The sequence below is a fragment of the Abramis brama genome (genome assembly GCF_963993115.1).
Source record: "Abramis brama genome assembly, chromosome: 9".
Taxonomy (NCBI): domain Eukaryota; kingdom Metazoa; phylum Chordata; class Actinopteri; order Cypriniformes; family Leuciscidae; genus Abramis; species Abramis brama.
In genome coordinates, this window is record NC_139971.1 from 25932035 (window position 1) to 26004123 (window position 72089).

The following is a 72089-nucleotide window of genomic DNA, read 5'->3' on the forward strand; positions in this document are numbered from 1 at the left end:
ACCATTGTCTTCCCGTGATTGCTCAGCGGCCTCCTCCGCCTTCTCTTCCCAAAGGGTACACTAGGGTCCCCCTGGTGGAACGCTCTGTTGCAATGCAATTGTGTCCTCAGAACGCTTCTACCTGGCGTGGTGACCCAAAGCACCCCTCCAAAGCCTGTAGATTTCCATCTACCCTGGTGGCGAAATCCTGTAGAGCTGTGGTGCAGGCCGCCGCTCTACAGGACATCTACAAGAGCCTGGACATTTTTCAATATAACTCTGATTGTATTCGTCTGAAAGAAGAATGTCATATACACCTAGGATGGCTTGAGGGTGAGTAAATCATGGGGTGATTTTCATTTTTGGGTGAACTATCCCTTTAATGTTTTGGTGAAAATTGTGATACACTACCATTCAAAAGTTTGGGGTAAAATTAATAATAATAATAATACTTAAATTGACCAAAACAACAAAATATACTGTTTGTTTAACAGTAAAGACATTTATAATGTTATTAAAAATATATATTTAAAATAAATGCTGTTCTTTTGAACTTTCTATTCATCAAAGAATCCTTAAAAAAATTAAGGTTTACACAAACATATTAAGCAGGATAAATGTTATCAACATTGATAATAACAAGAATGAATAATTGATAATTATAATATAATATTATAATTACAAAAAATAATGAGAATTATAAGTATTAATAATGTTTTTGTTTTGTTTTTTATCAAAGAAATGCAGCTTTGGTGAGCATAAGAGACCTCTTTTAAACATATTTTAAGAATATTACTGACCCAAAACTTTTTGAATGTTAATGTATGTTGTAAAACTCTGTACACGCCATTTTACAGTCAAACAGACGGTCGCTAATGAAACACTTCTTTTGCTCTCCCTTTTTTTTTTTCTCATATTCTTGTCTTCAGTAATGAGAAGCACCTGTTAGTTGCCCTCTGCCTTCATTGCCCATTACGTTGGTCGGCTTTAGCTCTCACACCCTACTGAGAAAACATCACACTCCCATTCATTAGCTCATTCTTCACAGCACACCTGATTGAAGGACAATGAGACACAATGACGAATAAACAGCCTGCGTGACCTTCCGGTACATAAAAGAACTGTCTAATGAAAGGACAGCGAGTGACTCAATTGACTCATAGATGGCTTGTTTACGTGACAAAACTACTGTAGTTGTTGGTGCATGAATGGATTTCTGATAAAGGCATATGAGGTGAAATTAATGACTTATTTGTGGATTTGATTATATGCTTTCTGTCAAAACTAAATTTTCTGTACATCCAATAAGTAGCAACTTCTCCAAAGTCCTTCTGACCTTTTTTTTCTCCATCAGCTTCTTTCTCCTTCAGCTTCTTTCTTACAAGGAACACCTGAATAACTCAATCAATGACTGTGGAGAAAAAATAGCGAAGGAAACACTAGGCGCGTTTCCATTACAGATTTGCGCAAAAGTTTTGCGATTTGTTCTAAATGTTGACAAAAAACAATTTAGAAATGACGGCGTTTCCATTTACTGATGTTATGCGACTAAAACTTCATTTTTTCCTCTCGCGATAAGTAAAATCATTCCAAAAACCATGGCAACGGTGGTAGGTTTATGCATAGATATCATATATAAAGGCTAGATGTCTCGTGCGCGCTGCTGGCCAATGGAGGTCGACGTCCGCACGTGGCGGCCATCTTGCCACAGTGTGCTCGTTCACTCGTTTAATGGTGCATGTACTTTTAAATAACCATAACTTGCTCAATTTTCTACCGATTTTCAAACGGTTTGGTTTGTTATAAACTTAAACATTATAAACATTCACACTGCATACATATGAATAATTATAACATACATGTTCAAGCATTCGGAATTATAGCCATGTTAATAACGTTTGTAAGAAACCAAACCGTTTGTAAATCCGTCAAGATTTCAGCGAGATAAGAGGATTTGTGTGCATGCTGATCACTCACCTTAATTCACAGCTTCACTGTGACAAGATGGCCGAACGGTGATGCCGGAAGTGACTGCGCCATATCTAGCGTTTATATGAATATCTATGGGTTTATGTACTAATCCCAGCCACTGCACTGGTCATTATTATTAATCGAAGGAGATGTGTGTTTTCAAAGCATTAATGGTAAGGAACGACCCTTATTATACTTGTGAGCGGCACATATGAGGTGTTTGTGAGTGTTTCTCCCTCATATCTGCTTCGAGGTCTTGATTGTGACATTTATTTGAGGTTTAGAATCCATTATTCCTGTAATTCTTTTGTCTTTTATGAATTTAATAAAGAACTCTGTATCGTATTCTGTCCAAACACACCTACATCAGGTGACCTGCAAATGCGCAAAAACTGTTTCCATTGCAGTTTTGCGAAATATTTCTTTTTCGAATTGCCTGAAAAACCACCTCATGCGAGCGGAAAAAATGTTTGAGATAAATGCGAGTTTTTGCGAAATTGACGTGTTTCCATTGGGCGTATTTTCAATTCGCAATTTCAATTTGCGCAATTTGAAGGGTAATGGAAACACGTCTACTGGCAAACAGGAACTGAACACAATGAACACCGCCCCACAATAAGCACATGTCCTTCTGCGGCCCTCGTTTGCTTTTTCTCTTCTTTCTCTATTAAAAGGAGATTGTGGTTCAGATAACAATTCATATTCTCAAACAGACCTGATTGGCCTTTACATAAGAGCCTAAATCAATAAGAACAGAATGAACCTGGTTCTTCTACCCAATGATCTAGCTGTGGGTGTACAAAGCACACAACAAAGGAGTTTTAAACAAAAATAGTCTTTATTATACATCACAAAGCAAACTCAAAAAATTTGAATGTTGGGAAAACACAACCACACATAACATTGATGACACAGAACAAATAACTGAATGAACTGAAGGCTTATATAAACAGAGATAATTAACGTAACAAGGAACACCTGAATAACTTAATCAACAACCAAGGAGGCAAACTAGCAAAGGAAACACTGGCAAACTGAAACTGAACACAATGTAGTTCAGGGGTGCGTTTCCTGAAAGCATCGTTAGCCAACTATGGTCGCAAGTTCATCGCAATGTCCATTGAACTCTATTGGTAACGACGGAACTTGCGACCATAGTTGGCCAACGATGCTTTCGGGAAACGCACCCCAGTTCAGTTGTCGTTAACTCTTGTATGAGTTTGGTGATGCTTTCGTTATATTAATAAAGTATTGTTTTATATTCATCTTCTTCATCGTGTTTCTGTTTGACATCATGCTTAGCTACATCGTGTTAGTGACCTTTATTATAATGGGTTTATGGAAGATTGTTTTAAGTTCACTTCAACTGAAAGTTTTGATATTTTTAAAGCCTAAAATTGTTTAACATTGATAGCTTTCAACTAGACTGCAATGCTGAATGCCTACATTTTCAGTAGCAGTATTGGTATCGGTGATGGCCTTCTTTAAAAAAAATAAAAATAAATGCCATTGAACAAATATTTAAAATATAGGCTACTATCTTGATGCTGTTTCTACATTAATTTGGAGATGAAATGTGAAATTATTACAATATAATATAATATATATATATATATATATATATATATATATATATATATATATATATATATATATATATATATATATATATATATAAACTTTAATGTTAGGTGCGATTAATCAGGATTAATTACAGAAAAATGTGATTCATTTGTTGTTGTTTTAATTGATTGACAGCACTTCAATTATTATATTTCCTTTTTCATTAGTATTTTCCAGCCTCTTATAATTCAATCTTAATTTTTTTATTTGTTTGTTTTGTTTAAGAAAAACCTCTTTGCATGTGATCGCTGTCTGTGTTCTGAATGTTTAGTATATCCATGCCCTTTTTCTTTTTGTCAATTTCTAACTACATAGTTTGTCTCTATTTGACTGTGGCTTATGTCTGATTCTGGATTTGTGGATTGGATTACAGAAATAAACACTCCACTCCATGGTGTTTGTTCATTGCATTACATTTAGACACACTCAAACATGCTCATACATGCTAATAGTATAGTGGATGCAGACACATAGCAAAGTGTTCCTCTGTGCAAACATCTACATCAACAAATCTTCTGTAACATATAATGGTGTGAGTGGATCCATAGCCGCTGCTGTTCTCTAGTGGCTGGATTATGCACAAGGTGGAAGAGTTCTGCGTGTCCGGCTAGAGACCGTTACCGGAATGATAGATCAGCTCTTGTGCGACAAACCACAGGGAAAATGTATGCATAAACACACAGGAACTACATTCGCATTTAGACCACAAATAAGTAATTTCATCTTACCAGTATGCAATAAATGCATTCTGCATTTTTCAGTTGACAAATGCCACGTTTTTATTCCTGACACACTGTAACTGCATCCACTTCCGTAATGTAATGATTTTGTTTAAAATCAATATATGGATGAATTGATTACATGTTGATCATTCATGAGTATTTTTTAAATAAGTTAGTCTACAGGTATGAAGGTAGTACAAAAAACAAAACAAAAACATAGTACAAATATTATACGTGTTGTGTATGTCCTTTGGGCAAAACCTTGTATGAGTGTTAAAACCCCAGCAGCTATTTCCAACAATGCACTGAGAAGTGAAAAGTGAGAGTGTGTTAAAAAACAACAACAACAACAACGGTAGTGTTTTAAAAATGTAATAGTGTGTATCTGTCATAACGGGCACTTTCATACACTGCCTCTGCAAGCCCTTCTCTGATAGGAATCAATGAACCGGGTCACGGGCCGCATCTCTTGTGTCTCTGAAAGAAAACAGACCCAGTGAAGGGTGAGAACTATAAAAGCCATTATTTTCAGAGACCACGAGTCCACGGCTGCAGGAACTAGCTGTCCTGGGAGAACAATGACCAAGTTAATTCTCACTTTCACCGGTTATAAAGGCATCTGGATGGGAGACAAAGAAAGATTTGGTCATTTTGAACCTCCAGATCTGTTATTATTGTGATTGTCTTGTCTTTTCTGGTACTGATATTGACTTATGCTTCCGTGATAGAAATAGCAGGGTCTCCTTTCAAAATTACCACAGAGAGACTGATTTGTAATAATAATGAATTCCAAGACTCACGAATAACTCATTTCAAGACACATTCCAAGATGGCAAATGTTCTGAAATCATAAGTCTTCAGTGTGACTTGAACTTTTTAATCAGCAAAAAAAAAAAAAAAAAAACACGGTATAATTTGTTTATTTGACAGTGAAGCGAGGTCCATGACAGGGTAACATAAATTCACTTTCGTTCAGTCTCCGAGTTACGTCAGTGACTGACGAATGGCGGTTTCGCTTAGAAGCCTATCACCTTCGAGTTCTTACAAAACGAGCCAATGGCAAAACAATGCCATGGGTCTGCGGAATTTGCATAGCGCAACTCCGCCCCACCGCGTGGGTATAAAAGGAGCAGCGCGGTAATCTTGCATTATGTTTTTGCTTCGGAGCCGAGTGTTTCTCACACCTTTCTCAGAGATGGGGCACCCTCTAGCACGCACGTCCCGATCTGTGGAACCTGCATGTGTGGGTTCTGGACGAGACGCGGCAGGCGTTCTGGACGAGACGCGGCACCCTACCATCTCAGGTGGTGGCTACCATCACTTCTGCTAGGGCCTTGTCCACGAGACACACCTATGCTCTGAAGTGGAACCTCTTCGTCACCTGGTGTTCTTCTTGCTGAGAAAATCCCAGAAAATGCCTGATCGGGTTGGTACTCTCCTTCCTCCAAGAAGGGTTGGAACGAAGGTTGTCTCCTTCCACCCTGAAGGTTTAAGTGGCTGCGATCTCTGTGCACCACATCCTTGTGGAGTCAAAAACGGTGGGACAGCATGACCTGGTCGTCAGGTTCCTGAGGGGGGTGAGGAGACTAAATCCTCCTCGCTCTCCTCTTATATCCTCTTGGGTCTTATCTGCCCTGCAGAGAGCTCCCTTTGAGCCATTGCGATCAGTTGAGCTTAGGTTCCTGTCTATGAAGACAGCGCTCCTGGATGCTTTGGCCTCTATCAAGAGGGTAGGGGACCTGCAGGCATTTTCGTTTGACAAAGTGTGCCTAGAATTCAGGCCGGCTAACTCTCACATGATCTTGACACCCCGGCCTGGATACGTGCCCAAGGTTCCCACCACTCCTTTCAGGGATCAGGTGGTGAACCTGCAAGCACTGCCCTCGGAGGAGGCAGACCCAGCCTTGGCATTGCTCTGTCCAGTACGTGCCCTCCATGCTTAATGCAGTGTTTCAGGACCTCAGACCAGCTCTTTGTCTGTTTTGGTGGGAAGCTGAAGGGAAAGGCTCTCTCCAAGCAAAGGTTGTCTCACTGGATAGTGGACGCCATTATCTTGGTTTACCAGACGCAGGGTCAACCATGCCCCCTAGGGGTGAGGGCTCACTCCATCCGGAGTGTGGCTTCTTCCTGGGCTTTAGCGCATGGCGTCTCGCTAACAGACATCTGTAGAGCTGCAGGCTGGGCGACGCACAACACTTTCGCGAGATTCTATAATCTCCGGGTAAAGCCAGTGTCCTCTCCAGTAAGTAGGACCTGCTCGGTGTCATCGCTTGCTGCGCCATTCCACTCCATGGACTGGATACGTGCGCTATTTCACTCAGATGAGTTCTCCTTAGACCCTGAGTTCTTCCTGCACTGTCGATGCCGTCACCAGAGTGCATGCCCGGTTGGTCAGCCCTCATGATTGGCTAGGTACTTCCATGTGCATGGTTCCCCGCTTGGGCAACCTCCACATGTGTATTTCCACGGTAAGTCTCCACCGAGCATGTGTTTTCCTTCGGCAAGACCTCTTGTTTCCCATATGCATCCCGCACTCGGGTCATATGTGTATTCTAAGTCCTCCCTACAGGTAGGCACTGTGTTACATATTCCACCTGGGATATGCCACCCATTGTACCTTGGTATTCTTGTGTTAAGCCTAGCCTTTTGTCCATGCTAGTCTCACGACAGGGAGCTCAGACTGCGCAGGGCACTGGAAGACAGCCGCGGTGGCGTGATTGAATTGGGACCCCCATTCGTCAGTCACTAATGTAACTCGGAGTGACTGAACGAAAGGGAACGTCTCGGTTACATTTGTAACCCTCATTCCCTGAGGAGGGAACGGAGACGTTACGTCCCCCTGCCACAACCGCTGTATCGCTGGAACAGCCGGGAGTTCAGTCTCGGCTCCTCTGCATAACATAATGCGAGATTGCCGCGCTGCTCCTTTTATACCCACGCGGTGGGGCGAAGTTGCGCTATGCAAATTCCGCAGACCCATGGCATTGTAATTGCCATTGGCTCGTTTTGTAAGAACTCGAAGGTGATAGGCTTCTAAGCGAAACCCCCATTTGTCAGTCACTGGAGTAATGTCTCCGTTCCCTCCTCAGGGAACGAGGGTTACATGCGTAACCGAGACGATTTTCTTATACAAAAGATTAGATTAAATGACATCACTCAAAATGCTTTATGTAAGCCCCAAAATTAAGTTGGTCAGTAACTTTTGCAATTGCACTATAATATGGTTGAGCTTGTATATTATTTCTTATCTGAAATCAAAGAGAATTGAGACTGTAAAACATTTTCAAAACTCCAAAACAGTTTTTTTTTTTTTTTTATACGTTCTTTAACACATTTTGCACCTTCAGAAATCTTGCTCAGTGAAGGGAAATAATGTCAAAAAATAATTCTAAGTATAGTTTAATGGACAAAAAATATAAAATAAAACATTTAAAGCTGGTAAAAATTCACTTTTTCACCGCTATAGTGTGGCCAAGCCGTCGGCATTAGCGGCTGTACTACCCATAACTGATGGATTGGTTCCCTCTTGTCTCATGTCAGGTGTTGAAGAAATTGGCAAAATAGTTTGTTCAAATTCTAATTTTTCACCTTTTGTTTTTGATGGTTTAGTATCTCTATTGCAGGGTGAGAAAATTCCGGTGAAAATTTTGCGAGACACTGGCTCTTCTGCTTCATTTATTCTGGGATCGGTACTGCCTTTCTCAAGTGAAACATTTACTGGTGATTCACTGCTGATTCGTGGAATAGGTATGACTAAAATGTCTGTACCTTTACATAAGGTTGTTTTGTATTCCCATTTAATTCAAGGTGAAGTTGAATTGGGGGTGAGACCAGCTCTCCCAGTACAAGGAATTTCAGTGATTCTGGGTAACAATCTGGCTGGGGGGCGGGTTTGGAGTGATGTGTCCTTACCTTTGATTGTTTCATCTAAACCTGTTTCTACTGGGGATATTGAGGAGAGTGTGCAGAGTTTACCTGATGTTTTTTCAGCATGTGTGGTTGCGCATGCTGCCAGTCGAACGGTTGCAACTACAAAAAGTGGGGAACCGCCTTTGGCAGAGGAAGGCTCCTGGCCACATACTCTTCTCTATGTGTCACAGGATGAGTTACCTTTGACGGATTGTGAAGAGGTCTTGGAACCGGAAGACTGCTTTATATGTCCTCGGTTAAGTAATTCGGAAACTTTGAGAAATTTGCCAGTGTTCCTTGAACATCTTCCTATTGGAAAGTGTTGTGAATTGGCTAGTTAATTTGGGAGTATTCTACCTTGTTTTTCGATAAAATTCTTGTCATATCAGCTGAACTATTCTCTTCTCTATCTTCTTACGTTTTTGATAACCCTTCAGAATCCTAATCAGAGGTTGATTCGCTGGTCATTGTTTCTACAACCTTATAACTTGGAGATTTGCCATATAAAGGGAACAGAAAATGTTTGGCGGACGCATTGTCCCGGGTACCTGTGTCTTAAGAGTTAATGTATTACTCTGTCTTGTTTATTATTGTGTTCTTTTTCTAGATTCCAGGTCGGGGAATAGTGATTATATGGTGGCGAAGGAGATGTGCTCTGATACAGGATCAGAGTGACCTCGATATGCTTGGATACATAGAGGTTCCTGCGGGGTTTACCCTATACTCACAGAGTTTTTTTTATGGGGGAAGGTGTGACGTCCCTGTCAGTCCTTCCTTGTTTTGTGTGTGTGTTTGTGTGTTGTGTCTGTATTGTCTGCAGGTGTCTGGCTGATTGCGGCGTGATTGGGAGCACCGGTGCGCAGGTTCTTCGCTCTCTACAAAAGCTGTTGGGTCATGTTGGCGGGGGGTTGTTCTGCTCTGGTTCGACGTGACGCCGGTATCTGATGTCTCGCGGCGATACAGATAGCTGTAAATAGCCGAATTCCGGCTTGATGGAAAGAACAATGTGAAATAAAACGTCAGTTCTGAGCAATGAAATGTATTCGTTCTCTCCTTTATTTGTGGTGATTCTTCGAAGTCACAACACCACCCTGGTGGGGCGCCAGGGAAATAACCCCCAATAAGGACACACAGGTAAGTGTTACCATTTGGAAGGCAGATAACTCGAGACGTGAGGGGCAGTACAAAAATACACTTTATTATAAAATGATCACCAATAAAATTCTTTCACTTTCAGGACTCTCCCAGCATGACAAACTTCTCCCGAGCCAGGCTTAGCGGGAACAGGGCAGGCCAGCTACTATTCCAGGGGTCGTCCAAACAGTGTAGCACACAAATCGAATGAAGCAGCTAGCCTCCCCCGTTCCACACCAAGTCCTCAATGGCTCCTGGAGGGAGAAGAAAGGGACACATCAACACAAAAGAAATTATTGCCAAAAGCAAAACAAACAAAACACACAATATTGCCAAAAACAAAACGAACAAAACGACAATGTTGCCAAAAGTAAAACAAACAAGACTAATACAATGTTGGCGAGAAACAGAACAAACAACAAAGTTGCCAGGAAGCAAAACAAACAACAAAAATATATATTGCCAAAAGCAAAACAAACAAAAAAATACAAGCAAAATATTGAAGCAAAACAGACAAAAAATATATATATATATTGCCAAAAGCAAAACAAACAAAACTAATACAAGCAAAATATTGAAGCAAAACAGCAGCGGCGTCACATATAGCGGTGTCACATGTAGCGTCTTCAGTTAGGGCTTAGAGATAGTGATGTTCAATTCCCCATTTACCTTCAACAAAAAGGCACAAGTCAACTAAATGCACCAAACCCCAAATGTAAAAGAGGGAGAGACGTACTTACAATTTAGGTAGAACCAAACGCAAAGCTGTATGGTTACTCACAACAGGTGCTGCAGCTCTGTTTACCGGCCAAATATGGTGGCCACTTCCACCTCATTGGTCTGTCAAAGCCCCACTTAACCAGAGCCAATAAGAGCAACATCACTTATCCTGCCACAATAAGGTATTGGGTAGGATTAAGGGATGTAGAATATGGTCATGCAGAATACGGCATTTATACGTGCTTTATAAGTACTAATAAACAGCCAATATCCTAATACTATGTATTCTTATAAGCAACTAGTTAACAGTGAGAATTGGACCCTAAAATAAAGTGTTACCATTCAAATAAATGTTTGATGTCTAAGAGGTTTATTTATGTTTAAGAGGTTTGGCTGACAGAGTCCCTTTTTTAAATAATAAATAGGACAAAATAATAGTGGATTCAATATTTGATAAAGACTCTTTTCTGCCTGCCTGATGTCCCTCAAAATGAGGATTCATCTGCCTCTCGATGCCGTACCTCCAGCGGGACCACTTATATCGGTGCTAATGGCTTCCTGTCTGCTCTCAGTGACCAGTGCTGGATTCTCTCTCTGTAGGGGAAATCCCTCTGCTTTCCATCCTTCATTGGCACGCTGATGCTTTGTGCATGTTCTTTCATCTTTTCTTCCTATAGATCTCTCATGAACCTTTTTAAGCCATAAGCAGTTAATTAGAAAAGTTGAAGCTGCAATTGGATTTTAGTCATTTAGCAGATATTTTACCGGTGACGAAAGCAACACGCAGCACACTTTCCCAGCCCGGGGTAAATCATCCAGCTCCAGGGCACAGTAGTGATACTGGTTACACCAGTCTGTGAATATCTGAACAGTTTCTATGAAAACAAACTGACTGAGTGAATATCTTTGCAATTTACAACTTAGAAACAAAACCATAATCACAGAGGAAGATAGCATGGAGGGACTTTTTAGGGTTTTGACTTTTTTTGGGCAGATTCCAGGAGGATAGAGATAGTGCTGTAATCATGGCCTGGAAATAAATCTCAGGCCATCAGAAGCCTCATAGCAAGAGCATTTGTGATGAAGATCTCCTCCTCTTCATCTGTGTGACCCTGTCAATACTTATGCCACATCAAAGAGAGAGATGAGGCTTTGAGGCGCCAGCGTCTGGAAGGCAATAAAAACGTTTATGCGTGCACACACACACACACACACACACTTTTTTTTTTACAGCAAGAAATACCTGCTTGTTAATGCTGGGAAGCGTTCTCCTTCTCACTGAGATAGGATGTGGAGCATGTGGAAAATACATCCTATGGACTCACCTGAGGGGAGTACTACATAGGGAAGAGTCCCTATGGTGGGCTCCACCTACTCTCAGCCTCAGACTACAATGGACCGTTGGTTGAACGTCTGATGCATATGGCACACTTTTCTCGAAACACTTCAGGAGTATTGAAGTTGCGATCTGATTGGTTGAATTCTACAGGATGTCCGGAAGACGTGTGTGTCATGTTCTTAATCGGTCCGCCTGGAAACAAATGCTGTGACGCCAAAACCCCTCGTGGAAGAAGAACACTGTGTGTTTACAACTGTGACAATGAGCGCTTACCAGGATCAACTTAACGCTGGATTTTCAATAGTATGTGAAGTTCGCCGCTCCATTGTTGCAGTAAACTTGCACAATGTTCTTGAATGAATAATTGATTAGATGCGCGCTGGTCTGTTATTGTAGGGACATCGACATTATATTGGCACATGACACGGAACAAAACGAACTGTGATTGGTTGAGTTACATCAGGGACGTGCGGTCAGGGTAGGCAGGGTAGGCAGTGCCTCACCAAAGGAAATGTTGACATTACATTTATTAATTCCAAGAACTTTATTAATTCACCACATTATTAATTGCATTTATTTTATTCCAAATATTAATTTTTGTAACAAAAATTTTCAGGAATACACATATAATATACTCATTTTGCCATTGTTTGCTCCTAAAACCATTGTTTCATGCAGGAAATTCAAGGCCATGGCCATTGAGGCAGAGGTTAGCAGTGCCTCTTTGGTCCATAGAACGTAGTTTACGTAGGTTTGCGCATGCGCAGTCAGTTCTCATGCTGTCTTGAATTATCAACATTGAGGCAGAGACCGAGCTTGCTTCATGTCACGTGATCCACTCGCTCTCACTCAATCCGCACTTCCCGATCTAGCGGCGCCTAGCGTTGGCTGTCAACAGGCCCGGGGTGGGTAATCGGGAGAATTCCCGGTGGGCCGCTTCACTTTTGGGCCGGTCGAGGATTTTTGTTTTTTCACATTTGTCACGTTAGTTACATTAGGCTACACACGTTCCGCATTCTGACACTGCAGCGCGCAGCCTCTGCATAGGTTGTACCATGTGAGGGAGTTCTTCCCTCCCCTCCTATAGAGTCGGTTGGGTCCATAGCCCGTCTTTTCCAAAACGTTTTCTCATGTAACTACCGCGGCACCGCCGGCGCCTACCGATAGCTGGGCCGGCCCGGTAGCTATGCGTCAGGGAGGATGGATGGGAGGAATAGGCCAGGAGGTATGGAAGCTTGTTTCCGCCACAGAATAAAACATTTTAAAAGATAATTGCGACTTTTTATCTCACAATTGCGAGTTTACATCTCGCAATTCTGTCATTATTTCTCAGAATTGCGTGAAATAAAGTCGCAATTGCGTGTTATAAAGTCAGAATTGCGAGATATAAAGTCAGAATTGCGTGAAATAAAGTCGCAATTGCATGTTATAAAGTCAGAATTGCAAGATATAAAGTCAGAATTGTGTGAAATAAAGTCGCAATTGCTTCTTATAAAGTCTAAGTGAATTATTATTTAACCTTTACATTATTTTTTGAACCATGGCATTAATACAAACTACACAATAGTGACTAGGCTGCTTGTCGGTTCGCTGACACCGCGCCGCCTCCCTCTCTTACTGTGTCCCGCACAAAACATTTGTTTGTTGTATAATATATATCTATCATAAGATAGATGTGTCCAGTAATTTGATTATTAGATTTGATTGTGCATTAGCCTCACATATGACTTTGCTGTATGCAGGCAGCGATGTGATGATGCCTGATATGAACTTGGGTTGCTTCATTAACTGAATGAATATGAACATATGCCACATTGATAGGTCACAGCCTACCCATGACAAGATTTCACCGCACGTTACTGAGTTACATGTCAGTCAAACGCCCTCTGGGCAGCCCTTGGCCAAGAAAAGCCAAGAGTCCAGACCTTCTGCCATCAGTCTGAGGGTCTGGCTACGCGAGACTAGGCTCCACCTAACGAGGGGGAGACTACCGGCTTCACAGCGACTCATGATGGAGCTGATTCTATTCAGGGGAAGACCCTGGGTTCACAGAGAGGGAAACTGAACAGTGGAACACATTCGTATGGGGTCACCGTTAGGGAACCACTACATACGGAGCACTAGCCAAATTAAAAGAGCTCACCTGAAAAGGGGCATACTACGAGTAATGGGCCTGGTAGTGAGTTCCTCCACCAAACTCATCTAATCAATAGTGCTTAGGTGATGGATAAGGGGGCCCAGGGTTCACCATTCAAGGAAAACTCTAACTGGACCTAAAAAGCGCACATTATCAGGCGCTAATGCAAGTACTACTATCTAACCAGTTTGTCTGAGTTTTACCTGTTATTACCTAAAGGCCAGTTCACACCAAGGACGATAACTATAACGATAGGAGGATAAAGATATAGTTCTAAAAAACATTCTCAATATTACAGAGTTCACACCACAGCTATAACGATAACGGCACAGTGAAACAATATAGTTTGAATCACTTTCAGAATGATTTTATCCAGATGATGAATGATAAAAACATTGACAGCCAATCAGAATCCATCCTGCTGTAATGAGCTTGAGCATTTAAAACAAGCATACGCTTAGAATTAACAGAACGATATCGTCCACTAGTGTGGACACTAATATAGTTATCTTTATAGATATCGTTCTTGGTGTGAACGGGCCTTTAGGTAATAACAGGTAAAACTTGGACGAAACTGTCTCCATGAATAGATAATAAAATCTCTCAAAAGTGTTGGGTGTCCGGCAGCTCATCATATGTCTGCAAATGAAGCACCATTCACTAGAGCCAACGTGGATGCGATACCCCTGGTGGAGTGAGCCCTCACTCACAGGCACCGTACAACCACGACCTGATTAGCCTGGAGAATGGCATCCACAATCCAGAGGGCCATTTCTTTGTTTGGAGACAGCCTGCCCCTTCTGCTGACCTCCGAAGCAGACCAAGAGATACTCAGCTCCTCTCAAGCTAATCAATAGTGCATAGACGCAGCAGTCCAGATAAATGCGCAGAGCCACAGAGCAACTAGACACCACAGAGACAGGGCTGGGTTTCCCTGATCAGGAGGAATTGCTTGCAAGTTCACCACTTGGTCCCTGAGCATGAAGCCAATGCTGAAGCAGTCTCATATGCATCAACCCAAGCAAAGCCATATGCCCAAAAGCCATATGCAGTTCAGCACTGACTGTGCACGGTCTTGAGAAGATCACGGTCAGATTCAACTCACATTCAGTTCATGTGTGTATGTGTGTGTGTGTGTGTGTGTGTGTGTGTGTGTGTGTGTGTGTGTGTGTGTGTGTGTGTGTGTGTGTGTGTGTGTGTGTGTGTGTGCCTGGCAGTGTTCAGCTCCCATATGGCGCTGGGGTAGAAGCTGTTCTTGAGTCTATTTGTCCATGATTTGATGGACCTGAATCGTTTACCAGAGGGCAGCAGTGATGACAATCAAGTGATGTCCAGGGTGGAAAGGGTCCTTTAGGATGTTTGCTGCTCTGTTAAGGCAGTGTGCAATGTAAAGTTATTTTATAGAAAGCAGAGGGTAGCTGAATGATTTTCTGTGCTGAGTTGATCACCCCCTGGAGGGCTTTCTTGTCAGCCACTGAGCTGCTGGCGTACCACATGGAGATGCAGTAAGTTATCACACACTCAATGGAGCAGCGATAGAAGGACACTAGCAGCTGCTCTTGCAGGTGGTTCTTCCTGAGGATCCTCAAGAAGTAAAGTCGCTGTTGTGCCTTTTTGCCCGCTGCTGAGGTGTTTGTGGTCCAGGAGAAATTCTCAGCGATGTTCAGAAATCTAAAGACTGGACCCTCTCCACGCAGACCCCGCTGATGTACAGTGATGTGTGTTCCATTTTGTGCTTTCGAAAGTCTATAATGAGCTCTTTGGTTTTAGAAGCATTCAGGTCACAGTTTACCCCACGACATTCTGTCAGTCTCTTAACTTCATTGATTGACTGATTGATTGATTGAATTGATTGAAAACTTTATTGAACAACAACAATCAACACGAAGTGTTCAAAAGGATAAAAACACAAAAAAACACAAAGGCTTGTTTCCATTGTGGTCCTTAAGATGGATTCATCTCTGTAAGCGGTTTCGTCTTCTCCTGAGATGAGTCCAACAACGGTCGTATCATCTGCGAATTTGATGATAGTGTTGGTAGGATGGGTTGGGGTGGAATCATGAGTGTAAAGGGTGTAGAGAAGTGGACTTTGCACACAGCCTTGTTGGGCACCTGTGCTGAGCATTGCAGTGGAAGAGGAATAGGGGCCTAACCTAACCATCTGGGGGCGGTTGGTCAGGAAGTCCTTGATCCAATGGCAAATAGATGAGGAGAGACCCAAGTCCAGCATTTTGGCTACCAGTCTGTTAAATTAATGGGGCGCATGTTCGTTGGGGGTGGGTGTGAGTGAGTGGTGTGACCGTCTCTGTCACTCTCAACTCGAAGCAATTGAGTTCTTCTACTAACAAAGCATTAGCGTCAGAGGTCTTGTGAATACTGCTTTTGTAGTTTATGAGATGCTGGATACCCTGCCAGAGTCGTTGTGTGTGAAGTGGTCCTCAATTTCTCTTTTGTACTCTGTTTTCGCACCCTTGATGGCTCTGGCTCTGGCTGCACTATAGAGGGCTTTGTCTCTGGAGCATTGCAGGCTTTTAAAAGAGTTTTTAAGTCTGCATGATTAAAATTCTGTGCTATGATGTGAACAGCATCAGTGTGGGTAGTCTGGTTAGAGTTTATGGCATGTAGCAGATAGCCTTGAGCTGTGTTAGCGTTAGCATTCAGTGGGATGTAAACAACTGTAACTATAACAGCGGTAAACTCCCGAGGCAGGTAGAAGGGCCTGCATTTAACAGTCAAGTAATCTAGGTCAGGAGTACAATGACTGTCTACAATATTGACATTGGTACACCAGTTGTCATGTACGTAGATGCAAAGTCCACTGCGCATGGTCTCACTGGAATCTTTGTTTCTGTCCCAGCGAATTGCTGTGCGTCCTGTTAGCTCCATGGCGACATTGGGGATGAGCGGGTTCAGCCACGTCTCTGTTATCATTATTTGTAGCAATCTGCAGTTATAATTCATCCCTTTTCATGGCGAGTGATCTGGCATTGGTGAGGAATAAACTAGGAAGAGGTGGTTTGTGGTGTTGTTCCTTTAGCCTAGCTAGTAGGCACGACCAGCTTATGACTGTTTGGTCACATCAAAAACCTATATTTAAGATATCTGACCGACTGTAACTGTAATTTGCCTGACTGATTTTAACAATTACAAATAGAAAAACTAACGAAACACAAATGAGAAGCACCGAACAAGAGGACGAAGCCACTGCCACTGTGCGAGCTGCTGTCTTTTGGATCGTGGCGAGGGGGAGCAAGGGAAGCCACAGAGGGAGGCTCTGCATCCCTTGCTACTCGTGGTGAACGATGTGTTGAAAATACCTTTTTCCTTGGGTCCGCTGTGGCGGTGACTGGTGACAGTTGAGGAGGCTGGGCCTCATAGATCATTCTGACCTGCTGTGTACGGTCAGGCACGTTGCAGCAGAAAGCGGAGAGGAGGCATGCTTGCGCCCACCGAGGTTCTGGTGTGAAAGAGGAAAGAGGAAATTGCTCTTTTTTAATGACCTTGTAAAATTCACTCCCCCCTCAGAAGAGAGTAAGGATCGCCCCGGCCAGGGTGAACGTTCCCTGGGTGCCTCTCCTTCCCTGGGTCTCCCGTCTCAGGATCACCTTGTGGGGTTTTTTAGAGAGACCGCTCCAGCAACAAGCGTAGGCTAGCAGGTCTTTATGATGTGAAAGGACAAAGAAATATTTTAGTCTCTGCACTCTTCCTAATCAAATAATTACTGGCATTGATCATGTGACTCTTTGCACTGACGGTCAGATCTTCATTGAAGCACAAAATTCTCTTTGGATCATCTAAAATCATGCTGGAGAACATGATCATCATCAGGTTTTGTTCACGTCAGCTCCAGTGTTGCTGTTATTAAAGCAAAACAAATGCATCCTAATTTTTCAATTCAGCTTCAAACTGTTTTTTCTTTATGCAAAATATAATTTCTTTTTTGATTTTGGAGTGAAATAACCAGGACATTTATTTTCAGTTTTCACGAGATTCACCCACACACACATGCTCTTGCTGCCCTGACATGAAAAAAACATGAGTGAAAGAGTGACAGATATTAATGTTCGTGTTTGTGCAATTTTTTACAGAAAGTAAGAGAAAATATAAGAGGTAAGAGCAAATGAGTTTTTTGTGTGGCAGTGTGCATGTCGAGCACAGAGCTCTGGCCAGTCTGAAAGTGTGTTGATGGAAGGGATGTTGTATACCCCTGTACACACACACACACACACACACACACAAATACAAATACTCTGTGTTCAGTAGGCCTTATAATCCCGTTACAGCACCATACAGCACACTACGCAACAAAAGCAAAGCAGCAGTCAGCCTCCAGCAGAGATTTGTCTGTCTAATCGTGCACAAACAAGTACACAAATACACATACACAACCGAGGCTCACAGATAAGGCCGTTTTACAGGCAATTCTTGAGCCATGGCGGAAATACAAAACACTTTCCAAAAATATGCCACAGCCTTTAGACATGATAATATTACATTACATGCATAATGTTAACCGGAAAGGTAAAGCAACACTGCTAGAGGACCAATGTGTACCATCTATACCATCATTACAGCAACAAATAAATCTTAAATTATTGCTCGGAGCAAGCTGTCATGGTTTATAACTAATGCTTTAACAAACGCTTGTAGCAATCTTGATATTTAAGAACGTGGATGATGTTGGCAATAGAGGGGGGAGGTATTTGGTAAATCTTGCTCATAGCTTCCTACCAAGAAAACATTTTAGGGTATTTTACTGTAGTAGACTACCTTTTAACATAATTTTTTTATTTATTTTTATTTTTTTTCATTTTCTGGTCATCAAAGAATCCTGAAAGAAAAGTATCAGTTTCCACAAACATTAAGCAGTGCAACTATTTTCAACATCAGCAAATCAGCATATTGTGATTTCTGAATGATTTTCAGCTTTGCCTTCACTTGAAAAAAAAAATATATATTTTAAAACATATTCACATAGAAAATGTTTGTTTTAAACTTAATATTTCATAATATTACTGTTTTCATTGTATTTTTGATTAAATAAATGCAGCCTTGGTGAACAGAAGAAACATCTTTCAAAAACATTTAAAAATCCTACTGACCCCAAACTTTTCAATGGTAGTGCACGTCATTATGCTTTATCATTAATTTTTTTTAATGTTTTTATTTGGCTGCCGATCATCCAACTGAAACAACTTAGAAAATACAACTTTCCAAAAGTATTATGGTTATAAAAAAAAAATTATGAAAAATACACAAAGATTCTTTATTTTTGTATGTCATTACTAAATTGCTGAATCTCTTTTAAAAGCGAACGAGAAAGAACCATACACAGATATTGGCAGTAATCTTTGAAGAGAAGATGAGATCTGGCTAGATTTAGTTAGATTTTCATGTGTGTGCGCATGAGAGGTGCACCTCTGCGGTGGGTCTCAGCAGTTGTGTTAGTGTAAGCGTATAAGTGTGTCTGTTCACCAACGGGATGTGAATGAATGCTGAAATAAGCAAATTAATCAAGGCTGAATGCATGTGCTTGGCTAGAGAGGGTTTTTTTAATGAGTGTGCAGACTGAACACTAATGAGCTGACTCTAATAAGGGGATCTAATGAGCAAGATGCCACAGTAGCAGGTACCCAGCGCATGGTGTGTGCTGTTTTGCGAGACATGTGCATCTCTGAATCTCTCATCATACACACGGGCGGTTAGGCTCATAAGTGTGTGCTAGGGAAAAATCTAAACATAATGTTTTAGGTAACACATTAAAAAGCCTTTCATAAATCATTCATTAAAGTTATTAATGTACATTATGTCAGGGACGTGCGGTCAGGGTAGGCAGGGTAGGCAGTGCCTCACCAAAGGAAATGTTGACATTACATTTATTAATTCCAAGAACTTTATTAATTCACCACATTATTAATTGCATTTATTTTATTCCAAATATTAATTTTTGTAACAAAAATTTTCAGGAATACACATATAATATACTCATTTTGCCATTGTTTGCTCCTAAAACCATTGTTTCATGCAGGAAATTCAAGGCCATGGCCATTGAGGCAGAGGTTAGCAGTGCCTCTTTGGTCCATAGAACGTAGTTTACGTAGGTTTGCGCATGCGCAGTCAGTTCTCATGCTGTCTTGAATTATCAACATTGAGGCAGAGACCGAGCTTGCTTCATGTCACGTGATCCACTCGCTCTCACTCAATCCGCACTTCCCGATCTAGCGGCGCCTAGCGTTGGCTGTCAACAGGCCCGGGGTGGGTAATCGGGAGAATTCCCGGTGGGCCGCTTCACTTTTGGGCCGGTTTTTGTTTTTTCACATTTGTCACGTTAGTTACATTAGGCTACACACGTTCCGCATTCTGACACCGCAGCGCGCAGCCTCTGCATAGGTTGTACCATGTGAGGGAGTTCTTCCCTCCCCTCCTATAGAGTCGGTTGGGTCCATAGCCCGTCTTTTCCAAAACGTTTTCTCATGTAACTACCGCGGCACCGCCGGCGCCTACCGATAGCTGGGCCGGCCCGGTAGCTATGCGTCAGGGAGGATGGATGGGAGGAATAGGCCAGGAGGTATGGAAGCTTGTTTCCGCCACAGAATAAAACATTTTAAAAGATAATTGCGACTTTTTATCTCACAATTGCGAGTTTACATCTCGCAATTCTGTCATTATTTCTCAGAATTGCGTGAAATAAAGTCGCAATTGCGTGTTATAAAGTCAGAATTGCGAGATATAAAGTCAGAATTGCGTGAAATAAAGTCGCAATTGCATGTTATAAAGTCAGAATTGCAAGATATAAAGTCAGAATTGTGTGAAATAAAGTCGCAATTGCTTCTTATAAAGTCTAAGTGAATTATTATTTAACCTTTACATTATTTTTTGAACCATGGCATTAATACAAACTACACAATAGTGACTAGGCTGCTTGTCGGTTCGCTGACACCGCGCCGCCTCCCTCTCTTACTGTGTCCCGCACAAAACATTTGTTTGTTGTATAATATATATCTATCATAAGATAGATGTGTCCAGTAATTTGATTATTAGATTTGATTGTGCATTAGCCTCACATATGACTTTGCTGTATGCAGGCAGCGATGTGATGATGCCTGATATGAACTTGGGTTGCTTCATTAACTGAATGAATATGAACATATGCCACATTGATAGGTCACAGCCTACCCATGACAAGATTTCACCGCACGTTACTGCATTATGTTCATTCAGTATTTGCATTAAATGAATCAAAAGTGACAGTAAAGTCATTAATAATGTTACTATAATAATTTTATTTTAAATAAATGCTGTTCTTTTGAACTTAATGTTCATGAAAGAATCCTGAAAAAAATGTATCATAGTTTCCACAAAAATTAAGCAGCACAACTGTATTCAACATTTCTAATAATCAGACATGTTTCTTGAGCAGCAAATCAGCATATTAGAATGACTTCTGAAGGATCATGTGAAACTGAAGACTGGAGTAATGATGCTGAAAATTCAGCTTAGCTTAGCCATAAATAAATTGCATTTTAAAGTGCCCCTATTATTGTCACAGGTGTGTGTAGGCGGAAGAAGGTGAGGAAGGCAGAGAGCTTCAATGCAAGAGTTTAATTCCAAAATATAATCCAAAAAGGTATAAACAGGCAGATAACACACTCTACATACAACTAACAACTGACAAGGACAGACTGAACAGAGGAAACTAAATACACACAGATGAACTGAAAACAGGTGATACAAATGAGGGTAATTAACAAGACACAGGTGATACAAATGAACTAATGAGGGTAACCAGGGAAACAGATGAGCTATTCAGAAAAACAGAAACACAACACTGACAGTGACGTGACAATTATGCTATTTTAAAGGCTCCTAATGTTGTTTTGGAGGTCTCCCACAACAGGTTTACATGCATCAAAAGTCAAAAAACAGATTCATTTTCTCATAATATACATTGCACATCACCACATTTTTCAATGATTCTCAAACAACTCGATGAATGAATTAGTCTCTCTAAATCCCTCCTTTCCGAGAGCTACTCTGCTCTGATTGGCCAGATGGCCCAGTCTGTTGTGATTGGCCTACCGCGTACAGCGCCTGTCAGAAGCTACACACCATTACCATAACTGAACGTCAGCTCTGTCTGTCTGAGTGCGAGTCCGATGATGAAACATTGGAAGAAATGAAAGCTCTAAGTTCTGCCAGGAAGATTCAATTGTTACGTCACTTATTACCTTCACATCTAACCAATCGTGTTCTAATAGTAGTATAAAAGATCGGGACTTACCATAGACAGTAAAAAAATGGACACAGCGACCCCATTGGATTCAACGGAGAAAAGTGAAGTCAATTAGAAGCACTCACTTCCTGATGGCTGACTGTACTGCGCAGACTCAGACTGAGCTTGATGACGTAGATGTGACGTGAGCAACCCGTCTGTCTTCTAGTAGCTGTGCCAAGAGAAATCTGAATCATTCCCTTCCGAAACTTGCAGAGACGGAGAGTGTGAGTAGGAGGTGTCCACGAGCTAGGAGCAGGAGAAACTTTTGCTAAGTATTCTGATTAATTATTTTGTCATTTTGCCTCCACGTCCCCGATTGCCCGTGAGCTTCTCCTCCTGTCCATACGGTAATCTCTCTACTGTGCGACAGAGTCGCGTGGTTATGACGCGATCGTTATCCTATTTTTACAAAAACGGCTTCTACGGGGCCATAACGTAAGATACAAGGTAATGGAGCCTTTTATACATTTTCGTGTTTCTTTAGAAATAAATAATGGACAAATGGAGTCTTTAAACGCCTCAGATGTAAAGTTATTCGCTGTCAAAGTGACGCCAAAATGAATGGGAGTCAATGGAATGCTAACAGCAGGTGATGGTCCGCTAATCAATGGCGGCGCCCGGGGAAGCTTCAGTGTTTTATGAAACATTGGCCCCCTGGGACTTACACGTCTGAGTTCGCAGATGCTGACGCCAACATTCACCTCCATCCTCCCCACCACCACCAGGATGGTCCCTGACCATACCTCCCAGGGGGTCGGCTGCGCCCCTGCATTCGTCTTCAGGCAGGAAATGCAGATTCCGCTACCCTCTGATCGTGAGCTACCGACGGGGCCTACGCCAAAGAACTTCATAACACAATACTTGCTTGCTGGGCTGTTAATAAATGAATGCTTTGTTACGTCATTTTGCCTCCAGAGTCTTTCTGGTAGAACTACTGTAGTTATTCAACCCGAACCTACATCGCAAGGATGACTCGAGCAGGACGTTTCTCAGTGATACACTACTCAGTTTGAGGTACAGTACATAATGAGATGTTTGAACTGCAATTCCTCCCATCAGCATTAACAAGAGTATGTCCATACACAAACTAATGTGTATGTTTCTAATTTATTGCAGTGCACATGCAGGAACTATATCAATAACGGTGCATATGTTCGCGGAGCACTAATGTAAATGACTGATGTAATAAAGGTTTGTAAAACAAATCTTTCTCCATCCTTTATCTTTACTCAAAGTATTAAGAACGACAGACATTCTACATTAATAGACTGTGGCCCACAGCTGCTAAGCAGAAGTATTTCAGTAAGACACTCAGTAATAACGTATCAAGTATTTTGAACACCCGGTTGAAAATGTATACATCAATAATTATTCATACAGGTTATGATTCTGAGGAGCAAGCTAGTCCAAATAAACTGAGCACTGACCCATCTTTCTAGAGCAAGCATTTTGCGAATCCCGCATTGAACGACCTGTTGTTGGGCTGGTCAAGTTGTTCACGGGCAGACAACGTACAACACAGGTGGGCATTATGCAAATGTTTCTTCTAGTGATGTAGAACCGTAAAGCAGTAGGATTCGAATGAAAAACTCGTGGTTCAGAGTCAATTCTTTCTTTTGGGAAAAATTAACTATTTATTGTGCACTTTCGACGTTACAGTACGACTTTGAAGAACGTTTACATTCACAAACAGCTATACCAACCATAATGGGGCACTTTAAAATATATTCAAATTCAGTAAAACACTGCAAACTACTGTTTATACTGTAATTTTAATTGGTGAGCATAAGACACTTCTTTAAAAACATTAAACATCTAATAGTATATATAAAATGTATTTTATTATGTATTTACAGTATATAATGTTTAAAATGAAATATTTCTTATTATAAAGTGTTACCATATTGTACCATATTTCACAGCAGTTCTTATGAAAAGGATATTTGATAAGGATTTGAGTAGATATCAGAAATAAATTTGTTTTTTACTCAGTAACAAACAGCAGTAAGTTTCAAATAATAAAGGGGGCAAATAATTCTGACCAGCACTGTATACAAATTTTTAAACATTTTATTTTTGCACAATGCAGCATTTGAAAGCCCTTAACAATTAGTAACAGTTTCCAATAATAAAAAAGAAGAATCTTATATTTTGAACTAACACGTCTGAAAGTGTTATTCTAATAATCTGCACCAAATAATGGCTATTAATGGCTATAAAAGCCGTTTTATAGACTAACTATATAGCTACAGATCTAACTTGTATATCTTCTTGTCCTTTATTAATATTACATTGAATTTAAAAAAAATAAAAATCCTTAATTTGAGTAACTGCAGTCCAGACAAGTCTTAACTAAGCCACTAAACTAAGCCTTAACTAAACTAAGCCTTAAGCCTCCTCACCCTGATCTAATGGTGTAGTGCTCATATTTCTGAACTCTTCTTCAAGGCAGGCCAGAGCCAGGCAATCCTCCTCATCCTCATCAGAGTCCTGGAGATCGAGGTGCTCCACAGTCTGGGCCTCCCTGATCTCCTGGGCGACACGAGACAGTGGGCGGTTTGACGGGTCAGGCCGACGAGGCTCGATACTCGGGGGCCGAAAAGAGATGGGAGAATATCTGCTTTTGGTGCCTAAAATGAATAATAAGACATTGATGAGAATACAAGAAGACTTGTAAGAGAAACAATAAGAAAACGGCTTCTAACACACCCTCTGATTTGAGGAATCATTCATGTCTGTGGCCCAACCAGGGGTGAGTTTCCAGTACAATGATGTAACTTGCTGCTTAACTACCATAGTACGATGCATTGTTGAAGAAATCAACTAGCTAGTCACGACTGTTTCCCGAAACCGTATTGTCGCGAATTTGTCGTTCAACCACTTTGTTTAATAGTGTAATGCTGGTGGTGGAGTAATAACTACTTTTAATGGATCTGTTGGAGATCTTATTAATGCTAGAAATTTGTTTTGCTATAAATTAGGGACATGGCATCTGAAACTATGCTTTAACCACAGCTATAGTTCCAACCACAGAACTTTGCGATGCTGTTTGCAAATGACTATAGTTTCGGTAATCACCGACTCATTGAACTATGCTGATAACAACGGAACTTGCTTTCGGGAAACGCACCCCAGGATGAGTTACACATCGAAATTTAATAACTACAGTAATATATTCAGTAATCTGTCAATTCAGATTCCTAAACCCAAGTATAAGCAACAGTAATAATGATAGTTGTCTAGCAAATACTAATAAATGTGGTTAGCGAGAAAAAGAGAGATGTTAAAAGCAGAAAAGCAGACATGGGAAGACAGCGCTGGGATGGGCGGCTTAAGTTAACTGGGTTATAATTATTTACTGTCTCACGCTGGCCTAATCAGCTTCAATCAAACAGAGCTTTAAATGCTCTTTGATCCAGCATATCACAATAAAAAATACTTTTCTCTCTTCTATGTGACTTTTTCCAATATATTCCCTAGCTTCCTCTTGTCTTGGGTGATCTTTCACTTGCTGATAGTCAATTAAACTGTTGTACTGCTTACTATTTTTGTGGAAATCTTGATGCATAATTTTTTGATAAATAGAAAGTTCAGGAGAACAGCATTTATTTGAAATAGAAATCTTTTGTATTATTATAAATGTTGTAAGACTTGAGAAATTATAAAATGCGGGGCATTCTGGTTGAGGAACGACCACTCCCCGAGAAGACAAAAGATGTTTCAGGATATTAACATTTGAACTCTCTCTTGTGAAATTAGCATCACCATTCGAGACACAAGTCTCACCTCAGTAACATCCTAATCTACATATCTTCCCCTTGACCCCATCTTCTCCCGTTCCTTCTCTCTCTCATGCTGAGATTAGATCTTAAATCGGGCCCAACAAATCAAGCCCGAAACAACCCGAGCCCGAGCATGTTGTGTCCGTGCCCGGCCCGACCCGACACGTTCACTGTAATTATGAGCCCGAGCCCGATTTAAACCCGACCATTTTTAATACGTGGGCCGTTATAACCAGGGGCGGCGCCAGAATTTTTTTAAGCAGGTGCTGCTGTGCTAGATTATTAAGGCTACAGGGGGGAGCTGCGCAGCTATATAGGCTATATTATATACATACTATTAATTAATGAGCAAAAATTGGCCACTCAATATTCAATATTCAATTATTTTAATTATCACAATTAAAGTTTTAATTTTATTAAATTAAACAAGCACAACATTCAGCATTCAATCAAATATTCTTAAAGATTAATTATTATTAATAATGTTACTTCAACATATTGTTATTTAAACATGTGTGTGAGCAACAAGCAAGATGTGCATTTGTAAATTCGGTGACAGCGTGTGTTACGAGTTTCAAATGGTGTAAGTGACCGCGGCGCGCCGGCGACTTCATGTCATGATTATAATGTCTGCTATATTGCTTTTTATGTATTAAATCCAGGCAATTGGTTGATGAAAAATTTATTAAAATTAAGATACAATTTATACTAAACGAAATTCACTTTAAAGAAAAGCTTTCTTCAAAACAAAACTTAAACTTGAAACTATGTGCTTATTTAATGGCTAAAACACGTAGGCTACTACAGACTCTTTTTGTACAAATTGCAGCACATTCATTTAATTCTGAATTTTGCACATGTAAGTTGAAAGGCATTTGTTTGTGCAAAACATATCTGTAACATTTATCAAGTTCATAATTGTGCGTGCATTCATTAATTATTATCTTAATGAATAGACCTAATGCGACAAGGAAGAAGCATGCAAACTGCGTTGTTTGTTTATTCAGAAATGGATCGGAAAAGTAACAAAAGTGGATATTGAGGCCTGAGGCTGACTACTATAATAATTTCTGTCATGGCAAGACTGCTTGTCTGTTCATCGTCGAAGTCCCCGTTTTTTTGCTGTCATAGGCAAGCAGCGTGCGCATTTAATGCAGGAGACAAAGCCAACACATTATGTTGTCACTCCCCACGACTAGTTTAAAATGTGTCCATACCTCCGATTTTCCTCCAAACTTGCTCAAAGTTAATTCTCCTGTTTTAATTTTTTTCTTTGCTTCTTCAAGATCCATGTCGCACTTAGAATAGCAACAGAATAGCCTACAGCACGCACAGCAGGTGTGATGCGTCACGCGTGCGAGACTGCGAGTGCGAGACGCTGCGCATGACACGTGACGTGCTTTATCAAGGGCCCGACCCGACCCGGCCCGAGGACAGTGGCGGGAAATATCGCGGGCCGGGTCGGGTCGAGTCCGGGCTCGGGCTCGGGCAGAGAATTAAAACTCTAGCTGAGATCACCAAAATTCACCCCAAAATCTATATGGTTTCTCATCTATAGGGTGAGTCTTACCTCTGTTTAATTTAATGTTACTCTAGTTAAGTGTACATGGGAAACCATGGTATGACCAAACCAATGCTACTATCAGAAGTAATATTGGTCGGTTTATATCTGTAGTAGGCTAGTGGCCATGGCCTCTGACTGAAGTAAACGTTACTTTAATTCAAGTGTATACATATCCATGGGGGGCAATACAAAAATATCTTTGATTGATTAAGCATGAATGCAACCGCCTAAGATATTAGCCAATTACCTCTGTTTAGTGACCAAAAACTGACGAGTTTGTGATAGTGAGCCCGCATAATATTAACGACCGGTGCGAGGACCCAGTGCGACTTTGGCACCCGAATGAACGAGGATAATAAGAGAAAAGAGTTAAATAGAATAATCAAATGTGTTGCTAAACTATTATACTGTATAAATCACCAATCTAAATATAAATACCAATCTGTATAAATGATCTAACCTAAATTCGAGGTTGTGATAAATGGAGTCAGATAAAAGTTTAATTGGAATTAAATTACTTTGCCACGATGAAAAGACAGTAACACGCAGTAAACCTTCACCCGCTCTTCGGAAACTGTCGTTGGACCGATTGGGCAGGCCTTACAATGTCTTTGCTGTCACTTTTGATCAATTTAATGTGTTCTTGCTGAATAAAAGTATTAATTTCTTAAAAGAATGTTACTGATCCCAAACATTTGAATGGTAGTGTTGAAGTGAACAAGAATGATTAATTCACCTAAAAATATTTATTTAAAAACAGTAGTTCAGAACTAAAATACCCAGGTGAAATACTGTTGCAGGACTGATTGTGTATTAACTGATATCGCTTCCCACGATTTGGACTCGGGAGCCAACAGCTTTGAGTGTCCCCCGATGCACAAGGCTCATTCTAGCGTGTCTAACCTGACACAAGTATACGAGACAAAAAAAGAATGAACGGGAGAGAGAGAAAGAGAAAAGCAGGCAAGAGAGCATGGACGGATATCTGACGCTTTGATTTGCACCAGCCGAAATCACAGCTGTCATGCTGTTAAACAGATTATTTTTCCCTCCTCTGCAGACCTGCGAGTGATGAGCTGAGAGACAGAGAGGAAGATATGTCGAGAGGTAGAGAAAGCAAGACTGATAAACCGAGCTAGCTAGCTGAGCTGATCTGAGTTGAGCTGAGAGATTGAGGAGCGTGCCGTTGGACGCATTCCCTGCACTCCCGTATGCGGCAACCCAGGGTAATCTCTTTATGAAACCTCAGCCGTGTGTAGTGGCACAGAAAGCTCAGGAATCAGCTTGGCTTTAATTACGGGCGCGAGCCAATAAATCACGCCATTGCTGAGGGTTAGCGCGACTATTCTACAGCCATGTCATTGATGTCCCATTGGCCGTAACGCCGTGTCCAAAGGGTTGGAGGACGTTCTCTGTAAATAATCGTTTAGTCACAGCAAAGATATAACATCAGACAGGCTCAACATTTTATAATCTGGACTAAGTCTGCACACAGAAGAAAAAGAAAGAGTAGAGCTGAAGGTTTTATTGTTCTCAGACTTATTTCTAGTGTATGACAAGGGCCTAGATGTGGTAAAAAGATCATAGAAAGCAATTCATATGATTGATACCTTCCCTTGAAGAGATAGTTTACCAAATAAAATGAAAATTCTGTCTCATCATCATGTATTCCAAACCAGTTTGAGTTTGGAGCACACAAAAAAGAAATGTTCTTGTCCATTCAATAGAAACAGACAGTAACCAGGGGCTTTCAAACTTAAAGCTGCAGTCCGTAGTTTTTCCTCTTTGTCGCCATCTCTGTTCGAAATCTGCAATTGCAGTTATTCACGGAATTATCAACTTTACGTGGGTTGTGCCTCGGCACGGCACAGCACGGATGAATCCAATGTTTTGAGGAGTCAGTCACCGCACCGGTGTGGATACTGTCAATCGGAATCACAGATTCTACTTTTTGGAAGTATGACCAACATAAGAATTTTCACCGGAAAATGTCGTCTGAACAAGTAAGTAAGATCCACTTTTGTTCTGACCAACTAAGGGAAAAAAGCATTGCAGTAAATCACGCTGATTAAATCTAACGATCGCTTATCATATCATGTCAAACCATGCAAATTATACTTTGTTCTCAAATTGTTAATGTTAACAACATCAGCATTGCGTGACTACATTTAATGCCCTTCTGATATTATCCTTGTTTTCACATGGGCCCGGTTGCAGTCTCTTTTTTTCTGTAGCCACTCCGAAGTCTGAAGTCTTTTGCGTTTTACAACGGGTGAATCTACAGTTGTCACTGGTGATTGTCGTTTGAACCTTTCTGGATCCGCCATCAAATTGATAAGTTTAATTATATCAAGTGCTGTGAGAAAAGGCTATAAATCTCCACCTCTAACATCCTCACACTCAATATAGCCTACTAGCCGAGACACCTTCTTTATGTGTACAGATGTGACGTAATGATGCAAAGACATGCTCGAATTTCCCAAGGAAATCCACCAGTACCACTGGAATTAAAAACATTATTACAAGCTTACCATTTTGAATCGAGCTACAGCAAGCAGATAGTTTTGAACACTGGCTGGTTATGAACTTGCTCAAAAATTGATTTTGGATCATTTTTAACCCAAAAAAGTTACGGATTGCAGCTCTAAAACAGGATGAAAAAGCACCATAAAAGTAGTTTGTGCATTATATTATAGTAAGAGATTCATTGAAAATCTTGCACTTAAATCTCATTTGGGATTCCACTTCTTCAAACTTTGGGGTCAGTAGTAAGATTTGTATTTATTTATTTATTTTTAAAGAAATTAATTTAGCAAGATCAATTAGATCAATTGATTAAATTGATCAAATGTGACAAAATATATATTTTTTTTTTCTATTTCAGATTTCTATTTCAAATTAATGCTGTTCTTTTGAACTTTCTATTCATCAAAGAATCCTGAAAAAATGTATCATGGTTTCCACAAAAAATATCAAGTCACAGAATAAAGTTGTTCTTCGCAGCCCCTTTTTCATTCACATCAAATTAAATCTCTACACACGTCTATTGTTGTACAAGTAATGAAGACTATTTACCTGAGAAGCACAGCCTCTGTGATGACATTCTGCTATGGCATGGTGTGAATGCACGAGGGGTGCTACTGATGGGTCCACCGTTCACCAGCGCAGTGACTAGCCCCTCATCTGCGTGATGCTGGAGACTGCTGCTGGATCTCCAGGACCCCTGCCCTGCAACTACAGTACCAAGAAAATGATACAAGAAAACAAACAATGAGATCTCCACACAGCAAGACAAGATTAATCATGTACTGCAGTCTTGAAGGTGAGCAACGATCAGAATATACAGTTTACTAAAAGGCTGATGTGTTACTGTACATCACAACTCTAAATGTTCACCCTGAATGTGTAACCTTCAACATCAGAAGGCAAGAGGACCACATTCAAACAAACACAAAAGATGGAAAGGATTTTTGTGCCAGCAAATATAAGTTGGCCCTTCTTTTGCAAAACTCACACACACACACACACACACACACACACACACCGTTTGTGTGCACGGTAACGTAACAGTGGTTTTTCCAAATTTTTAATTGTTCAGGTTGGGCGCCAGACAGTTTTAATAACTGACAAACAAATTTATAATTTTCTGTTAACCACCCTTACGGGAAGAAGAAAGAAACAGAAATGTCAATTCACATTTTATAGCAATAACAACAATAACAAATAAATAAATAAATATTTCAGTCTCTTGATGACCAGAAACACGCCCTCAGAAATGAGCAAACAAAAATATTCTTTACAAATGAAATACTGGCGCGTTTGCACACAGGCCGTCAAGGTTCAACAGTAGGCCTTTTAAAAATAATAACAAAAAGGGGTCCAAAAATTGTCCCAAAACATGTAAGGAATAATTGACGACAGGCCGTTGAATTATTAGAAAAATAATGCACACCCGAGGTGGTAATGCGGTCACGACGCGAAGCGGAGTGGCCGTTACACCTCGGGTGTGCATTATTTTTCTAATAATTCAACGACCTGAAGTCAATTATTCCGCTTATACTACACTTACCACACCTCGAAACATTGTTCAGATTATGTATTTCAAGACGTTTGTAAAGTTTTTGTCATTAAAACGCTCTTGTATGTAGGACTAATTTCTTACGCATCTAATCCAATGCCTCCGTTGCTAATTCCAAAACGTCATTTTAGAGTTAGTAACGGAGGTTTGAGCCACTGATAGCAGACTAATGCTGGGGACACACGACTAGCTGACACATTCTCAGACTGTTTTCATCGCAGTATATTTTAAACACCGACTTTGATTCACAGACTGAACGCGCTGAACAAGCGTTTGGGCATGATCAGTCATCAAATTACATTCATAACCGGCCTTAAAGTGAGTCCTCGGCTCGGCTTTATGCAGTTATTAGAGAGAGATGTTGCAATAATGAGACAGAAAAGCATGTGCGTCAATAGCCTATTATTATTTATTTATTAATTCAATTCGTTTTAATTAATTCGTTCATTCTTTTTTTTTTTCTATTATTGACAGATGATAGTAGACTAGCCAAATAAATGGGGGAAAAAAGCCTTTTAACAAGTAAGGCCTATCAATAATTATTTATTTGTTATATTATCTGCAATAAAAATCCGTGCTGCAGGACTATCCATTTATTTACCCTATATTCAGTTTAATTTTCTATTGATTATAGATAGAAATATAGGCTTTATTTATTAAAATTAAACTGCATGTTTCCATTGATTGTGAAGCTAGACATTGAAAATTGCAGATCAAGCGCATGGGGCTAAATGTTTTTTCTTGTTATGAATTGTATCCTATTTTCCGTTATTACAGTTAACTACGCGAAGTGATATGGAACTGTAATGTGGTCAAGACCTGCCTGGAACTACTTTAGCTGTGCATTTCCCTGAAAATAATGCACACCTTAGAACGTTCGTCAACCAATCAGATTCAAGCATTCAACGGCCCTGTAGTATAAGAGTAAATATACACTCACCTAAAGGATTATTAGGAACACCATACTAATACTGTGTTTGACCCCCTTTCGCCTTCAGAACTGCCTTAATTCTACGTGGCATTGATTCAACAAGGTGCTGAAAGCATTCTTTAGAAATGTTGGCCCATATTGATAGGATAGCATCTTGCAGTTGATGGAGATTTGTGGGATGCACATCCAGGGCACGAAGCTCCCGTTCCACCACATCCCAAAGATGCTCTATTGGGTTGAGATCTGGTGACTGTGGGGGCCATTTTAGTACAGTGAACTCATTGTCATGTTCAAGAAACCAATTTGAAATGATTCGAGCTTTGTGACATGGTGCATTATCCTGCTGGAAGTAGCCATCAGAGGATGGGTACATGGTGGTCATAAAGGGATGGACATGGTCAGAAACAATGCTCAGGTAGGCCGTGGCATTTAAACGATGCCCAATTGGCACTAAGGGGCCTAAAGTGTGCCAAGAAAACATCCCCCACACCATTACACCACCACCACCAGCCTGCACAGTGGTAACAAGGCATGATGGATCCATGTTCTCATTCTGTTTACGCCAAATTCTGACTCTACCATCTGAATGTCTCAACAGAAATCGAGACTCATCAGACCAGGCAACATTTTTCCAGGCTTCAACTGTCCAATTTTGGTGAGCTTGTGCAAATTGTAGCCTCTTTTTCCTATTTGTAGTGGAGATGAGTGGTACCTGGTGGGGTCTTCTGCTGTTGTAGCCCATCCGCCTCAAGGTTGTGCGTGTTGTGGCTTCACAAATGCTTTGCTGCATACCTCGGTTGTAACGAGTGGTTATTCAGTCAAAGTTGCTCTTTTATCAGCTTGAATCAGTCAGCCACAGGACTGCCGCATACTGGATGTTTTTCCCTTTTCACACCATTCTTTGTAAACCCTAGAAATGGTTGTGCGTGAAAATCCCAGTAACTGAGCAGATTGTGAAATACTTAGACCGGCCCGTCTGGCACCAACAACCATGCCACGCTTAAAATTGCTTAAATCACCTTTCTTTCCCATTCTGACATTCAGTTTGGAGTTCAGGAGATTGTCTTGACCAGGACCACACCCCTAAATGCATTGAAGCAACTGCCATGTGATTGGTTGATTAGATATTTGCATTAATGAGAAATTGAACAGGTGTTCCTAATAATCCTTTAGGTGAGTGTATAATGAAAACAAAATTAAAGACGCAAGAAAAAGTACCTTCACGACACGCTGAAACAACGGCCTCGTTTTCCCCTGACTTTCCAGATGCTGCTTCCAAACTTCCCGACCAGGCTCTCGCTTCTGCTTCTCTACTTCCTCTTTTCTTTTCCTCTCAATCACCCAAACCCCACCTCTTTTCGTTACCATATTTAGTTTTTCGTTTGTACAAATTCTAATAACTATGCAAATAGGTTTTCTTTTCTTTATTATTTTGTTCGGTAACACTTTAGAATACTGTCCTGTTATTAATGAATAACTACACAGGAACAAGTGAGTAATGCAATATTAACATTCTAGTAACTACTATTAACTAATCTCCGTTTCTCGAATTAGTAGTAATAGTGCTCAGTTGAATAAGGTAGTTCACTATAAGCTAATCAGTAACTACTATTTTTTCATACCTCCCAAAGGACTACGTAGAAGAGAGATGAGAGTAATGTACAATGTATAATTGATTCTAAAGTAAAGATCATGGTAACCCACTAGTAATGACTCAAATATAACCAAATCCTTCAGAAAGTAAATTACTAATTATTTGGAACAGTGTTCTAAAGTGAAAAGCATGATAACTCTCCCTAGTAATGACTGAAGTCATTGTAAGCTTTTGAGGTTTTTGTAAGGTTTTGGATAGTAATGACTCAAGTGTTACTACTTCCTTTTTAGAGGGACTAATCTAGCTTGGGATTAAAGGACACAATAGGACACTCCTTGTGAGCTTCTAACCATCAACCTATTGGTTACCACCTTGAGCTTTAGCTGGAAAACCACATGGGCCAACACACACCCAACAGCCTGACTGCAGACAGTGACTGTTTGAAGGTTAAACATGTCTGCCTTCTATTGCCATCTTAAACGCCTGCTGTAATTAAGCCTTTTTCCGACTGACTGGCCAGTGCTCCTGTCAGTGTACATCAGGGATTACAGATGCACAGACAGGCCGATAAAAACGACTCGACTGTGACAGAGAAGAAGAAAAAAAGATGAGAAAAGGAAAAGACTTTGCTGGAAAATGATGAAGACACTTATCAGCCAATGAAAACAGAGATGACAGAGACAGAACTGAAACAGGGACTTATTAGTCCTCTGTTTTCATTAACCTTGAAGCTCAATGAACCAAACATATGCTTCATTTTTTACGGTATATTAGATAAAAACTGTCTTTTGCATGTTTATATTCAGCCTACCCAATACAAATACATCATTTGTTCTCTAATAATTGAGATAAGACATTTGGAATGTGGCTCTTATGTGGTTCCAACAATAATATATGACCACACTTAAACAAACCACAGCCATCTCTCTTAACAGTGCATTCTGTGCAGCGAGTGTTATTTAGATACCTAATTATTCCATACTTAGATGGATTGGCCATTGAAGAGAGCTGCTAGCTTAAAGATGAGTATAAAATATGCCTCTTTTTTATACATTCATTATTTCCTGGAATTATCCTTTAGCTCCTCAGTTAATGTGCTACCTTGGCGAAGCCATTAGCCCGACTGTAAACACTAATATTTCTCTTTAAACAGCTTAATTTAAAGCCTTTATTTGGTAAGGATAATATTAATATGCTAATTAGCCCCATCTCCACTCACTCATGTGTATGCGTGTGTAAAACAACTTCGGTAGGACGTGAAAATGATAACTGCGTCGGGCTGAAACTAGCAAAAAACACTTGTGCCACGCTTGGCGCTGCATTACGCTGGGTGTATGATAGGGCCCCTAGTATTCGATTTGCAGTAAGTATTATTTTACAAGCATGATTTGGAGTGTGTACACTACTGTTCAAAAGCTTTTTCTTTCTTTGAAAGAAATTATTTTATTCAGCAAGGAGGCATTCAATTAATGAGTAATTCAACTTTGACATCACATGAATAAATTACTTTTTCAAATATATTAAAATAGAAAAAAGTTATATTTCACAATATTGCTGTTGTTATTGCATTTTTTGCTCAAATAATGCCTTGGTTAGCATAAGAGGCTTACCTTACCGGCCCCAAATTTTTGAACATTAGTGCATATTTTTAAGATTGCATCTGATCCATTATGAAGGTTCAGACTTCTGTGTGAAGTTGTTAATCACTAGTCTGTGTCAGATCATGGGGTATCTTAACTCAAGAGAGCACTGTCATTATGAAAATTCATATTCAGTGTACTTGTGCTCCTGTGAAAAAGGAGATAATCTGCTGTGAGTTCAGCTCTTCTTCATGGCTTTATACAGAATTATGTGCTGTTTGCACAGTAAAACTTGACTATACTGAACCTCACCGAAGTGAAGACAATGTTTTGTGTCTCTACGAATGCTATTAAGAGTAGAGGCATCTTGACCCAACCGTCTCAGGTGTGCTGCACACAAAAATGTCAAGAGCTTCCGCAAAATGGGAAGCTCCAAGATGATTGACTGACTTTATATAATTTCACATGTTAAAAGGGCTGTATCTTGCATTCTAATCCTCAGCAATATTTTGCTTTGTTTAGCCAGAACAGAGCCTTTGTTTTGTTTCTGTACATACCGAGAGAAATCTCCATGTAGTTCTGCTCTTCTCTAGGGTTTTGAGCTGGAGCTGGACTATGTTGCAGGACTCCAGGGTACAGCCCCAGCGTGAGGAACCCTTCAAGACCTTGGTACTGCCCCGACTGGATTTGCTGTCGCTGGGATACAGAATGGAAGGAAGAAAAGAGAAGAAAAATAGTCAGAAAGTCATTACTCATAAATGGGTCAATGGTGTGGCAATTACTTATTTACAGACCTATTAATGTATTCAGAAATGTATAAAAATGCAATTCATACAGACAATGACTTGAATAGTTGAAATGTTTTCAATTTCTGCATAAAAATGTATGTAATATTTCTGTGAGGCTTAAAGAAAAAAAAAATCTGGATGGTAATCACTGCGTGATCCCCCTGTTGTCAATAACTTTATCCCTTTAAAATCATATTTGATCAACAAAATGATATATTTAAACGTTTTTCCCTGTGAACATTTTTTTCTTAATGCCTTAAAATAGCTTGAATGCAACTCCACACCCTTGCTTCATTTAGTATACGTGGATCCATGAATATGCAAATTAGCCCCACCTCCACTCACATCAGCTCAGAGCTTCACTAGGTCAATTTGTAGTAAACGCTGCAAAATGGTATCACTCTTTACAATGTCGGACAAATCACGGTAATTAATATGATTAGCCTTTTGCTTGTCTACGTTATCAAACAGCTAATAATGTGTAAATATTACACAAACCATGTTCCCGTTCACCATCTCAGTCCGCCTTCTAAAAATCAGCATACTTAGAAACGCTTTGAACATCATAGAACGTCAGTGGAGAAAGGCATATAGTTCATCATAACATCATAATATACATCATATACATAATTAACCAGCTATACTGCTAAATGTACCGTTAGGTTACACGGCCCTGAAGGAGGGAACGGAGACGTCACGTCGGAATGACCAACAATTAGGAATCTCGCAAGAGAGGCCAATCTACTTAGAGTGCAACTAAGGGTACGTTTACCAGACAACAATATGCTTAAAACGGAGAAGTTTTTCCTTTGAGTTTTCTGCATACAGACAACATCACTGTCAAAACAATAACCATTAACATGGATCCATGAAAACGATTAAAAACTCTGTATTTTGCTGCCAGGCCATTAGATAACAATGAAACACTATAGACTGAACACATAATACGCATGTGCATGACGTCATCGTCTTCAGAGATTCGCGTTTTTGTTGTTTACATGGAGACCATTTTCAAAAACTTGCACTTTGAAACCCGTTTTCCAAATTTTGCGTTTTCAGGTAAATGAGCGGCCATAACGCATTTACAGGTTTAAGTTTTTAGTTGAAAACGGTGTCATGTAAACAGCCCCTAAAACAAGCCAATGCACATTGACATGCGATAATAGCATCAGCTGCGCTGCATTGCGACACATACAGGATAATGAGCAGCAGGTGCAACGCATTCTTTAGGTTTTCGCTGAGGAGCCGAGCCGGTGACCTGGCTGCCCCAGCGGGGCACAGCAAATGTGGTGACGGGACGTGACGTCTCCGTTCCCTACTTCAGGGAACAAGGGTTACATACGTAACCGAGACGTTCCCTTTCAGTCAGTCACTCTAGACGTCACGTCGGCTGACCGATGAATAGGAATCCCTTACCAAAGCGACACAGCTGCTGACCCCATCCAGCGCCCTATGTAAACATCCTACTCCCTCTAGGAGTTACATGAAGATTACATGAAGAAATTGTGGCAACGTCTCCAAGACACTTGAAGAAGCGTACCTCCAAAGCTACAGTACTATGAAACGTTTTAGGCACTTGTGTAAAAACGCAGCAAAGTGATGATGCTTTCAAAAATAATGCCAGGAACAGATTTATCAATTGACTTCTATTAACTAAATCAAATCAATATTTGTTGTGACCTTTGCATATAAAACAGCCTTTGTCCCAGGTACACCTGTGCATAGTTTTTCAGGTAGATTTGCAAAGCTTTCAGTTTTCAGTTTGTGTTTATATATATATATATATATATATATATATATATATATATATATACACAAACTGAAAGAAAATGAGAAACAATTGTGTTTTTATTGAGTCGCAGTCGGTGTCCTTTAAACAGAAAATGAGGTAGTGGAGAAAAGAATCAGCGGGTGGTAGTTAAGAACAAATTTTCTGATCTTCAGACAAAAGAGTAGCGATAAAGCCACTTTCTGATCAGATATTTAATTTCAGTTGTTTACTATAATGCATTTTTCTTTGCTCTCTCTTTCTTTTATACCATTAAACTCTGATAGTCCATTTGCGGCAGACTTGATGGCTCTGTTTCCTCTCGTCCCTCATCAACTGAGTGAATATGAGAGTAGTCGGTGCTTTTTCTTGCTATTATCTCTCACACAGCTTGCAATTAAATTACACAGGAGTAATATCTAATTGATTGAGTATCCGTTTGGTTTCCAGCAAAACCATTCGATATGAACAACAGAATTATTTGTATAGTTCTCATACTCTCTCTCTATAAAGGCCAATTTACACTGCATCTGACAGACGTACAAAGATGTACATGAGACTTCATAAGAGACTTCTTCCCTCTGAGGTTCTTCGTTTTCCAGTCACACTCAGGACCTTCGCGGTCAAAAGTGACCGGAGCCCTGAAATCTTTTTTTTTTTTTTTTTAGTAAAATCAATCAAATGTATTTTTGTTCAATAATATTTTTTCTTTCTTTCTGTGGTGTTTTGAGAGAATTTTATGATAATAATTAATATTTATGCAATAATTATGATCCATTTTTACCCACTGAATATAATATAATTTTTTTATTTTTTTATTTTTTTTAAATTTTTAAATTAATGCTGTATTTCAGGTTAAAGTAGAGACTAGGCCTATAGAAAACAATTTTTGAAGTCAGATTGGTGCCATCTGGTGGATGTAGTGAGCATAATTATCATGCAATATCATATTTTAACCACTAGATGTATTTACAGCTCTCTGTAGAAAGGCTTGTGAATTCTAGTGATTTTTGCACATATTTGCCTATTTTTTTCAGGAATATCTTTAGACCTGAGTGATGGATTATGCTGATTTTGGGCTCTTTTTAATCGTGAGAGTCTGCTGAAAATAATGATGTGCAGTTTTCTACGATCTGTGCATGCCTAGTGAAGTTATAAGCGAAAACCAAACGCGAGTGCTTCATGAGTATATACTTGGCTAGGAGCCTTTGTGGTATTTTTTGTGTTAGAACGCCATGAGGAATATCTTTAGATCTGATTGATGGAGTATATTGAGTTTGGGCTCTTTTTAATCATGAGCTTCTGCTGTAAATAACGATGTGTCATTTGTCATGACCGATGTATGTTTCATGAGGATACAAGTAAAAAGGCCAAGTCTAAGCTACCTCGATTTTTTTGTGTTAGAACTCCATCTTTAGTTCTAAGTGATGGATCATTTATCAGCAAATAACTCAGCACTACATAGGAGTTTATCAAATTGGCTACATTCATTGTAAATTTCAGACTCTAAGCTTTCAAATGACACCTATTTTAAGTTGATCAAGGTAATTATTTTTGAAAAATATTATGATTATTTTTTCCGCAGCTAGGTGGCGCCTGCGGGGGGTACACTCGGTTTTAGAGGGATTACTCAGCACCCTTTAGGAGTTGATCAAAGTGATTAGATGCATTAAAAAGCAGAGATTCTAAGCTTTAGAATGATACATATTTACCGATTATCGTGGCTGATTTGTAGATTGTACGCACAAAGAAACTTTGTATTTTCATATTTTTGCCAATTTCGCATTCATTTCCTATGGCCGGTCAATTTGACCCGAAGGCCCTGAGTGTGACTATTTTTTTTTATGACCACTTAGACTTTTCAAATCCTGTCACCAATTTTTTTGAGTGTTCATATACCAAGTGCCAATAAAGTCACCAAGTTTCGTACCATTCCGATGAAGCTACAATTTTTAAAAATTGTTTATTTAAAAAATTCCGGTCACAAATGACCGAAAAAAAAAAAAAAAAAAAAAAGTATCTTACCAACCACAACCTTTGGAACTGTAGTCTTTTAACTGTTTTAAATAGTTTTGAAGGTAACCTGTTACAAGTAACTTTGGTTCACCTGTGAAAATCCTGTAACCAGAACTGGCTCTGTGCTGTCGTGTTCTGTCTTTGAGAGGCTTGGGAAAGAGAAATGAGGGTCTGTTGGAGGGGTCATGGTGGAACACGGATTGGAAACGTTGTTCTTTTGTTCTTCTGAATCTGTGATTCGTTTCAGTTCTTCATCAGAGGAGTCTTCCTCATTGGGCATCAGACAGTCATCTTCACCTGACATTTCCTCTTCTGAATCTGAGCAGTGACAAATAGTGAGAGAGGAGAAACCATGAGGACAGGAGTAGACAGAGAAGAGACGTTCCAGCAGGAGGCCGGCTGTGAGGATGCAAACATGCGCCCTTATCTAATGCTCGCAGCGAGCTGCCTGGACATGGTCTAGCAGAGCTTGTGTGTTTCTCTTCCCTGCTTCCCGTCTCCTGCCTCCTGCATTAATAATGCTTATCCTACACAGCTTGAAGTTTCCATCACTCTGCTAGTGAGCAAATACAGCAGAAACAACCGCTGTGTGAATGAAGGGTGATGTCTACAACTGGTGTTTTCTCATAATCATTACTCTCTGATGCAGATGTACTGAACCCCAAGGGATGCTGGAAATCAGGTTCTTGTCATTTATAAAGAATTTTTCAATGTTTATTGAATATTTGATTCAGCTTGGTCAACCATGCATTTAACTTTAAAACATTTTATACAATAAAGAGTTCCTTCAAAGATGTGCTAGTTTCATGTCTCTCTCCTTATTCTTAGCAACTGAACACAAGCTTTTAAAACAACTTTTCAACTACTTTAAAACATCTCATGCTAGCATCAGGGTTTTTCTTGATTAACTTTTTTGATCTAGTTATTGAATTTGAAATTATTATTTGAAATTATTTATCAAATTATTTATTATACAGTGGTGTCATTTATCATATTGCTGCAGCCAGCATTTTATAAAAGCAATAAGCCAGATATTTGTTACAGTGATTTTGCAATAGTTAAATAGTAAAGGCCTTCACATTCTGTCTAAAAATACCTTGCAAACCTGGAAAAAAATCATTGGAGCAAGCAGATTCAAAAGCTTATTGCTTTTAAAAGTATTTAAATCACTAATAATTACATAGTAAAACATTCTTCATTGCTCACAAACACATTTGCAGGAGAATTATAAACAGTGGCTAAAGCACAAGAAAAACTAAACTGCAATTAGACACTGCTATTTTCAATGTTGTCAACTTTAATAAAAATCTACCAGTAGAAGTTATACTAACCTGACATGCTCAGCTGTAGGGAGAGCACTGTAGTTTTGGGTGACCTTCGTGAACCCTTTAACCATTTGGAGGGCAGGGTTGAATGGTGCCCATCAGTATGAGAGGATTCAACCCCTGGTGCAGAGGACCTAATGGACTCATTGACACACATAGTAGGTGTACTACTATCTGAGACTAAAGCAAACTGTGATGATTCTTGAAGTAATTGCCTTAATGAAGGAATTGCAGTAATTGGGGAAGTGATGGCACTTTCTGGAGACAGCTGAGTTAATTTCATTTCAGAATCTGGTGGTAAAACAGCAGGTCTAGATTGGATTGGGTTGACTGGAGAGGATACAGGTCTAGACCTTGGGGAAGGAGAGTCTGGAGGTTTTGGACTTTGTTTAGGGATGAGAATAAATGCAGGAGAATGACATTGAGAAGACCTGGCAGATGGTACTCCAGGAGAAGAGGGGCTGACAATGGAAATATTGTCCTCAAAGTTTGGAAAAGTTTGATTCAATTTGGTTTTTGGAAGTGAAGGAGATGACGTTGGTAGTAGCTCTAAGGGTTTGTCCTGTTGTGCTGTAGAAAACCTTGTCTGTGGGCTTGGTTTTGGAGAGTCACTCAGTTTCACTTTCTGGCCTCCTCTTCGTGAAATCGACAGAAATGGTTCTGAGGTAGTCGAATGGTGCTGTGATCTCATTTGAAGTGGAGAATAGCTTTCTGATCTTTGCAATGATGATGTAAATTTTTCAGTCTCTTTTGACGACGGCCACATTTCATGAGAAGAATACATATTTACCTCAGAATTACTTTCCCAGAACAATCCTTTGGTCATCGAGGAGAAGGATGGTGTGGAAGTCAAAACTGAACATCCAAATTCTCCTCGTCCAGATAAATCAGCCACAAACCTTTTGGAAGAAAAACAGACATGCATATATAGCATCTAACTAGTCTGAAACCTACTGACACAGTTAGCATCCTTATTTTAAGTCTAGTTGTGATACAAATGTCAATATGACACTGTATTTGTGTTAGCTCTGATTTAAGAAAAAACAACTTCTTCAATTATATTCTTGCTTCAAGACGACACTCCTACTGTGATCTTTTCTGACGTTTTCTTTCAAAAAGTCGCAGTTTTTCACCTTGATCTTTTGTTTCTTACATTTTACTCTTATTTCCCTGCTTGACTCCAAAGGATCTGAACGTTACAGCGTCTACATCCATCTGGAAAAATTAAAGCAACAACAACAAAAAAATGACACAGGAGAAAAGGAAAAGACAGAATGAAGTTTATGGAAACAGCAATGAGGAGTCATTCGCTGGCCATCGTCTAGCAGTCCATTACAAAGACTGGGGTGGTGGAGGTCATAATTACCTCATCTAACTCTACGATGCTTAAACAGGATTCTGCAGGGCTGTCCATTTTCCTAGCATCCTCAGCGAGACCAATTGCAAAGAGAGAGTTCAAGTATTTGTGCAACTCCATCCGCTCTGCTGCAAATCAGAGGCAGTAAAACAGATTTATGTTCAAATAAATTAAATCAGTTCAATAATCAGAATGGCCTTATTGCTGTAAATGTGTGTATTTATTCATAATACAGAGTGACAGATAACCAGCTAAGAACACATGACTTTGTGAAGATTCATGAACCAGTTTTCAATGGGGGAGTAGGGCAGGACTTGATTTTATTAATCAGGACTTGATTGGATAGTGTAAAATAGGCATTTCATATTATAATATCTATCATTATTTACTATTACTGCAGAAAATGATTACATTAACTTTTAAATGTTACATTTCTGCATTATATTGGAGTCTATTTGAGTATTATTTAAGTCTATACACTGTGAAACTTTTCCCTATATCTTTTCTGAATAAATACCCAATCTGTACAGAATTCATATTACTTACAGAAAAAGTTTTCATAATATTTTTTCAAAATACACTACCATTCAAAGGTTTGGAAACAGTAAGATGACATTAAGAAAAAATTCAAATAAAAAAAACAATTATTTTAAACTGTAATAATATTTCACAATATTACTCTTTTTACTGTTAAAAAAATGGTGTATAAATACTGTAAAAAAATTACAAATAAATGCAGCCTTGGTGAGCATAAGAGACTTCTTTCAAAAACATTAGAAAATTGTACTGATTTTAAAAGTATAATCAGTTGTCCACCTTTGAAAATGTTTTTGTTTTTTGTTTTTTTCTGATTATGTAAACAAGGCAGTGCAAGAGGGGAAAAAATATTAGAAACCAATTACTTAATGATCTTCTCAAAATTCTTGCCATATATTATAAACTGCATATTATGTTGCAGTCAGAAAAATGTCACATTACAGAAGTGAAATGCTTTGCAAATGTCATTTTATGTCTTTAAGTGTAGAGTGCGTCAAGACAAGCTATCAGCAGATTGAACAGGTGACCAGCTATTCAAATCAGACGAATGCCCATAAAAACACCTTTGCATTTGAAAAAGTGAAAAGTGACTGAAAAGTGTTTTGGGTCGTGAGCATCGGGGATGTGGGCTTCAGAAAAGATGCGTCAGGCTCGGGCTGGTGCAGATGAAGAGAGAACCGCCGCTCATCACCGGGGCTGTTTGGGAAAAGCTGAAGGTGGTCAGATCTTTGACAGCTGTGATCAACTGGCCTCCCAGCAGCACCTAGAAACTTCTCTCAATCAGCTGTCGGAGTGCTCTGTCAGATGATCGCCCTCCCTCCAGTGTAATAAGAGCTGTGTGATTACCCTTCAGGGACACAGTGATGGATCCGAGCTGCCGGCTGTGAGAAGAGAGCTGCCCTCCGCACTGACTCTCACAGCTCATTTCTCCAACTTTTTGGAGAGAGTGCCGTTATATGGGTCTTTGTGAATCGAACCTGCTGCTGGCATGTGCATGACCAGTAACCCACTACTCATCACTCTTCATCCAAACCAGATACGATACGACACGAAATGTTTCCAGCGACAAATTGCATATATAGTTTTTAAACTAACACAATTGCACAATTAATCATTATTATGTGCTTGCCAGAAAGAAAAAAAAGAAAAAAAATGTGTGTGTGATGAAACGGGTCACACCTGTCAGTTGTCGGCTCAGTTCATCCGTCTCTGCAGGTGGAGGTGAGGGTGGCTCTGGCCGGCGTTGGACGACAGACCGGGGCTGAAATTCTTCGATTTGTCCTCTGAGGGAGAGAAATGAATGCTGTTCCCAGTAAAATAACACTCAGAAATTTTAAGATAATTAATCAGTCTCCCTTTCCTCAACGGTGCAACTATAAATAAACAACATTTCAGCGCAGCACAGCACTTTATTAATAGCTTTATGCACCTCTGAAAAAAAAATTGCCAGTAGGGAAAAATATTATCAACCAATAATGCAATAGCCTGACATGTTTCACTTCTTTTCAATTTCCATGATCAAATCCATTCCTGATGTATAAAATCAAGCCCAGCCCTGTACAACTGCACATTTTGAAAAACAGCTAGTTGGCAGGCTCTCTGGTTAAAGGGGTGGTTGAATATGATTTCACTTTTCTAACTTTAGTGTGTGTAATGTTGTTGTTTGAGCATATACAACATCTGCAAAGTTACAACGCTCAAATTTCAAAGCAAAGGGAGATACTTTCTTTTAAAGACTTTTTAAGGACTACAACAAACGGCTGGTAGGGACTACACGACATTCCTCCAGGGTTAGTGACATAACGAACCCTAAAATTGACATAAACCCTGCCCCTGGGAACGCGATTTATAGATTATCAAGACAGAATATGCTAATCAATGACTAGAAGATAACTACACATTAGCTACATAAATTCACTAACTAACCATTCAGAAATGTTGTCTACATGTTGTCACTTCGTTTTGAGTCTCTCCATCTTTCTGACTTCGGTTTGAACATAAAAGTTATGAAAGTTAAATGTGAATGCAACAAAGCATCCAAACAGTGTATGCATACAAGGAAAGCAACATAATTTAAATCCGATAACAAATTAAACCAGCTGAAGGAAGTTGATGACCCAGACTTCCTGTTAGTAAAAATCTCAGCTCAGTCAGATTCCCCTGACCCACAGGTTTAGTCCTTTAAACCTTTTTAGTCCTTAAAACCAGTGATTTACCATACAAACGCATTAGCGGAAAAACCATCAGCCCTCTGTCTTCCCAAACAAGTCTCAGTCTCAGTCTCAGTCTCTCTCTCTCTCTCTCTCTCTCTCTCGTTGTGCTCTTGTTTTCTCTCTCTCTCTCTCTCTCTCTCTCGTTGTGCTCTTGTTCTCTCTCTCTCTCTCTCTCTCTCTCTCTCTCTCTCTCTCTCTCTCTCTCTCTCTCTCTCTCTCTCTCTCGTTGTGCTCTTGTTTCCTTTCCTGAAGCCAACTCTTGCTGCCTCAGCAGCACAACTTGCTTTCCTCATTGTGAAATCCGTGAAAACCTCATCCGTGTTTGTGAGCGTATGAAGGGATTAGACTCCCCTATCACACACTCCATTCCTCCAGAGTGTGTGCTGCAGCCCTGGGCCACACGTCTGCCCTCCTCCCACAGAGCCCGAACACACACACACGCTCGCTTGAAAAATCCAGCTTCCTGTTCTGTGATTCTTCACACACCAGGCCTCAAAAGAAGGCAATTTAATGGATTCACAATTAGACCCTTCTTGAATAGCCGACCTAAATACCACCGCTGCCACAGATACCATAACACTCCAGAAGCTTGTGATGCGGTTCAAAGCGCTTAGGAGGGTTTACAGATACTGCTTTCTCATTTTGTAGGCGAGCATCGAAATCGTTTGGGGGGGGGGGGGGGAGAACAAATGTTTATTGGCTCTGTTTTAAAACTTAGTGTGCTGCCTACATAGGTAGTAGTCTAGCACCCTAACTGAAATGGACTCTTGTGTAAACTACTGATCTGGAATGTTCTACACAGTGTTATTTTAGTATAATTTGCATACTATTATTGTCTTTTAATATTTAGAATTTTGTCTTAATTTTGTCTAAGTTTACGTATTTCATCTAATATTTATATTTTATTTCTGCTTTATTTAAATATGTTTCAATTACAGTAAAATTACGTTTCTCTCTCACTTCGCTCATTTTGGATTATTATTTCATTGAGCTAGTCGCAATGCATTCTGGGATTGCATTCTCTATGAATGCTGCATTAGAATACTAAAATAAGCTGTCTTAGAAGGCATTTGAAACAACTTTCATGTAAACAGTGTGCCTATGATGCATTAAAATGGTCCCTAAAGTACATGTGCAGCTTACTAGGTTTTGGAACAGTGATGGTGTGTGTGTTTAAGGATCATTTTACAAAGTTAAACAATACCAGAAACTGCTTTGGGGCTGATTAGCTCAATAAAATCCAGCGACTCTGTGGTGGAGCAACTTAAAGGTGAGGCTGTGTAATTAGCAGCCATAAGTCATTAACTGATCTTAAATGGACCTTAATTGGGGCCTGGGAAGGTAAATTAAGCTTATAATGCTCTTATTCACTTTGTGTCTGTTCAGTTATAAAGTGTGAAGTGTCAGGTGCTAACCTGCGGTGTTTTTTCAGGAGGAGTTTCTCCATGTAGCTCAGAGTGTCATCCTTGAACTCTACATGAATTGACTGATGGGATCCTTTCTCTGTTTGTGTTTCCATCACGGACACTAGAAGGAAAAAGACACCAATCACATCATGAGTCTGAACTGTGTGCATACAGAATAGGATAATAACGCAGTACGTACTGTATAACCCCATTACATACTACCATCCAGAGCTTAAAGCAAACCACTAAAGAATTTATATTAAACACAGACACATGAGACTAAATGAGAAAAAAAGCTGTCTTGTGCAGAATTCAAGAAGTACTATTGACATAATTCTGTCTTTGTTTTGAGAGTTCTTTTGCTGTATTGTGAGGATATAAAGGCGGGTTAGACTTCAGTGCATTTGAAACCCCCTTAACACAGCAGTCATTATCACAGTGAGCACAAGCCAAGCACTGCAGCGGGTGAGACTCCTGCTAGCCAAGTACAGAAAAGAAAAGTGAGAGAGAGGAATAAACGCAATGAGTCTGACACAAGATAAGGAATAACTTTAGTTTGCTGCAGTATGTTCTGACCATTAAGTTTAAAGGAGTGTAAGAACAGCTGTCCTATTCAGTTTATAAAATATTTGTCAGGAGCACATTCAATCAACAGATGCTGCAGAGACACACCACCCACGTTATTGTCCCTGTTCATGTGAAATAAAATTATTTTGATTACAAATTTCATGCGTGTAAGATGACTGACTGCTACAGATATTATTCATTGTGACTATTACATTAAAGCCACCTCATCATGTTTCTGTCACAGTTATGTTCAGTTTTAGTTTCACAGACTTTTAATTTGTATTCATTAGTTTCTGTTATCCTTTGTTCTACGTTCCCACCAGTATTTTGTTGTCATGGTCACCATCATTATTGAGTTATTCTGTTCAGCTGTGTGCACCTTATTATATTTGGTATATAGTTCCTGTGGTTTCTCTTTGAGTTTGTCTGGTCACATTTGCATTTATGCTTATGGTGTGTGTTACTACCTGTTTGGATTGCTACCGGTTTAGATTATTATTAAACTTTGCGATGGAACTTTATTCGTCTGCCTCTTTATCTGTCTGCTACACCCCTCCGTAATGGTTTCAGTTCTCTGGTTTACCATTTTAAACTAGTTTTTACTAGTCATATGTATGTGCAGTTGCTATATATATAATATATATAGTGGGTACAGAAAGTATTCAGACCCCCTTAAATTTTTCACTGTTATATTGCAGCCATTTGCTAAAATCATTTAAGTTCATTTTTTTTCCTCATTGTACACACAGCACCCCATATTGACAGAAAAACACAGAATTGTTGACATTTTTGCACATTTATTAAAAAAGAAAAAAAATGAAATATCACATGGTCCTAAGTATTCAGACCCTTTGCTCAGTATTTAGTAGAAGCACCCTTTTGATCTAATACAGCCATGAGTCTTTTTGGGAAAGATGCAACAAGTTTTTCACACCTGGATTTGGGTATCCTCTGCCATTCCTCCTTGCAGATCCTCTCCAGTTCTGTCAGGTTGGATGGTAAACGTTCATGGACAGCCATTTTCAGGTCTCTCCAGAGATGCTCAATTGGGTTTAAGTCAGAGCTCTGGCTGGGCCATTCAAGAAGTCACGGAGTTGTTGTGAAGCCACTCCTTCGTTATTTTAGCTGTGTGCTTAGGGTCATTGTCTTGTTGGAAGGTGAACCTTCGGCCCAGTCTGAGGTCCAGAGCACTCTGGAGATGGTTTTCGTCCAGGATATCCCTGTACTTGGCCGCATTCATCTTTCCCTCGATTGCAACCAGTCGTCCTGTCCCTGCAGCTGAAAAACACCCCCACAGCATGATGCTGCCACCACCATGCTTCACTGTTGAGACTGTATTGGACAGGTGATGAGCAGTGCCTGGTTTTCTCCACACATACCGCTTAGAATTAAGGCCAAAAAGTTCTATCTTGGTCTCATCAGACCAGAGAATCTTATTTATCACCATCTTGGAGTCCTTCAGGTGTTTTTTAGCAAACTCCATGCAGGCTTTCATGTGTCTTGCACTGAGGAGAGGCTTCCGTCGGGCCACTCTGCCATAAAGCCCCGACTGGTAGATGGCTGCAGTGATGGTTGACTTACTACAACTTTCTCCCATCTCCCGACTGCATCTCTGGAGCTCAGCCACAGTGATCTTTGGGTTCTTCTTTACCTCTCTCACCAAGGCTCTTCTCCCCCGATAGCTCAGTTTGGCCGGACAGCCAGCTCTAGGAAGGGTTCTGGTCGTCCCAAACGTCTTCCATTTAAGGATTATGGAGGCCACTGTGCTCTTAGGAACCTTAAGTGCAGCAGAATTTTTTTTGTAACCTTGGCCAGATCTGTGCCTTGCCACAATTCTGTCTCTGAGCTCTTCAGGCAGTTCCTTTGACCTCATGATTCTTATTTGATCTGACATGCACTGTGAGCTGTAAGGTCTTATATAGACAGGTGTGTGGCTTTCCTAATCAAGTCCAATCAGTATAATCAAACACAGCTGGACTCAAATGAAGGTGTAGAACCATCTCAAGGATGATCAGAAGAAATGGACAGCACCTGAGTTAAATATATGAGTGTCACAGCTAAGGGTCTGAATACTTAGGACCATGTGATATTTCAGTTTTTCTTTTTTAATAAATGTGCAAAAATGTCAACAATTCTGTGTTTTTCTGTCAATATGGGGTGCTGTGTGTACAATAATGAGGGAAAAAAATGAACTTAAATGATTTTAGCAAATGGCTGCAATATAACAAAGAGTGAAAAATTTAAGGGGGTCTGAATACTTTCCATACCCACTGTATATATATATATATAATGATCCATAATAATAATAAAATTTGAATCAATAGTTTTGAACAAAAAAATAATTGGCTGATTGGTCTGTGAACTTTCTGGCAAATCTGCCAGTAATTAAATGCAAGTTGGCTGCAAATTATATTTTTGCAAGGGTAAAAATGCAAAGTGGTGAGGTTGTGGCATTTATCATTGCACAAAGGACACTGATATATTCATAAACCATAGCAGGCAGTAAGCAGTATACTGTATATAGGCTAGTATTTGAATTCATACAGAGCTGAAAACATCAGAGGAACATTTGAAACTTCACCTTCACCAGAAACCTTCATTTAGCAACAAAAACCTCCTCTGCATCCAATGGTTCTTGACTAATATCGCTAACATACTAAATTCCTGTGACCTGGCATTGTCATTCAAGTTTCTGCTGATCATTTCTCAAACTCATTGCATCACAAGTTGTCAAATCACGGAATTCTGCAAACTGTACACAGCACCTGGAAGCACACACGCCGACCGTCACAGAGCACATGTCTGTCATGCATATATGTAGTTACCTGGCTGGTAACCAATCAGTGACCCTGAAACACTCGTGGCGTGTGTTATTTCAGTCAATGCCACACATGAGTATGCTTTATGAGAGACTGTTTGTGTGTTCTGACAGCCTGCCACAGAATATACGTGGCAGCTCACACAAACCTGACAGCATGTCACTTTATTATTGTGGTTTGACTGTAGCTTTTCTGCACAGACTTAGATGTGCACGTGTGTGTGCGCGCGCGTGTCTGTGTGTGCGCGTGTGTGTGTTACCTGGTCTCTGCCCTTTCTCTCTCCACTCTTTCAGAGCCTCCTGGAAGGACCTGGCTGACTGCTCTTCATCAAAGCATCCTCTCAGCAGAGAGCTGTCCTCTTCCTCACCAGCCTCCTCATCCTCCAGGTCAACACCGTCATTCACAAACAACACCTGAGGCGAGACAGAGAACACAATGAGAGTGACAGAGAGAGTGAGAGAAGGAAACTAAATTAAATGGAGGATATGGCCAAGTTTCCACACTGTACAGAAAGTTGAGAGCAGGTTCGTGTTCAAACGTCCACTTCCTTCCACCCAACAAAAACTTATCAATAAAACTGTAATGAATAATTTGGGAACACTTTACAATAAGATTTATTTGTTAACATTAGTTAATGTATTAACTAACATGAACTAACAATAAGCAATACATTTGTTACAGTATTTATTAATATTTGTTCATGTTAGTTAATAAAAATACAGCTGTTCATTGTTTGTTCATGTTAGTTTACAGTGTATTAACTAACGTTAACAAATACAACCTTTGATTTTAATAATGTATTAGTAAATGTTGAAATTAATATTGACTAATATTAATAAATGATGTAGAAGTATTGTTCATTCTTAGTTCATGTTAACTAAGGTAGTCAACTAATGTTAACTAATGAACCTTATTGTAAAGTGTTACCAATAATTGTAACCACAGTTCTAATTCATTATAATATTTATCTAATTATTGTCACACATTTAGAAAGTATGGTGAATTAAAACACATGACAAAACCAATTTCAGGTGTAACAAAGAATCTGCAAACATTATAATGCATTTTGTTTACAAGTATTTATGAAAAGATATATTGGTTACAATGTACTTTATAAAGACCTATTTAATGCATTATTCATTTTTAACCTTATTTGACCTAAAGAAGCTACATTTATAAATTTGATGTACCATCCAAAACAATCAGTGACTCACTTGTGTGTGGTGTATTTGGTTATCAGACATGGGCCGAAGGCTCCTAGGAGTTGATCTTTCCTCTGTGTCTTCTCTTTCATCAGTGGATTTGGAGGATGCACCTCGTGCAATTTGACTCTCCTCAGCGCTTACCTGCTGCTGGAGGCGACCCAACACATCCTGAGTGCTGACGGGGGTCTGGAGCTCTGCCTGGAGGATGAAACATAGATTTCAAATAGACCTTTAATTCAAAGTGCACAAATGCATCCTGTTAATGACTCGGCTAATGTACTGATGCAACCGAATGAATGCACACTCTCTATAGGTAAAGCATTTATCCAAATCATTAAATGGATATCCTGTGTTCAAAACAAGCTTTATAGACAGCATGCTGTCGGTTCCAATGGAAATTTCATCTATCACTTCGGAGAAACAACCAACAATCATGCTAACGATAATGCACTTACAATGGAAGTCTTGAAATAAGTCATATTACAGAAGCCAAAAAGAAATTCACATTGATTTTCATGCTTTCAAGCTTTCAACCAGGAAAACCTTGCACCTACAGGTATCTCGGTCGGAAGTTTATCACATTCACACCAGGTATTAGCAGTTTTTGTATAACTGAGTATTGCAAACATTATCAAATATCTCTGTAAAATGTGCAAATAAATAATAGCACAGAAAAAAAGCTTGATTAAATCACGTAAGTCGACTAATTCCTCTTTATGACGTCATGTCCTTAAGATAACATTGTTAACATTGGTCAGGGCTGCTAAATAATGCTTTCTCTTACCACATCAGATAAGACCTTGACTGTCTTGTGAATACATTTATATTATGCACTTAAACTAGAGTGAACATTAGCAAATTGATTAGTTTATCTCTGCATATCGATAGTTTATGTTTGCAGACGATAGCAAGCAATAAGAAACTATTAATAGAGGAAGAAGTGCGTGTAACTTGAAAACAGAGATAAAAGAGAATGAATCAAAAGCAGATGGGGAAACGCCTATATCAAAGACAGACGAAGACGAACCAAGATGGCAAAGAACAAACCCGAGGATGAAAATATTAATATTTGTTCTCTTTTTTCCCCCATGGAAGCAAATTAAACAGGATTAGGATGCATAAAGCTGCATTAGAGCCGATGCGTAGTTAAATACAATTCTCGGTTTCATGCCAAGAGAGCGCAAAGTTGTGACTGCTCTCTCTTTCTCTGATTTTCTCTCTCCTTTGCTCAGTGCACCTTCTTTAACAGCACTGTATATCCCTGTAGCTCAAACAGTAAAGCATGGTGCTAGCATCACCAAGGTCATGGGTTGGATTCCAAGGGAAAGCATGAACTAATAAAATGTAAGCCTTCAATGAAAAGTAAGTCGCTTTGGATAATGTAAATCTACATAAATAACAGGCAACTCGCTCGGTTTATGAATAGAGCCTATGGGTTCTTCTGTTTCTCCTCCATCTGGACTTGTTTGCTTGTGTTTGTGTAACTACTTAAACGTCTTCTAGCATGCGGCAGTGCAGCGTCGACCAGGGAAGAAGGAAGGTTGGCGGTGCACATGTGCTGCCTAATGCTGCATGGCTGGATGTAAACATGAGGACAGATGTGAAGGGCTTATGTGGGTCACTCAAGGTCATCCTCTTCCAGGAAGAGCCAATCACCACACCTTGTCAGCATACCTGCTGTTTGCAATAATTGAAGCAACTCACATGCTCCAAACAACACTGGCACACACATGATGATGTATATGCTTATGTGGAGTGCTTTTGGTCATGTGGTCATTGTGAGGTATACTGTATGTTTTATGTATCCCCTGGGGTTAGTGCTTAACTTGAAATGGAGGCCATAATGAGCTGATTTCTCCCAGTAAACTCAACACAGCTTGAATAAAATGCGCATTGAATGATTTATAATGGATTTTTCTATATAAATGCACAGCTAATGATCAGAAACCTACTACTGTTTATTCGTCTGCTTGGTTTGAGAGAGTATACAGTATAGTTCAAAGGTTTGAGGTCGGTTACATTTTTTAAATGTTTTTGAAAAAAGTATTGTATGCTCACCAAGGCTATATTCATTTGACCAAAAATACAGTAAAAGTCATATTATGAAATATTATTACAATTTAAAATGACTGTTTTCTATCTGAATATATTTTAAAATTTAATTCATTCCTGTGATGGAAATGCTGAATTTTCAGCATCATTACTCCAGTCTTCAGTATCACATGATCCTTCATTCTAATATGCTGATTTAGTGCTCAAGATTTCTTTTTAATTATTATTATTATCAATGTTGAAAACAGTTTTTGCTGCTTAATATTTTTGTGGAAACCCTGATACACCATTCAAAACAATTAATACTTTTTTTTTTTCAGCAAGAATACTTTTAATTCAGAATTATTCAATTTATTATGTTAATATAACATTATTATAAAGACATTTAAAATGTAACAAAATATGTCTATTTTACGATTCATTGTTTCTATTTCATACTGTAATAATATTTCACAATATTGCTGTATTTTTGATCAAATAAATGCAGCATTGGTGAGCATAAGAAACTGCTTATTTAAAAGAAATCTTAATGATTCCAAACTTTGAAAAGAAATGTACTAATACAGTTATACATAGTTTTGTACACAGAAGTTAGCATGATTAGTGTCAACCTTCAATTCATTACCAATTAAGTAACTGTAGTTCGGAGTGATACTATTAAAATTAAAAATCACATAAAGCTTAAAGGTAATTTAATGAGCACAGTTATTTTTACATACACACAGTTAGTTAATTTAATGGGTACAAAGAGAAATGAAGAAAAAGAGAAAACATTATTATGCTATTTATTAGTAGTGTTTACTAAGGCAAGCATCTATTGCTCATTTTGTAACCCAGTAAAAAGTAGTAACCCGTCCTGGATGAAACCTCAAATCATGTGGCATTTTGAGAAGATATGTGCAGTTACTCTTTTTTCAGTGAATTCACCTTGCAGTGAAAAAAAAGGGCGGGGAAATTATATATATAGCCTATAGTGAAGAAGGGACTGAGACCAGAAGATCACAAAGATTATTATTTTATTTTTTCCATTTAGGCTGGAATACACTACAAGAAAAAAATTTAAAATCTGAACAGATTTTTTTATACACTAAACAACTTTCAAATCGTTCCAAACACAACAAACTCACACAGAAACACACACCTCATTGCTAGGAGACACATGGCAGATGAAACCAACAGCTCAAAGTATCAAACATGTTTTATAGATCATTGTCTGAAGCTATGCCCATCTATGCCAAATCTGAGTCTGTGCCCATCATTCACTATGCGATTTTCTGTGAAATCTTTCAACTCTGACAGCCCAAAATCTTCAGAGTGGCGCAGACTTTCATGTAGACTCATCCAGACTGCAAAGTGCAAATTGGGCAAAAATCGAATAGATTTATAGGCATAGAACACCCTAGCAACCTCAGATGTCTTTAACTCACAGAGCAAAACCCTATAGCAACACACTACAACCACTTTAACCACCTTAGCAACTGAATAGCAATTTCCTGGCAACCACTCAAAACACCTTAGTATCATGGTGATGACTTTTGCACATCTGACACGGTTTGGTTCAGATGAAGATAATGAAAAAGGTTCAAACAGGTTTCTAAAAACAAAAGGTTATTAATAAAACAAACGTATTAGCGTAACAGAAGGTCTGAACACAAACAATACCAGACAACTGAGGACTGAAAAGATTGCAACTTATACAATGTAAATGAGGGAGACAAACACCTGTGCAGATCAAATTAATCACCATGACAACTGGTAAGTGGCGGGAAAACTGAACAAAGGAAGACGTGAGTGAAAATGACTAAAAGTCCAAGAAAATGAAACTAAGATTGAGCGGCTGTGACAACATGCAAATACCACTTGCATTTTCTTCAGAAAATGTTTAGTTAAACACTTATCTAACTTTTCCAGAGAGACATCCTTGCTCGACCAGCTTTAAATTCACCCATCCATTCTCAAAACCACTTATCCAATTCACACTAACGAATCTCTTTATTTGTTTTGAACGTGAATTTGAACTGAATTGGCCACAGAGGAAGTTGAATTGGGGTTTGAACTGGAATGACAGAAAGAGGAATTTTCTAAATTGCAATTCAAAGAAATCCAACAAAAATTCAACAAATAAATTATTCCTCCCTCATTCATAAATCTTCAATATGTATGTCTGTAAGGCATAATAAAACTTTCAAGATTCAAAGATTTTCTTCCCAAAGAAGGTAGTCAAATCGACATAAAAATTTAACTTTGACTTTTTTATTCTTCTTTTTTTGTTCATAAAAAAACACATACTAGGGTTAAAATGAATATCTTTGAATCTATGTTGTTTCTTCAGCAGGGAATGTCACTGCAAAGACTGAAGAAAAAGTAAGTTTGTGCGTATTTTGCTAACAGGACTAAAAGCACCCCCTCCTCTGAGAGTGATGGTCCGATCCGGTGCGATGATGGATGTATTGACCGCCTGATAAAAGCTTCAATCAAACACCTCACCACGGGGCCGCTCAAGTCTCTAAAACAAACTCCAGCTGACAAGAGCGAGTGTGTGTGAACACACATCAGCTGTCCTTCGTGCTGTGTGTGTTTGTGTGGCTGCTCTCTAACCCGGGAACAGGTGTGTGTAATCAGAGTTGGGTTACAGTGAGCAGATTGTCCACTAATGGTGATCAGCGTTCTGCGTTTTTGAGAAACGGAGTGGAGGAGGAAGATGGAATCTGCTCGGTGACGGTGTTTGTGCCTGGCGCTGCTGCGGGCGTGTGTAGGTGTGTGTGTGTGTGTTTGCGTGGGAAGGACGAAGGTTGCCAGAACACCTCCTCACCTGTATGGGAACCATGCGATGGCGCTTTAGTGCCCCCTTCTGGTGGAATCTGACGAAGCAGCCCACACAATAATCCTCTCCGCATTCAGAACACATCTGAAACAGATCAAAAACAGTTAAATAAACCTAGGATATGTACGGCAAGGTATATTTAACCCAAAAACTGTATTATTTGAATAATATATATACAATATATTCAATATATACTTAAATATATATTTATATATATTTAAACTTACACTTTTTGCTCAACATGATATATTTTAAAATGGAGAGAAGGGAGTTGCACATATCTTAAGGGAGCTCATTATTTTGTTACCGATTGTAAATGAGTGCGGAGGGCGATAAGAGAATCCTTTTGATGGACAGACGGCATATCGGAACATGAATTTAAAAGAAGGTCGAGCAAATTCACAGTTGAAGAGCCACTTGTAAATGAATCTACCCAGCAATGCCGTCTTGATTAATTCACTCTGAACATCTACATGCCCTCTCTGTATGATGATGCAGCACTTCAGCTTAAGAGATGCATAATGCTTGGAAGAGTTTGAATTTTGTGGAACAGACTCCGGATATGTTGGGAATAATATTTCTGTAGTAGCCTATATGTGCACTGTGCAAAGTAGGCATATGTGAATATTCTGTATGCATTAAATGTTTAACCTATGACATAATATGTCAAAATGTGAAGTATATGCTGAGCACTTACTGTGCAAAATACTGTCCCACAATGCAGTGTTAACAAGTATAACAAATTAACTCGAAGCCTCCTAGTTAATCAAGATGTTTAACACAAAATTAAACATTAATCAACAAAAATGCAGCATTGAAATTGTAATGCTGAAATAAAATAAAATATTAAATGAAAAAACTACAAAAAATAATATATGAAATACTGTTTTTGCAACTAACTGAAAATAACTAAAACTAAAACTGAAGTAAATGTAAATCGAATTAGAAATATTAAAAAACTACTAAAGCACATAACAAAAGTAAAAAAAAATGAAAATGAAAATAAAAAGCTAATTCAAAATATGAATAAAAATAGTATAGAAATAAGTAATACTAAAATAGCACTTACTATAACAGGAATCTTAAAATAAGGCTGAATTCGGAACAGAATACTAGCATACAACTCTTATACAAATACTAGTATTTCAGCCAGATAGTGAAAAGCTATAAAGTTACTATGCTATTCAGAATTCAGCCATTGTTTTGCACTTTATTAGGTTAAGATCCACCCTCTTAGACAGGATGAGATAAACTGACAAGTAAAGCGACCAGCAGTTTGTTTTGTTTTTACATGCCGTTTAAATACTAGTTAATAAAGTAATAAATACCTACTCATTCAGAAACATGGAAATGTGTAGACTTTGTAATGTGTGTCCAAATGTTTATTACTTTAAACTCAAACTGTTATCTTTTCATCTATCATGCACCTTTCAATTTTAGCAAATCTAAAAATAAAACTCTGCTTGTGGATTTCTAGTTTACTTTCCTCTGAGAACTACAAACAAAGCCTCTAGATACAGTATCAGCAAGTGTTTGTCAAATGTATCAGACAGTTAGTGAAAGGACAGATCGGTAAGCTATATTTCACATACTATTTAAAAAAAAAAAAGTAGGCAGACTGTATCCAGTGTATACTAGACTATGTAGTTGGCAGTAAATAGCACATTTCATTCTGAACAAAACAACAGCTTTCAGCTCAACTTTAGTTCCTGTGGGTTCCTCTAGGGTTGTGTAAGTGAGCATGGAGGAAACCTTTAGGAAGCTTTGGCTCTACACATACATAAATATACATATTGAGACACACACACACCCTAAACATTTGCTTTAACACACTTGCTGTCTTTTGGCAGCCAAATGCCTGTGCCAAATCCACAGGTACATGTCCCCTAGAGACTGTCTGTCTGAAAGCACTCAAGTCCCCTTCACACACACAGTCGAGGAGTGCATGAAAGTCCCAAATCTCACAGGGGTGACTGGGTCCCCTTTAATACGGCCACACAAGCACAAGCACACGCACACACACACACACACAAGCACAAGCACACACACACACACACACACACACACACACACACACACACACACACACACACACAGTGAATAAAGAAAAGGGTAAATACAGTGCTGCTCTGTGAATCTACAGCTGTGCCCATTACCAGCTCTTTTAATGGCCACATAAAAAAGGTCTCATTTCAGCACAACACCGCTGAAATAAATTACAGCAGCACAGTGCAGGACAGCAGCGGCATTCTCCCCAAACTGATTTTTAAGAGAGCTTCGGGACTATAGAATCTGCAGTTCATGTCTTCCTTGCTAAGAAGTCATGTTGGATGAGTAGGAATATATTTGCAGCACTGTATTTGGGAGCAGTTCAATCTACTGCTGCCAGTCATGGCTCAGAGTAGAAAGTGTGAACAAACCTTTGTGTCATGCACTTTAGTCTTGCAGAGCCATGACTATCGGTATGAAGTCTGGTCCAAGCTTTAGATTATTATGGCTGAGAAGACCAATATGTCTGACTAGGAATGGGTCAAATTGATGATACCACAATAATAGACAATAATTATAGTGGGAAAAATAATAATAATAATAACTGAAGTGGCACTTAAGTCCTCATGAGGAGTTGTACAGAAAGCCCTGTATGAATGTATGTACTTTCAGAAATACATAATGTTAGTTTCATAGACAAACAAGATGCTCAAGGATATCTTGCTACAGAGTGGCTCAAAGAGAAATATTGAATGTCTTTTAAAGATGAATCTTCATGAACCTTGTAAACATCAAGCAAATAAGTATATTAGAATGATTTCTGAAAGATTGTGACACTGAAGACTGGAGTATTGGCTTCTGAAAATCCAGCTTTACCATCACAGGAATAAATTACATTTTAAAATATATATATTAAAAAAAAAAGTAATATTTCACAACAATTTTTGATTAAATAAATGTAGCCTTGGTGAGGAAAAAGAGACTTCTGAGACATGATGCATGATGAATGAAAGGGATGAATAGCTTGGGATTAAAAATGGTTCACATAACAGAACGGATGAAAACTCACCAGTCCGGCCAGTTGAACTTCACACTGTCCACAGACTTTTCCCCTCAGTTTAAGCTTCCCGTTAGCACCATGTGCCTTGCTGGCTGGTTCTGCTATTACCTGCTTCTGAACTGCTACATTTATACAAACACACACACAAAATTCAGAACTTCAGAACACTTCAGTACTCTAACAATACAAAACTTTGGGGTAAAATAGTCAATTTGGAGCCATTTTTATCAAAACTTTAAGGTATATTTTTTCTTCTGCATTACTTTTTTTACTCTGCAAAAGATAATTATTGTTATCTTTCTTTCTTGTTTTAGAAATGAATGAAAACAAACATTACGATCAAGAAAACTACTTTTGCAGTCCAATCTCTGTGATAGATACAGTGCATTGATGCCTTAATATGCTGTCTATTGTTTGGAACAAGCTTTGTGTGATGAAATAGTTAGTTAGCTAACTAGACTTTGGAACAGTTAAAGACAATTTTGACTCGTACCATTCTGAAATGAGTTCTTGCACAGAAAAAGAAGGGGGTATGAAGCTAATACTTTACTATACTAGTGTCCATGTGATCTATTTGAGAAAAAAGGAGTTCAAAACACATCTCAGATTCCAGTCCACCCACCTGGCACAGACTCATCCTTCAGCACTCTAATCTTCATCTTGCCTGGAGAGAGCTGCCCGAAACAACATATTTCAAACACTACATTATCACCAAATCCACCAGTGAATCGTTCAAGCAGTTAATTCTAGAAAGTGCGTCCAATGATTTGGACCATTTCTGGCATGATTGAAAGTGAAGTCTGATTGAGACTGGATATCTTAAACAGATGGACAGGCAGACAGAGTTTATTTGTGTGTTAGCATGAAAAGATGATGTCTGATGAGAAAAGACTTACTCTGCGCGGTGCGTTCTCCTTGTTCATCTTGACTCTTTGAAACGCAGGGGCAAGAGCCTGTGCAGAATGCCAGTGAGAAGCTCCCATTTTCCTGTGTGGAAATATCACAGAAAGTTGCTCAGTTTAGCACAGAACTGCAGAATTTATAGTACTTACTATTACTTTTTGAAAAACCCTTAGCTCTAAGTATTAAAATCCAGTGCTTAACTCTTCAACATGTGTGCTACGGACAGCAAATCAAACATACAATTTCCGCTTGACAGAAGATAAAACAGGCGAAAAATCCCAGAGCCATATCTCTTTTGACTTGAGCCGGTATGCAACTCCCTAGCAACCACTCAGAACACCTTAGCAACGCCCTGGTAACTATCCACACCATTCTAGCATTGTGGGGGTGACTTTCACACAGACAATCGCCATATTTTCTTTGGAATGTTAATTTATAAATAAAAAAGAAGGAAAAAACAAGAACACTTGCTGATTGGTAACTTTTAATTAAGCACATATCAAATGATGAAAAACAAACACAAACAGTACATGAAAGCTTTGCCCTACATAATTCACACAGATACACAGATGGAGGTCGACTTCATTTGTTTTCTGATTTGTTGTTTTGGTTGCCACATCAAATCAACAGTCTAAATAATTCACGGTGTGATTGCGGGGGAGGCCGTTTGTTTAGGGTGGGCTGTCATGTTGGCATAGAGCCGCAAGCCTGAGTGTGTTCAAAGGATGGAAATGTATGCTATGTGTGTCTGCTTGTACAATATAATTTTTCAAGTAAAGAGGAAACCGTGCTCTTGAAATGTATCTTTCTCTCATGCTGGTGCCACTTCAAGTTCGTGAAACTGTTTGGATGGCTGCCTGAAAAATGCTGAAAAAAAGAGACTGTTTAAATATCAAAATCCCAGAGGAATGTGTACTCGGTGACAGGTCATGTGACTTTGCCACAGAAATGCTTGAGCTCAATGTGTTCAGCGGAAGTAGGGTAGGCACTTGTGTTTGAGTTTTTACGAATCATTAATGTACTAATTTGTCAAAGTGATTTACAGCACACTAACTATAGAGGTGGTCCCTTTGGGACCATCTTAAATACCTAACCCTAATTTTAGCAATGGGAAAAGTCATGAATAGATCATGCCTAATCATGCTAAAAATACTCCACTTGGTAAGCTCCACTTAAATCCATCTCATATTATTAAAGACTGAGAAAGTCAGAGACTTTGGAAGGGGCCAGCAGGGAGAGAGGACACTTCCTCTGCGTGCTGTCCACTCTCATTAAGGGCTGTTTATGTGCTGGCCTTTATCAGTCTGATGGAGACGGGCATTTGGGATGGGGATTAACCGCGCTCAAGCCTGCCTGTCAGCATTATAGGGAAACGCACAAGCAACGTGGCAGTTGTGCTAACAACTGGCGGATTACCATCAGGAGCACACACTGAGTGCCAACCAACAAGACAAACACTTATCTCCTGTCAGGGTCACAGAAAACCAACTCCTCTGCTACTCAAGTACATTGTGTGGCGGTAGTGGGACAGGTGAGAGGTTAAACTACTGCACATTTAACCTTGTGTTAAATCAAACTAAAATGTAATTTATTCTTGTGAAGGCAAAGCTGAATTCTCTCCAGTATTTAGTGTCACATGATCCTTCAGAAATCATTCTAATATGCTGTTTGCTGCTCAAGAAACATTTCTATTGTTACCAATGTTGAAAACAGTAGTGCTGCTTCATATTTTTGTAGAAACTGATTTAAAAAAAAAAATCCAGATTCTTTGATAAATAGAAAGTTCATAAGAACAGCATTTAATTGATATAGAAATCTTTTGTAACATTATAAATGTAATTTTTGGTCAATTTAATGCATTAGTTGATTAAAAGTATTAATTTCTTTAAAAATAAAAATGTGTACTGACCCCAAACTTCTAAATGATAGTGTATACTGATGACCAGCTCTGAAAGGACAGACAAACTATTAAAAAAGGCTCACAGCTTACACCAAGCACAAAGCCAGTGCCTATCGACTCTAATCTACTCTTATGAATTCACCTGTAGCCCTTTAGTCCTCTGCCTTCACTGCAATAAACAGCGAGCAGGTTGAGCATGGAGGAAGATAACATCAACCATTCCCAGCATGGCACCCGCAACAGAAGTTCTGCTTTGATTAATGGCCGCCGATAAGAGCTAATCTACAACAGTTTTATTTTAAAACGTCCGTATGGAGCCAGTCGTAATTTAGATATGGTACCGCTTACATTCCTTAATATGACAGTTCCGGTACGCGGCCCAGATCTCACAGACATCTAGTCTATAGCTGCATTCATGCTGCATTCATTCATCTGATTTTCGGGAAAGTGCTGCCTTGTGTTATTGATACAGATGCAACTGGCGCCATCCATCCCTGTGAAGAACTCGCTGGTATAGCTTCATGCTATTGTCTCCGTTCGGCTTTCCGCCTCGCTGATATATCCGCTTTCTAGGCACAAATATGTTAAATTACAGATAAATTCATTCTTCACGCTATCTCAACATAATTCATCCTGAAATTCATTCCTCACGCTACCTCAACATCATTCTTTCTGACCGACTTCATGTATATATTTGCGTTTGTTTGGTAGTATATATGGGAATATGATGTATTCACTGCATCTTCCCCATTACTATAGTGTTTCCCTCCCCTGTTGAGTTATGAGCTGATACGTACACCTAAAACGGCCGCCACTATAAATTCATGAGGTGGACCTCCACAGGTCACATTTTAGTGTTATTAATGAAGAGCTGTAGGAAAGGGGCCGGGCTGAGAAGAGAAAGAGAGAGAGAGACATCAAATTAATAACTACTGATGTTATTTTTTTCCTATTCTTTTATTTTGACAGAAAACTAATTTCCTGCCTTCCTCGTTTTGGCATAGGGTCCTACTTAATCTTAATTTGTTAGGAAGAAATGGGAAGACAAGCATGGATGTGCAGCGAGAGCAGAGCTGCTGGAGCCGAGATGACTCAATTTCCTTCCACTCGATGGCTATGCTGATTCCATCAAACCAGTGCGCTAAGAAGTCAAACCATCACCCGATATTGCCTGCAGAGCAGGCCAGGAGCTGCATACTCCATGTGCCGATCAGATTTTAAAGCTAATGTCATCTCTGTCACTCCATTTCCACTTCTTCTCTATCTTAGCTACATATACTCACATACCTGTATGTACGAACTGTTTGTAGCTTCCCACGATTGAAGTATCAAGATAGTCAGTCGTTTACACAAATTTTTAAATGTTGCTCATATCAGATCCTGGTCCTAAACTAACCCACACATACATAGACAGAACAGGAGTGTATGTATGGATGTACAATTGGAACAAGGAATGCTGGGAACATAATGTCTTCTCTGAGAACTTTAGGATGTCTTTGGCAACCTTCAACTATATATGTCAGAGCGTTTCTGCAAGGCACTGCACTTACAGTAGGTGACAGATACCCTTGAGAAAGCTTGTACAGTATGCACTGGGTTTAATGGACTGACATTTTATGAGAAATGTCAAGTTTGATTAATGTATATTTACAAAGTCACATTGCAAAAAATACTGATATGCATGTGCTTTATTTCTGCGTCTTATGCGAGGAGAGAAAATCAGATCTGGGCCACATTTAAGTGCTATGTGAACATAGTATTTAAGACCAATTCTCCTTATATTACAGGAATATTCTGAATCAAATACAGTATAATAAAGCAGCAGTTCTCAAACAGGGAGCAAGGGCCCACTATGGGGCCTCTGCAAACTTCCAGGGGGCCCGCAATAAAGTATGAAAAAGTGTTTAATATCATCTTAATGAAAATGCTAAAAATTATATCATAGTTTATGTTTTTTAGTTTTTATTTTATTTATATAAGTAAATCCAGCTACTTCAACTTGACATCCATGTGTGGTTCATAGTGACCAGAACTCATAAAACATAAATATAGTCCATATGACTCCTGCCTTATTTTTCAAGTCTTCTGAAGACCCAAATTTAAGATGTCAATTACTCTTCTACTCCTCTGCAGCTTTCCAATCAAATATGGTGGCATTTGGCACATCATGTTGGGTTCTGATGTGTCATTGGTTCTCATATGTCTCTTGATAAAATGTGATTGATGCCAAACCTGGTAACTGAGGAGGATTTGCAGTTTTTAGTAGTAAAACAAAATAAAAAAAGATCTGTTCATCACACAAAGTTCGAAAAGTAGAGCATGGTGAGTTGCTTTGGATAAAAGTGTCTGCCAAGTGCACACAGTAAATGTAAATGTGTAGCTTCAAAAGACTTACAGTATGTCAAATGGACTATGGAGATTTTGTTGTTACTTTTTTTATTTTTGGAGTTTGACAGCCATGGTCACTGAAAACTGTCACTGTGTGAGGAAAAAAATTGTAAAAAAAATTCAAGGTAGAAAAACAGCTGCATACAAGTTTTGGGAGGGTGAAAAAAAACATGAACAGAATATTAATTCTGGGTGAATTATTCAATTGGATTCCTCTGTCTTTGTCTCCACACCAACCCTCATAATCTCTCATTCTCTCTTTCACTTGCTATCTCATCCTATGTTTTTCATTTTATTCATCACCGTTTCATTGTTTGCATTTTCTCTTTTATCTCAACACTCTCTGTCGCAGTCATTGTTTGGCTCGTTAATTTATTCATCTACTCATTCATTCATTAATTCAACAAGCTGTCCCTCCCCTCCCTATTTTACTCACTCCCTCTCCTCTTTCTCCTGATTCATACGCTGTTTGAGCTCCTCCAGTCTGCTCTCCATCTCCTTGGCATGTTGATCCAGCTGCACTGTTTCCATACGCAATTCCCGGAGATTCCTAGGAAAAACATATTATTTCCTTGTATTTGTGTCAGTCTGCTTTAGACAATCATTCAACTGAATACACAAAATCATTTTATTTTAAACAGACTACTCTAAATATTTGGAGCGCCGCCATTTGCAAAAGCGACGTGTTGCATGCTGCTAATAATGTGAAAAATCTGAAGCGTGAAAAGAAACTCAAGGGAGCCGACTGTTCAAACCTGACATTTAACTTCATTGACTTGGGCTTGCTGGGAAGTACCACAAAGTTGTTTAAATTCATGGTGCTCTCTGATCAGACTGTAAGCTTCACAGGCAGTAATTTCCACTGAAGTGTTCTGAGGGAAAAAAAGAGTTCTGAGTGAGAAACACACAGCACAGAATAGGACAAATTTCACTGAATTAACCTACAAAAAGGGCAAATGAAATGAACAGCAGCAGACTTTTACGGGGGGAAAAAGAAGCACTGTATTGGTACCATGGTATGGTGATGGTATCATATCATGGTACTGAATGATTAGTATATTTATTTATATAAAAAGGTATTTTCATGGTACTCAAATGTACTTAAAAGAATACCAGGCTATAATAACCATGGTAGTGCCATTTTGTTATTGCAAACATTTGACATAAAATGACATTTGCATGGTACCCAAAGGTATTGTATGTCAAAGAATCCCAGGGCACCACCATGGTACATAGCAAAATAACCATGTTAGAGCCATTTTGTAAATTTTTTACATAACGTTACTCATATAGCATATGGAACTCAAAGACATGTCAAAGAATATAACATGGTGCATGTCTAAAACACAGTACCTTCCTGTTTTGTAGTTTTCTGCTTGTTAACCATTTAAGATTAAATAAATTACAGCTAAAAGAGAGATGGCTGATACATATATCCCCATTGGTCTTGTTTCAGGCACATTTGGGCTTTAGAATGATTAAGAGCTTTCCAAAACATAGGCGAGAGCTGCTGCACTCACTGTACAGAGTTAAGATACTTTACCAACAATACTTTATCAAATTTTCGCAGGTTTTTAAAGCACTAACCTTAACACATCGTCCTCCCGAAATACCTCTTGTGAAAACTGTGTACGTCTGTCGTTATAGCAACGCGTCTCGCGAGAGTTTTTCTAGGCATGCGCAGGTGCTCGTGCATTGAGCTGACAGCCTTCATGTGCTCTGCTATCGGATATTCCTACTTTCAACTTCTGAAGTCGTGACTACGAGCTCGGCGCAATCAAGTGCTTTGTTGTCGGAAAGAACAGGAGGACGCTAGGTTTATTCTTGCCTATTTTGGGGAAAATTTTAAGATTGTGCTGCCTTCACGTGCTATTGGAATTATCGTAAAATGTTTCCTTTCCTAGTTAAAATTTGGACATGAACGCCCTCTCAAGTCGGATTTACCACTGGGAACCTCGGGATACGAAACTTCCCAGAAGGACTTCAACAATCTTCTTTGTTACAACATATGGTTACAACCATTTAATGATTACAACATCAGGAACAACGACAATAATAATAATAATAGCAAAAAACAACATGATGTAATTGGAAAAATTTAATAAGCTTAAAAATAAATGTTGTATAGCCTACATTCGTATGAAATGCTGAATTATTATTGCACAATAATACAATTACATGCAAGCATAGACAAAAACATAACCTTCAAAACCCACATGACACAGTGTTAAAACAGTGAAAGGAATAGCTGGAGCTCAGGACGGGTGTTGAGGTGTTTTTGAGGTGAATGTGAGCTTGTGAGGGGTTATTAAAAAGTTTCTTGAGGGAACATAAATAGCAGAGTTTTACTGTTTTCTTTGTGTTTGGCAACTCTAATAATTCTGCTAATGAAGTCCTGATGCATCATGTAGCTTTCTGACACAGAGGAGAGAGACCTCTGTTGATCCTGTAATTATGGACAGCTTGATTTCCCTAATTAAAATCATTTCAGCACTAAAATAAAATTTCATGTGGATGTTTTGATTGCAGTCATAAGAACCCTCATTAAAGCGTCAGCACCATGTCTCAATTAGTCTACAAAAATTAGTGTACTGTTTTGTTTTCATGAGAGTTTTGTGTCAGCCATTTCAGTTCTACATTTATTTTCATTCATCAAATTCAAATAAAATGTATTAATCTTTGAATAATCATATATAATCAACCACAAAATAGCCTGCTTTAATTCATATTTCAGACAATACGCAAAAATCAGTGTAAACTTGCAAGTTACTCTTACTTTAGAAATGTCTGGCTGGTGATATAGTATAAAAGACAGATGTTTATGTAAACATTTAAAGGGTTAGTTTTGTCATCATTTACTCACCCTCTTGTTGTTCCAAACCTGTATGGGTTTATTTTTCTGTTGAACACAATAGATTATATGTTGGCAACCAGATAGTTGACGGCACCCAATACTTGCATAGTATTTGTTTTCCTTCTATGGAAATCAAAGGCTACCTTAAACTGTTCGATTACTAACATTCTTTTGTGTTCAACAGAAGAAAGAAACTCATACAGGTTTGGAACAACTTGAGGGTGAGAAAATGATGACAACATTTTCATTTTTGGGTGAACTATTATGAAGGTAATATGATGCAATAAAGAATCGCATGCTCAGGGTAAGATTTGTGAAAGTGTACATAAGATTGCAAGCATAAATTACATTTTTATTAATTACAAATTTGTAATAGAATTAAAATGAAAAAGAAAGGCGATTTACGCTTTTATAAATATTCTCTTGCGCATGCAAATTTAATTTACGCTTGCAATCTTATATACACTTTTATGGCGGTGCATGCGATTCTTTATGGCATCATATTACCTTCATAGAACTATCCCTTTAGGGAAAATGTTTACACTCCAAAATCATTATATAAATGTAACTGATTACCAAATAAGATGCTCAGAACCACATACAGATATTTCGGACCTGAATATTTATTAAAAATCATTTTCATTCCAAAATATTTTTGCATATGGATGCTAAACTGTATGACTGAGCATCGTCCAGGAAAATTATTTCCAACACAGCTGTGCTAGTTTCAAGTCTCTCGCATCACTCTGCGCACTCTTTCTTCTCACATAATAAACTCATTTAAAATCCAATCAATATTTCATGTCCATTTATTTATTTATTTGCGGCTGTGTAATAATCACTTGTTATTGAAAACTAAACCCCAACATGGTGATCAGGACCCCGACATGAAGTGTGTGTGTATGTGAGTTTCTCTAACTGTGCCTGCCTCAACACAGGCCATCCTCATTTGTATTCAGCTGGAGTTCAAACTTTCAGATCTGCTATTGCAAAGGTATTCTTCCAGATCTGGTCTTGCCTCTCCATTCCTCTTTCCTTGCTGCTTCCCTGCCTCTCTCTGTACTGAGACGAAAGAGAGAGAGAGAGGGAAGGCAGGCATTGCTCTCCCTCTTTTTCTCAAGGCAACACAGATGAAGGTTGATAGTAGATTTTGCCTTCCCCATCTGCCTCACCTTCCTGCATGACACTCACCAAAGAGTTTGTGACCCACAGATCCTACACTATGTGCGTGATCATTATACAGTTTAAAAGGGTATATTCTATATACACAGTATACAGTATGAAATATAAACCTCACAAAAACAAGTCACTTTGCAGTTTTCACCCCCAAATAGGTTGCATAAAGTAATAGCCTATTCTTAGGAAGATTAAGAGTTTGGGCATTGTGCTATTATTTTTTGTGACAAATGTTTAAAATTATTTGTTGTATGAGAAAATTTTATGAAATATGAATCTCACAATGTCCAGATCACACTACACCCCTAAAATAAACAAACAGACAAATAAATAAATGTTTTCCAGAAAATCAATGAAGGCTATATTTTTACCCTTTTTTTAAAATAAGTAATTTCTGTGCAACAAGTAGAATTGCAAAACTAATGATTATTAGGTTAAAAATTCCCAAACACTCTCCGGTCTACAGGAAGGACGGATGGACGGACGGATGCAATGATTAATTGTAATGTAATAATGTCTCTGAGCAATATTTCTTATGAAATACGACCGAGAGATGTTGACAGTTTTGTGAGATTCACTCTAATATCTATTTAAATCAATCTGATGCCACAACTTTGGCTCCAGCCACCAGCAAGATACTCAGACTAGGACAGCATACAAATGAGCTGGACATTACAATCTTAGAGAGAGAGAGAGAGAGAGAGAGAGAGAGAGAGAGAGAGAGAGAGAGAGAGAGAGAGATTAAAAGCACAGAGGTCATGTGGTTTAACAGTGACAGATGAGAGGTAAAATGTGGCGCATGTGTTGAAATGTCAGGGCTATTTAATCCATTATGGTGCTCGATCACAGCGGCTGATTCAAATGTCATTTGTTAACTCTGGCTTTCATACGGGACGACTGATTTTAAAATATTGTGAAATCTGCTGAACTATGACCAGAGGGCGGTTAACAATTTAAAATCATTAGTCTGACTAGACGGAAATGTACTGTTATTAACAAGACTTTCTATTTCTCAGCGTTTGCACACATATTGTGCTGCATATTACGCGTACCCAAAAAAAAAACAGTTATATTGGGTGAATAAAGGGTTATTAAATTAAAAATGAAATGTTAAAATCAGTCATGATAAGGTATTGTCTTTTTGCCAAATTAAAAGGCAGCGTCACATGTATCTTTTGTAGCGAACACAATCCCAGAATGCATTAAAAGAAAAAATCATTCAAGATAGTGGACGATACAAGAAAAAATGCAGAAAAGTATATTGAAAATACAGAAAAAGTATCAATAAAATCAAATAAAATATTTTTTTCTAACAAATATTTGTGCATATGATTTATTTGTTTACATATATATTATTTAGAAGTTGGTTTTAACCTGTATTTGAATGCTATTTATTTAATTAGTTCATTGACAAAGTTTATTCAAAGTATTGAATGTTGAAAACTACATTTAAAATAATTCAATTAAAAAGTGACTATTTTAACAACATCACATGTCACATCATCAGCTAAGCTACATGCTAACATCAGTGTATGTGGGAATCCATTGTAAGCGCAGTCTCCTATCACCTATGTAGAGCATTTTAAATCAATTACTTATGAGGTTCCATTTCAATTAGTATGCTGTCTTAGAAAACAGATGGAGGATGGAGGCAGTAGACAGAGATGAGCTGATCATGGTGCTTATAAAGGAAAAAGGCATGCAGACCTTGTAATAGATGCTGTGGTCACAACATGATGGGTCGGTTTGACAAGCGAGTTCATCTTGGTCAGATTTTTCTCACCACTTAGTGACCTCCACCATGCTGCCAGTGAGGAGAGGTCACAAGGTCGCAAAAATCCGAGGGTCAGATTGTCAGACGCGTCAATCTTGGAGTAGCAAGATATTAACGTGATATAAGGGCAAAAACGCATGTAGTGCCGGTCGGCTCTGGGGAAGAAGCGGGGAAAAGTGACCTTTTCACTTGCAAAGCACAGTGTTTTTGACAGCAGGATTTCCAAAACTTAACACTGTTAGAGAGAGAGAGAATAGTATAGGGTAAGAGATAAGCATGCTATGAGAGTCTGACTATGGAAGAGTGAGAGATTATGTTGAGAAATATGAAACTGATGGAAATCAGACAGGCGTGAAAGTTCCTCTGATCAGGGTCTGGCAGCCTGCGGCCCGCTGGGCTCCACAAAGCTACGGATCTGAGCCAAAGCATCCGGTTGTGACAGACTAGCATTCTGATGATGCTGTCACCGGCTAAGATCCACTGACATCGAGGGGTGTGTTTTCACTTCTAACATCAACACAACGTCCTGTCATGACAGTCCTCCTGAAATCTGGAAAAAGACATGTTAGAAGGGCACGATTAAAATCATTATGAAATCAAAACTGATCCTATTTACTTTCTTCATTTCTTGTGAGCGATTTGTCAGTGAGTTATTCTGAAGGAAAATTTGCCTTCATAATCTTTCATCAAAATATATTAACTTCCACCATCTCTGAAACAACGTTCCTTCTCTGCTGATAATAGATTTGAAAAGAAGGGTTATGTTTATGACGGGTTATGATTTGACATTAGAGCTCCAAAGTCAAAAAGCCTCCAAAAAGTACATTCTAATGCAGTGAAGGTTTGTTTGGAGAAAAAAAAAATTATTCAAGATAATTGAAAGATGTTTAGAGTATGGGGTGTGGATAAAATTATTTTAAGTATTACTATTTAACCAATATTTATTATTATTATTTGTTTAATTTTTTAGAAGGTCACTGAAATTCAAGACATTTCGAGAAAAAACTATGAAAAAGTATACTAAAAATACAGAAAAAAATATATCAAAACAAATTAAATAATTAAAAAACTGTTTAAAATAAGTTTCATTTATTTTTATTTTTTGTAATTAAATGTTTTTTAGAAAGTCATTGCGAAAAAATCTAGACAGTGGACGAGTCAAGAAAAATATAAAAAAAGTATACTGAAAACAAAAAGAATATGGATAATTTAATTAAAATGTGAGTACTTTTAGATGTATTTTTCTTTGTTTATTCAGAAGGTCATTGAGAAAAAAAAATATTTAAGATACTGGACAAAATAATGGTAGGCTACTCAGGATTTTTTTTTTTTTTTTTTTTATGTATCCAGAAAAAAACCCTGAAAATTATAATGGTCAAAAAGTTATCTTTAGGTAGTGAGGACTGGTGTAAAGAAGAAGAAAAAAGTGTCATATCTGTAAAGAAGAGTCTGCTAAATCACTGACACAGGGACCTGCCAAATGTGTCAGGCCTCATCCTGTGTTTCAGACCTGGCAAACAGACAGGCATCTCTTCACCAAAGGCCCAGGACTTTGAGGACACACTTCTGCACTCCAGACAACGTCCATTTCCATCCCGTATAATATTTTTAGGGCGTGACCAAACGACTTTGTTATGATGTTCATGAAAATTTATGACGTTCCTATTTCACCTCTGGCGAGTTTGAGGTGCTTTTCGGTGTCTGAGGAAGTAAATCATCACACAGCCCTTGATAAAAGCACTCCGGCATGGCTTTTTCCTTCTGGGATGTTTTGTTATGCTGCTCATTATAATCAACGAAAACAATATGATTTGACCTTATGAAAACCTT

At 39.0% G+C, this 72089-nt stretch overlaps 2 protein-coding genes and 1 long non-coding RNA gene across 3 annotated transcripts; all 3 read right to left on the reverse strand.

Annotated features, from left to right (window-relative positions):
* Positions 1–23736: 23736 nt before the first annotated feature.
* On the reverse strand, positions 23737–40212 carry LOC311090133 (uncharacterized protein). The gene is made up of 4 exons (XM_084125271.1): positions 40002–40212; positions 35896–36034; positions 30231–30389; positions 23737–24439 (listed from the first exon to the last, which is right to left on the reverse strand). Exons 1-4 carry the CDS (start codon positions 40188–40190, stop codon positions 24198–24200), a joined length of 729 nt encoding a protein of 242 aa, XP_083981397.1. The 5' UTR covers positions 40191–40212; the 3' UTR covers positions 23737–24197.
* A 4034-nt stretch (positions 40213–44246) lies between these two features.
* Positions 44247–60247, reverse strand: LOC311089507 (zinc finger B-box domain-containing protein 1-like; the record flags this gene model as incomplete). Its single annotated transcript, XM_084124229.1, has 8 exons — positions 44247–44412; positions 46758–46869; positions 50394–50547; positions 51349–51537; positions 56204–56299; positions 59274–59386; positions 59887–59938; positions 60161–60247. 8 exons carry the CDS (start codon positions 60245–60247, stop codon positions 44247–44249), a joined length of 969 nt encoding a protein of 322 aa, XP_083980355.1.
* Positions 60248–64812: 4565 nt separating this feature from the next.
* LOC311089935 lies at positions 64813–66106 on the reverse strand. Its single transcript, XR_014607804.1, has 3 exons — positions 66043–66106; positions 65211–65327; positions 64813–65005 (listed from the first exon to the last, which is right to left on the reverse strand). It is a non-coding gene; the product is annotated as an uncharacterized lncRNA (long non-coding RNA).
* Positions 66107–72089: the final 5983 nt, after the last annotated feature.

Bases quoted from the DNA above. Each gene is read 5' to 3' on its own strand.
- LOC311090133 (XM_084125271.1), bottom strand. From the start codon at position 40,190: ATGCCCAATGAGGAAGACTCCTCTGATGAAGAACTGAAACGAATCACA. The intron at 36,035-40,001 runs GTGAACCAAAGT...TCTGTATCCCAG, and splicing joins TGGTTACAGGATTTTCACAG to CGACAGCAAATCCAGTCGGG. The intron at 30,390-35,895 runs GTATGTACAGAA...TTGGTACTGTAG, and splicing joins CTACATGGAGATTTCTCTCG to TTGCAGGGCAGGGGTCCTGG.